Raw genomic sequence first — 71,322 nt, forward strand, 5'->3', positions numbered from 1 at the left:
ACTGATTGGATATAATTGATCTTATGAAGAAATTGTTAGGATTTTTCCTTTTTAGTGTGATAATGGTATCAAGATTATGTTTTAGAGAATTCCCTGGAGGTCCAGGGAATTTAGGGCTCTGGGTTAGGGTTAGGGTTAGGGCTCTGTGCTTTCACTGCCAAGGGCCTGGGTTCCATCCCTGGTCAGGGAACTAAGATCCTGCAAGATACACAGCACGGCCAAAAAAAAAAAAGAAAAGATTATGTTTTAAAAGCATCCTTGTCTTTTAGAGGTACACATTAATATATATATATGTGTATATATATATATGTATATATATATTTATTTATTTTTGGCCGCGCCGCAGGGCTTGCAGGATCTCAGTTCCCAACCAGTGAAAGCCTGGAATCCTAGCTGCTAGGCCACCAGGGAAGTCCCCGTGTTAAAATATTTACAGATAAAATGTTTTGGATTTACTTCAAAAATTGGGGTGGGAGAGGGAGTAGGTGGAATATAAAGAAGGGTGTCAACTGAAGCTGAGTGGAGATACATAGGAGTTCATGCTCGTCTTGCTTTTGCGTAACCTTGAAAGTCACTCGCAATCCCACCAGAGATTTCCATTACTAACATTTTGTTAAATATTACTTCTATGTGCACTTACCTATTTATATAAATAGGATCACAATGAACATGATGCTTTGTAACTAGCTCTTTTCACTCAAAAGTATATTTAGTCTCTTACTTATAAAACTTTGTTTCTAATTTTTAACTAATATCATAACAAGTCATTTTCTGATTTGCCTGATTATCACCTCTGAATTCATTCCTAGAAGTATCACTGCTGGTTCAAAGTACACATATTTAACATTTTGATACGTTGCCAGATTGCACTCAGAAAGGCTGAACATACTTATATTCCCACAGGACCCTCTTTCACTTCTCTGCCAACACCAACCTTTGTAGCTTTGCTAATCCAATGAAAACATGTCATCTCATTGTTGGGATTTTTTGTATTTCATAACTAGCAAGAATAAAAATATTCTCCTATGCTTATTAGCCATTTGTAGAGTGTGTGTGTGTTGTTTGCTTGTTCATGTTCTTTACCAGGTTTGCCTGTTAGGGTGTTGAACCTTTTTATTGACATGTAAGAGCTCTTTGTGTATTAATGACATACACATTTGTCATATATGTTGCAAACATTTTCTCTTGGGTTGTTGCTTCAACTTCAATTATGGTATATGTATGTGTGTGTGTGTGTGTGTGTGTGTGAGCGTTGTTTTTGTTGTTGTTGTTTTCCCATGTAGTAATTTTTTTTTTTGCGGTACGCGGGCCTCTCACTGTTGTGGCCTCTCCCGTTGCGGAGCACAGGCTCCGGACGCGCAGGCTCAGTGGCCATGGCTCACGGGCCTAGCCGCTCCGCGGCATGTGGGATCTTCCCAGACCGGGGCACGAACCCGTGTCCCCTGCATCGGCAGGCGGACTCTCAACCACTGCGCCACCAGGGAAGCCCTCAAATATTGTCTTTTTTAAAAAAATTATTTATTTATTTATTTTTTGCGGCTGTGTTGGGTCTTCGTTGCTGCGTGTGGGCTTTCTCTAGTTGCAGCGAGCGGGGGCTGCTCTTCATTGCGGTGTGTGGGCTTCTCATTGCAGTGGCTTCTCTTGTTGCAGATCACGGGCTCTAGGCATGAGGGCTTCAGTAGTTGTGGCACATGGGCTCAGTAGTTGTGGCTCGCAGGCTGTAGAGCGTAGGCTCAGTAGTTGTGGTGCACGGGCTTAGTTGCTCCGCGGATGTGGGATCTTCCCGGATTAGGGCTCAAACCCGTGTCCCCTGCATTGGCAGACAGATTCTTAGCCACTGCGCCACCAGGGAAGCCCTACATCATCATTTTAAATGGTACAAAGCATCCCACTAACTGCGTATCAGGGTAGTCAGTCAGACTGCAACTCTACATTCCCTTCCTAGATAACCTGCGGATGCTCTTACTTAAACTAGTATGAGTGAACTTCTCTTATCTGCAACAATATTATCCAAGTCTAAGAAGTATGGGTGTAATATATTTAACCTATCTTTTTTGGTGGACAAACTGAAATGAACTCCACCCAGCTTAACACACGTATGCAGTTTTGATTATTTCCTTTTGAGAACATCCTGAAAGTATAGTTGCTTAGTTAAAGTATATATTTTAAGGATTTTGATACATATTTCTAAAATGCCTGGGGAAGGGGGACATGTACGAATTTCTATCCCCACCTGCAATGCTTGTTTCACTGAATACTTGCCCAATGCATATACTAATTTCTTTTTAATCTTTGCCAATTTAATAGGCATTTAATATGCCATTTATATTTTTAGCTAATGTGGCTGAACATACCTATTTATTGGCCATTTTTATATATATCTTTTGACATATTTTTGTTACTCTTTTGCCGATTTTCAATAGTTTAAAAATTACTAACATCCATACCCACCTTGACATCCTCTTTCCTAGTTCTGCCTCCTATCTAAGCTAATTTATGTACCTGATCTATGGATCTCATCTCCTCTTTTTTTTTTTTTACATCTTTATTGGGGTATAATTGCTTTACAATGGTGTGTTAGGTTCTGCTTTATAACAAAGTGAATCAGTTATACATATACATATGTTCCCATATCTCTTCCCTCTTGTGTCTCCCTCCCTCCCACCCTCCCTATCCCACCCCTCCAGGCGGTCACAAAGCACCGAGCTGATCTCCCTGTCATCTCCTCTTTCTTTATGGAATCATTCAATCAGTTATTCTCTTTCTTGGCAGTATCTTTAACTACCAGGTTTTTTTCTCTTATAATAACAAACATCACTGTCTGTTCTCCTTACAGAGAAACTAACATTTTTCTTTCACTTGCCATTCTCCTCCGGCTACTGACCTTTCTCTTCTCCTTTACGGCCAAACTTCTTGAAAGAATTGTCTTCACATGCTGCGTCCACTTCATCCCTGTTTCTTCAACTCATTACAGATGATTTACATTAAGGTCTTCAATGCTGTCTTTGTTGCTAAGATTTTAGTAACAGAATTATATCATATACATGTGAAAAAGCAGGACTTAAAATGGTTTTCCCCAAATATACTCAACTATGCAAAAAATATTTATGCAGAGAAAATAACATATGTAATATATGAAAATTTTAAGTTACTTCTGGATGACTGGTGAGTTTTATTTTCTTCTTTTAAAAAATATCCTCAGGGGCTTCCCTGGTGGCTCAGTGGTTAAGAATCTGCCTGACAATGCAGGGGACACGGGTTTGAGCCCTGGTCCGGGAAGATCCCACATGCCACGGAGCAACTAAGCCTGTGCGCCACAACTACTGAGCCTGTGCTCTAGAGCCCACGAGCCACAACTACTGAGCCCGTGAGCCACAACTACTGAAGCCCGTGCGCCTAGAGCCCATGCTCCACAACAAGAGAAGCCACCATAATGAGAAGCCCGCACACCGCAACGAAGGGTAGCCCCCACTCTCCATAACTAGAGAAAGCCTGTGTGCAGCAACAAAGACCCAACAAAGCCAAAAAAATATATATATCCTCAGGACTTCCCTGGTGGTCCACAGTTAAGACTGCGCTCCCAATGCAGCGGGTCTGGGGTTTGATCCCTGGTCAGGGAACTAGATCCCGCATACCGCAGCTAAAGATCCCGCGTGGGGCAACGAAGATCCCATGTGCTGCAACTAAGGCCCCGCACAGCCAAAAAAAAAGTCCTCAATTTAATTAATTAATTAATTAATTTCAGTGGTTACCCTTGTTTATTTCATTTTAGTTCACATTCCTTTAGACTAGTTAACAAAGGTAGTTTACGTTTATCCAACAAATATCTGTTGAGAACCAAATGAGCCGAGCCTCAATGCAATTGAGATAAATATAAAATATGCCCTGCCCACAAGAAGGTCTCCAAAGTTGGAAGAACAGATGTCACTAAATGAATCATAATTACTGTGATAAATATGCAAATGTTCATAAAGAAGAGCATATTCTATCTTGAATGGGAGGTGGACAAAAGTCCCAGGGAAGGACTGTAAAGGACATAATACCTAAATGAGCATTTGAACAAAGAAAATTAAGGCAAGGAAGAGCATTTTTACCATTTGCAAAAGGAGCAGACTTGAAAAAGCATAGTACTGCAGAAATTAAAAGTTAGCTGGAACATAAATGGGGGAGTTTAGCATGGAGAGGGAGGAGGGTGGTAATTAATGTCCCTTTGTGGCCAGAATTACACTGTGATCACTGTTACAAGTGATTAATCCCACACACTCTATTTTCTGTTCATTACATGGAAAAAAATATTCACATTATTTCCCTAACGGAATTCAAAAATTCCTTTTGGGGAAAGTAATTTCCCCAAAATTTCTTCATCTAAAATCCTTATGCCCTTACCATATCTCAAGGGGCAGTCTACAATTTGAGTGTGAATTTTAAGTTCTCAATTTGTGGCCCCATAAAATGTCCTTAAACAAGAATTTTACGTTGATATTAGAACACATTACAGTGTTAATCAGAAATTCTTAACTTACATTTTCTGAGAGGAGGCAGAAAAGTAAAGTAAAGAAATGACAGTCAGGAGCCGCTGGGCTACTTCATTTGGCCGAAAGGCTGAAAGAAGAAGGGGGTCGTGACCCAGATTCTCAGAGGTGGCGCTCCCGCCTAGGGCACGACTAGATAACCTGACAGGACAACTGTCTCCTGAAAGGGCCCTTCTTCCCTCTTCGCTCATCCCACATGGCCTCTGAGCGTCTCAGACTGTCCAGCTAACGGCGCCAAACCGCGGATAACCGCCAAGCCCCTCTGGTTGCCCCGGTAACAGCCAGCCACACCAACCCGGCTCCTTTAAATCTTCCCAGAATGCTGCGTGCCTTCTCCCATTCACTTCCGGGTTCGGAGGGCTGACTCCAGCTGGAAGTAGGTGTGTTTGTTGGTGGGTTGCGTTTCCCAGCGGTGTGCGATTACCGGGCCGAGTGTGGCGTGTTCCCGCGGAGAGTGGTGGAGATTGTTTTGTTCTTTCCCTGTATTCAAAATGACTGGATCACTAAGGAAAGGCTATAATGTCCCCCAAGTTTTGGCGGCCCTGGAGAAGTGGATTTATTAGTTGCGAAAAAACAAAGCTAGAAAGCACTTTAAAGTTATATGCAACTTCATTTGTTGCTGTGATTTATTTAAGCAGCTTCAAACAACTTACTATAAAACAACTATTTTTGCTTTAGAGAATGAAGGCAAGCACACACAGGTGCAAACAAAACAAAACTCCCAAATTTCATCTTTCGCTCATGTGCCTGATGCACAGTGAGCCCAAACCAAAACGTGGGAGTTTGGAGCAGAGAAAGGTATGTTGCAGGGCCCAGCAAAGAGAAGGGACAGAGCTCCTGCTCAAAATACCCTGAACTCCCGGAAGGGTTTCTGCAAAGCATTTTTAAAAGCCAGGTGAGGGAGACTGGTTGCAGGGTATGTGATCAGGTCCTGCACAATTCTCTGGTTGATGTTGAGCTAATAGGGCGGTTAACATTATCAATCCTTAGGGGCCTATAGGGTCTGGGGGCTCATCATCATCAAGTAATTTCTTCCATTTGGTGGTGGTTTTAGCATCTGTAACTCAGGAAGTGTGCATCAGATACTATTATCTAGGTATTTCAGAGGAGCTACAGCGAGGATATGGGGGAGGGGGTCCGTCCTGGGAAGGCCCCATAGGGTCCTGCTCGGTTACATATCCACCCAGAAACAACCACTAAAAACACTTTGCAGAAGTCTTCCAGACCCTCTCTGTGCATATAATAAATTTCCAGCTTGTACATGCTATTTTGTAACCTAAAAAGCTTTTATGAACATATTTCATTTAAAAAACAACATGGTTGTATGTTTTCCATTGCACTTTTTGTTAAAACAGTTTCTATCCTTTTTGTTCTTAATTAGTACTGCAATGGAGAAATGAAAATCCTTATAGCTAAGTCTTTGCCCATGTTCTCATTTCTTTGTGGTGATTATTTTTCTCTTTTTACCTTAGTAATTTGTATTTGCACTTCCCTCTCTCTCCCCTAATGCCATCCCATTCCGCTCCTATGTCTTTATAGTATAAATGGATGAAGTTAACATATATGCCATCCAAAGGCTACTCAATTTTTTTAAAGTATACCTTTCTGATTATAAAGGTAATACATGCTTATTGTAGAACATTAGGAAAATTTGGAAAAATAATAAAAATATTCTGATACCTAGACAACTACTGATCATATCTTGGTGTACAGTTTTCTAGTTTTCTCTCTGTTGCTTTCAGCAATGAACATTGAAAAAATGTTTGCTAATTTGGTGCGGGGAAATGAGAGCTTTTAATTTGCATTTTTTTGCTTATTCATATAGCTGAATAGTATTTCAAATGTTTACAGTCTGTGGTCCATTTCAGGCCCCATCTTTTCTATCTAGCCTTCCCTGAGAATTCCAGACTAATTACGCTAACTTGAAATGGTCTAGTTTTCCATATGTGTATATTTTAGTCCTCTAACTAGATTAAGAGCTAGTTGTGTGGTCCTGGATTATTCAGTTTCGCTGAGCCCACTTTCTTTGTCTGAAAAATATAGTGATAACAATATTTATTTTGCAGGGTTGTGGTAGGGATTAGAAATAATGTATTGCAGGTGAGCTCAATAAAAAGTAGCTTTTTTTTGTTACAGCTTTAGTAGTCTATGTACATAGAAGGTGTTCATAATATTATTTTTCAAATGAGTAATCCTAGCATCTCACTCAATTTAGATACTTATTGAGCACCTATGACACATAGGTACTGTTCATAATCCTCAATGTCTCTTGAACCTTTATGAATTAGATACATTTCTTACATAAATCATATGCTCCTCTCAACCTTAGAAGTTCTCTTATCCTGTTTCTGCTGCCATGCCTGGCCCATCATAGCAGGTACTGAATAAATGTGTGAGTTGAACTGAGTAAATTTACTGGGAAAAGAGAAACACAAATTAGTTAAAACCTGTCAGGCAGTGATGAAGCCATAATAGGTATGAAGTACTTTGTACATTGGGAGATCAGGAGAGATTAATTTTGATTAAGGTATCTGGGAAGGCCCTGTGGATTAGGAAGATTTGATCAGGACCTGGATCATAAGGACTGAGGATGGGGGCTTAAAGATGGAAATATGAGTTAAGGCTTGGAGTTATAAGTAAAAAGGTTGTATTTTGTTATGTTGATGAAAAAATTAATAGTCGATCTAAGAAAGAAATGGAAAATTTTATTTGAGCGAATCTGAGGATTATAACCTGGGAGACAGTCTTTCAGAAAGCTCTGAGCACTGTTTCACCCACTAGAAATCACAGCACAGTTAAAGAAGTTTTTGAGACAAAGTATTATACGTCAAATGAATTATTGACAGAAGGAAGGTTATCTCCCAAGGAGTTATGGAGTAGTGGGTCATCCTGACCCTATACAAGATTAAGAAGGAATATCTTCTAAGGAGGTCTGGTTAATGCAGATGCACAATATACTCTAAGGGGGAGGGAGGAGGCCCAAACTGGCAGAGAAAAATTTTGTTTAAATTTTTCTTGCCTTGCCATAAAATATGAATTTTATTTCATCAATTATCAGAGAGTTATTTGCAGTGGCAAAAGAGTAGGGTGGGCGAATGGGCTTAGAAGAGGCAGAAAAAAAGTAGTTGGGTCTTATATTTTGAGGGTTTTGACGCGACCATTCATTATAATTGCAGCTTTCAATCGTTTCTGAAAAACAGGGCTTTTAATATGGCTTGGGGCGTCAAGAGAGAGAGGTGGACCAGAGGCTGCAATTAGCCTGCTGGTGGACAAAGCAGGGAGTGCGAAGATGGCAGAAACCTTCAGAGGGAGAAGGGCATTTAATGGCCAGTACTGGTCAGGAGGTAAGGACAGAGTGTGCACGAGTAAGCAGAGCTGCGGAACAAGGCTTATGGGGACGGCAAAAGCACGCTGAGCGGCGAAGGCCGAGCCCACATCAGGCGGGTTGTAGCCTGCGAGGGTACTCTCTAACCCCAGCTCAGCCAGCAGGCGCTTGGCCCCGCCCCTTGCCCGCCTAGCAGCCGTCGCCCCGCCCCGTTACCGTCTTCCCTCCCGGCGCCTGTGGCCCAGCGCTCCTTCGGTCTCCGGGCTTGTGGACCCCTGCGGTCGTCGCCCGGCTGGCGCCAGGTCGGCTCGGCGGAGGGAGGGCCTGGGCTGTGGGTAGGCGGGAGGGAGGTTGCCTTTCCCTGTCTCCCCTCGGGCCGCCTGAGGCGGGCGGAAGCAGCTGCAAAGTCCGTGGGCGGCATGGCAGGAGCTCCGGATGAACGCGGCCCGGGCCCCGCTGCGGGGGAGCAGCTGCAGCAGCAACACGTCGGGTGCCAGGTCTTCCCGGAGCGGTTGGCTCAGGGGAAGCCACAGCAAGGGTTCCTCTCCAGCTTCTTCACCAACAACCAGAAGTGCCAGCTTATGCTCTTGCAGACTTTGGAGACAAGTAGGAGCCGTGAGCCTGGGGGCTGGGCGTCTGCGGAGGGTGCGGTGGGGGGTGTCTGAGAGCCGGCGGGCAGGGAGGGGCCTTGGTGCCGCTCCGCTAGGGAGCTCCGGGTTCAGCCCAGGTCGGGGGCGGGGTTCAGGCACCAAGTGCAGAGTTAAAGGCAGATTTTTGTGAGGGCGGGTGTGGGGGTCTGAGCCTCAGTTTCCATCAGAGGAAGCGCTGAGGCCCCTTTCAGCACTACTTTTGCTTGCGGCGTGATTGAGGAGTTGGGTTAGGAGTTTGCCCTTTCCGTCACGCGCACTGGTCTGACAGATCCTTTGATATTTTAGGTAAATTATGCAGTAATATGAGGAATTGAGAGTCCAGGTGAAGCAGAGTTTTAAAGAACCATGTTAATTAAGGCATACCTGCTGAAACTGCACAACTCAGATGGGATTTGAACCCCGCCAAAACTCAGCTTGGGACTTGAACCCGCAGGCTGGGACTCGAACCCACTGCCTTTTAATTGAAATTGCTCTCCTGGTCTCAGGACTTAATGAAGCTCAGGTTCTTTATGTCTCACTGCAGAAGCAATTCGGCGAGAGGCAAAGTGATAGGTAAGAAGTAGATTTGTTGAGAGAGAGACACACACTCCATAGAGTGTGGGCCATCTCAGAAAGGGAGAGGCCCTGGGAGATACACATTCCATAGACAGAATACAGTGTCTCAAAAGGTGAGAGCAGCCAGGAAATATGGGTGGTTAGTTTTTATGGGCTGGGTAATTTCATAGGCTAATGAGTGGGAGGATTATTCCAACTATTTTGGAGAAGGGGTGGGGATTTCCAGGATTTGGGCCACTGCCCACTTTTCGGTCTTTTATAGTTAGCCTTGGAACAGTCATGGTGCCCGTGGGTGTGTTATGTAGCATACGCTAATGTATTACAATGAGCATATAATGAGGCTCAAGATCTACTGGAAGTTGAATCTTCTTCCATCTTGGGCCTAATCGGTTCTAACCAGGTTTTAACCAGTTTATGTCGTGTCCACAACAGCTCTGTCATTCTTTAAGGGTTGTGTCCTGCCCTCTTCCCTCCTGTTAAAAACAAGTTTTGCAATCCTACCCTTTGATGGAAAGGGTTCTTAACCTTCATACATGGGTGGACGTCAGAGTGTAGAAATTCCTGACATGGACTACGAAACCGTATGTGTATGCCCCTAAGTGCATTTTTCTGGGGAGAGAGTTCATAGCTCCATGATATTCTCAGAGAGACCCACGATCCCAAAAAGGTTAAGAACCACTGTTGTGGGTTAAATAGGGACACCATCTGCTGACCAATTTTTCTCTAATCCCAGGGACATTGCACTAGAGATTTCTTAACTTTTTTACATTGCCATCTAAAGTTTACTTTAGATACATTTAGAAAATCAAAGACTTAAACTTATTGATCCAAAGTAAGGTTACTGTTTCATAGCTGGCCAGTCACACTTCAAAAGTCAACCACCCAATTATTTTCCAGCCTTCTTGAGATTACCTGCATCTAGGGAGTCAAGGGAGGAGGAGGGGGAGTAGAGAAAATGATGTCATTGTATTTACTTTGCAAATATGTATTGAATGCCTCCTAGGTTCTGGTTTGGGCAAATACAGAGAGGAGTTGGGACCCTGCCTTTAAGATGTTTCAAAGTGGAATGCAGTGGAAAGAACGTAGGCTGCAGAATTAGACATGGGTTCAAATTTTGATCCCTTGTTACGTATGGAAGAGTGATTTAACTCTCTGATCCTCTCTATCTTTATCTGAGGGGAAAAAAAAAAAGGGAGTGGGGGAGGGATAAAAATACCCCTTTTAGGGTTGTTGTGAGGAATAGATTTTATGAGTGTAAAGGGCCAGCATATCAGGAGCTGAGTAAAGAAAAGGTAGCTGTTCTTACAGTGGCAGAGCCAAAAAGTGGATGAAGAGTTGATATAGGCAGGATATGAGGAGGGTGAGGTGCTGAACTTGAGACCCAGTAGGAATTAACCCGCCTCAGCCTTTCAAGGGGAAGGCTGCTGGGAGAACCTGTTGGTAGTATTAAAGCATCAACTTAAAGCTGTAAAATCCTATCCCTGGGGCGAGTGTGATGGGAGAAATCAGACCTCAAGGGCGACCTTTGTTTTCTTTTTCTCCAAAGCAAATCCATTCCAAATACTGCAGGTCCTTTTTGAAGTACCAAACCAATGTGCTCCCAGAAATTTTTTTTTTTAAGAGGACTGTAGGCTTTTGAATCCATTTCAACTTTGTAAAACTCTTAGTTGCTTGAATAATAATGCACTTAGTATGGTACCTGATATACACTAAATAATACTTATTATTAATAATAATTGTTTTATTGTTAACACTCTTAAGAGGGGTCAGGTTAGTAAAGCAGTAACCTATACTTAACTTTCTCATCCCACACTAATTTTACTCACCTGTTTTTGCTTTCAGCACTTAAAAACCTTGATTTTTTTCTCTTTTTTTTTTTGCTTATGTCACGTAATTTGCTGTGCATTTATACTCTCAGACAGGACACCTATGCGAAAAGTTGATATTAGAGGCACTTGGGTTCATAATACTTTGCTGTAATTTAGCAGGCACATAGATTCTTTTTTTTTTATATAAATAACAACTTTTATTTGTATTTTTCTCTTCTTGCTTTTTTTTTAAGCATCTTTATTAGATTTTAATTGCTTTACAGTGTTGTGTTAGTTTCTGCTGTATAACAAAGTGAATCAGCTATATGCATATGTATATCCCCATATCCCCTCCGTCTTGTGTCTCCCTCCCACCCTCCTTATCCCACTCCTCTAGGTGGTTGCAAAGCACTGAGCTGATCTCCCTGTGCTACGCAGCTGCTTCCCGCTAGCTATCTATTTCACGTTTGGTAGTGTATATGTGACAATGCTACTCTCTCACTATATCCCAGCTTACCCTTCCCCCTCCCCATGTCCTCAAGTCCATTCTCTACGTCTGTGTCTTTATTCCTGTCCTACTTCTAGGTTCCACTTTTTTTTTTTTTTTTTAGATTCCATATATATGTGTTAGCATACGGTACTTGTTTTTCTCCTTCTGACTTACTTCACTCTGTATGACAGACTCTAGGTCCATCCACCTCACTACAAATAACTCAGTTTCATTTCTTTTTTTTCTTTCTTTTTTTTTTTTTTGCGGTACGCGGGCCCCTCACTGCTGTGGCGTCTCCCGTTGCGGAGCACAGGCTCCGGATGCACAGGCTCAGCGGCCATGGCTCACGGGCCCAGCTGCTCTGCGGCATGTGGGATCTTCCCGGACCGGGGCACGAACCCGTGTCCCCTGCATCGGCAGGCCGACTGTCAACCACTGTGCCACCAGGGAAGCCCTCATTTCTTTTTATGGCAGAGTAATATTCCATTGTATATATGTGCCACATCTGCTTTATCCATTCATCTGTCGATGGACACTTAGGTTGGTTCCATGTCCTGGCTGTTGTAAATAGTGCTGCAATGAACATTTTGGTACATGACTCTTTTTGAATTATGGTTTTCTCAGGGTATATGCCCAGTAGTGGGATTGCTGGGTCATATGGTAGTTCTATTTTTAGTTTTTTAAGGAACCTCCATACTGTTCTCCATAGTGGCTGTATCAATTTACATTCCCACCAACAGTGCAAGATGGTTGCCTTTTCTCCAACACCTTCTCCACCATTTATTGTTTGTAGATTTTTTGATGATGCCATTCTGACCAGTGTGAAGTGATAACCTCATTGTAATTTTGATTTGCATTTCTCTAATGATTAGTGATGTTGAGTGTCCTTTCAAGTGTTTGTTGGCAATCTGTATATCTTCTTTGCAGAAATGTCTATTTAGGTCTTCTGCCCATTTTTGGGTTGGGTTGTTTGTTTTTTGATATTGAGCTGCATGAGCTGCTTGTGTATTTTGGAGATTAATCCTTTGTCCATTTCTTCATTTGCAAATATTTTCTCCCATTCTGAGGGTTGTCTTTTCGTCTTGTTTATGGTTTCCTTTGCTGTGCAAAAGCTTTGAAGTTTCATTAGGTCCCATTTGTTTCTTTCTTTATTTATTTATTATTATTTTTTTAAAGAAGATTTTGGGGGTAGGAGTTTATTAATTTATTTAGTTTTGGCTGTGTTGGGTCTCCGTTTCTGTGCGAGGGCTTTCTCCGGTTGTGGCGAGCGGGGGCCACTCTTCATCGCGGTGCGCAGGCCTCTCACTGTCGCGGCCTCTCTTGTTGTGGGGCACAGGCTCCGGATGCGCAGGCTCAGTAGTTGTGTCTCGCGGGCCTAACTGCTCCACGGCATGTGGGATCCTCCCAGACCAGGGCTCGAACCCCTGTCCCCTGCATTAGCAGGCAGATTCTCAACCACTGCGCCACCAAGGAAGCCCCTATTTTTTTTTATTTTATTTTATTTTTTTTTGCTGTACTTGGGCCTCTCACTGTTGTGGCCTCTCCCGTTGCGGAGCACAAGCTCCGGACGCGCAGGCTCAGCGGCCACGGCTCACGGGCCCAGCCGCTCCGCGGCATGTGGGATCTTCCCGGACCGGGGCACGAACCCGTGTCCCCTGCATTGGCAGGCAGATTCTCAACCACTGCACCACCAGGGAAGCCCCGGAAGCCCCTATTTTTGTTTTTATTTCCATTTCTCTAGGAGGTGGGTCAAAAAGGATCTTAATGTGATTTATGTCATGGAGTGTTCTGCTTATGTTTTTCTCTAAGAGTTTGATAGTGTCTGGCCTTACATTTAGGTCTTTAATCCATTTTGAGTTTATTTTTGTGTATGGTGTTAGGAAGTGTTCTAATATCATTCTTTTACATGTAGCTGTCTAGTTTTCCCAGCATCACTTATTGAAGAGGCTGTCTTTTCTCCATTGTATATTCTTACCTCCTTTATCAAAGATAAGGTGACCATGTGTGCATGGGTTTATCTCTGAGCTTTCTATCCTGTTCCTTTGATCTATATTTCTGGTTTTGTGCCAGTACCATACTGTCTTGATTAATGTAGCTTTGTAATATAGTCTGAAGTCAGGGAGCCTGATCCTCCAGCTGTTTTTCTTTCTCAAGATTGCTTTGGCTATTCGGGGTCTTTTGTGTTTCTATACAAATTGTGTATTTTTTTCGTTCTAGTTCTGTGAAAAATGCCATTGGTAGTTTGATAGGGATTGCATTGAATCTGTAGATTGCTTTGGGTAGTTATAGTCATCTTCACAATGTTGATTCTTCCAATCCAAGAACATAGTATATCTCTCCATCTGTTTGTATTGTCTTTAATTTCTTTCATCAGTGTCTTATCGTTTTCTGCATACAGGTCTTTTGTCTCCTTAGGTAGGTTTATTCCTAGTATTTTATTCTTTTTGTTGCAGTGGTAAATGGGAGTGTTTCCTTAATTTCTTATTCAGATTTCTCATCATTAGTGTATAAGAATGCAAGAGATTTCTGTCCATTAATTTTGTACCGTTACTTTACCAGATTCGTTGATTAGGTCTAGTAGTTTTCTGGTAGCATCTTTAGAATTCTAGGTATAGTATCATGTCATCTGCAAACAGATGACTTCTTTTCTGATTTGGATTCGTTTTATTTCTTTTTCTTCGCTGACTGCTGTGGCTAAAACTTCTAAAACTATGTTGAATAATAGTGGTGAGAGTGGGCAACCTTGTCTTGTTCCTGATCTTAGAGGAAATGGTTTCAGTGTTTCACCATTGAGAACGTTGTTGGCTGTGGGTTTGTCATATAGCCTTTATTATGTTGACATGGGTTCCTGCTATGCCTACTTTCTGGAGAGTTTTTATCATAAATGGGTGTTCAATCTTGTCGAAAGCTTTTTCTGCATCTATTGAGATTATCATATGGTTTTTATCCTTCAGTTTGTTAGTATGGTGTATCACATTGATTGATTTGCATATATTGAAGAATCCTTGCATTCCTGGGATAAACCCCACTTGATCATGGTGTATGATCCTTTTAATGTGCTGTTGGATTCTGTTTGCTAGTATTTTGTTGAGGACTTTTGCATCTAAGTACTTCAGAGATATTGGCCTGTAGTTTTCTTTTTTGTGACATCTTTGTCTGGTTTTGGTATCAGTGGCCTCGTAGAATGAGTTTGGGAGTGTTCCTCCCTCTGCTATATTTTGGAAGAGTTTGAGAAGGATTAGGTGCTAGCTCTTGTCTAAATGTTTGATAGAATTTGCCAGTGAAGCCATCTGGTCCTGGGCTTTTGTTTGTTGGAAGATTTTTAATCACAGTTTCAATTTCGGTGCTTGTGATTGGTCTGTTTATATTTTCTATTTCTTCCTGGTTCAGTCTCAGAAGATTGTGCTCTTCTAAGAATTTGTCCATTTCTTCCAGGTTGTCCATTTTATTGGCATATAGTTGCTTGTAGTAATCTCTCATGATCCTTTGTATTTCTGCAGTGTCAGTTGTTACTTCTCCTTTTTCATTTCTAATTCTGTTGATTTGAGTCTTCTCCCTTTTTTTCTTGATGAGTCTGGCTGATGGTTTATCAATTTTGTTTATCTTCTCAAAGAGCCAGCTTTTAGTTTTATTGATCTTTGCTATTGTTTCCTTCATTTCTTTTTCATTTATTTCTGAGCTGATCTTTATGATTTATTTCCTTCTGCTAACTTTGGTGTTTTTTTGGTTGTTGTTCTTTCTCTTATTGCTTTAGGTGTAAGTTTAGATTGTTTATTTGAGATTTTTCTTGTTTCTTGAGGTAGGTTTGTATTGCTATAAACTTCCCTCTTAGAACTGCTTTTGCTGCATTCCATAGGTTTTGGATCACCGTGTGTTCGTTGTAATTTGTCTCTAGGTATTTTTTGATTTCCTCTTTGATTTCTTCGGTGATCTCTTGGTTATTTAGTAACGTAGTGTTTAGCCTCCATGTGTTTGTGTTTTTTACGTTTTTTTCCCTGTAATTGTTGATTTCTAATTTCATAGCACCGTGGTCGGAAAAGATGCTTGATATGATTTCAGTTTTCTTAAATTTACCAAGGCTTGATTTGTGACCCAAGATGTGATCTATCCTGGAGAATGTTCTGTGTGCACTTGAGAAGAAAGTGTAATCTGCTCTTTTTGGATGGAATGTCCTATAAATATCAATTAAATCTATCTGGTCTGTTGTGTCATTTAAAGCTTGTGTTTCCTTATTAATATTCTGTTTGGATGATCTGTCCATTGGTGTAAGTGAGGTGTTAAAGTCCCCCACTATTATTGTATTACTGTCGATTTCCTCTTTTATAGCTGTTAGCAGTTGGCTTATGTATTGAGGTGCTCCTATGTTGGGTGCATATATATTTATAATTCTTTTATCTTCTTATTGGATTGATCCCTTTGATCATTATGTAGTGTCCTTCCTTGTCTCTTGTAATAGTCTTTATTTTAAAGGCTATTTTATCTCATATGAATATTGCTACTCCAGCTTTCTTTTGATTTCCATTTGCATGGAATATCTTTTTCCATCCCCTCACCTTCAGTCTGTATGTGTCCCTAGGTCTGAAGTGGGTCTCTTGTAGACAGCATATGTACAGGTCTTTTTTTGTATCCATTCAGCCAGTCTGTGTCTTTTGGTTGGGGCATTTAAGCATTTACATTTAATGTAATTATCGATATGTATGTTCCTATTAACATTTTCTTAATTGTTTTGGGTTTGTTTTTGTAGGTCTTTTCCTTCTCTTGTGTTTCCTGCCTAGAGAAGTTCCTTTAGCATTTTTAGCTGGTTTGGTGGTGCTGAATTCTCTTAACTTTTGCTTATCTGTAAAGGTTTTAATTTCTCCATTGAATCTGAATGAGTTGCTTGTTGGGTAGAGTAATCTCGGTTGTAGGTTTTTCCCTTTCAGCACTTTAAATATGTCCTGCCACTCCCTTGTGGCTTGCAGAGTTTCTGCTGAAAAATCAGCTGTTAACCTTATGGGGATTCCCTTGTATGTTATTTGTTGCTTTTCCCTTGCTGCTTTTAATATTTTTTCTTTGTATTTAATTTTTGATAGTTTGATTAATATGTGTCTCAGTGTGTTTCTCTTTGGGTTGATCCTGTATGGGACTCTCTGCACTTCCTGGACTTGATTGACTATTACGTTTCCCATGTTAGGGAAGTTTTCATCTATAATCTCTTCAAATATTTTCTCAGACCCTTTCTTGTTCTCTTCTTCTTCTGGGAGCCCTATAATTCGAATGTTGGTGTGTTTAGTGTTGTCCCAGAGGTCTCTGAGACTGTCCTCAATTCTTTTCATTCTTTTTTCTTTATTCTGCTCCCTGGCAGTTATTTCCACCATTGTATCTTCCAGCTCACTTATCTGTTCTTCTGCCTCAGTTATTCTGTTATTGATTCCTTCCAGAGTATTTTTAATTTCAGTAATTGTGTTGCTCATCACTGTTTGTTTGCTCTTTAGTTCTTCTAGATCCTTGTTAAATGTTACTTGTGTTTTCTCCATTCTGTTTTCGAGATTTTGGATCATCGTTACTCTCATTACTCTGAATTCTTTTTCAGGTAGTTTGTCTATTTCATCTTCCTTTATTTGGTCTTGTAGGTTTTTTATCTTGCTCCTTCCTCTGTAACATTTTTTTGTCGTTTCATTTTTTTTTTTTTAATGGGTGGTGCTGTCTTCTTGTCTTACTGGTTGTTTGGCCTCAGGCCTCCAGCACTGGAGTTTGCAGGCAGTTGGATAGAGCTGGGTCTTGGTGCTGAGATGAGGACCTCCAGGAGGCCTCACTCTGGTTGATATTCCCTGGGGTCTGCGGTTCTCTGTTAGTCCAGCAGTTTGGACTCAGTGCTCCCACCACAGGAGCTTGGCCCGATCTCCTGCCTGGGATCCAAGATCCCACAAGCTTTGTGGTGCATTAAGAAAAGAAAAAAAAAAAGAAGAAAGAAAGAAAAGAGGAACAGTACAATATCAAAGAATAAAAAACAAAATAAAATTAGAAAGATAAAAAATATATTAGGAAAAATAAAACTGTAATTGAAACAACTGCAACAGGGTAAAATAAAACCACAAGAGAAAAAAGAAAAAAAAGGGGGGGGTGAACAAGCCAAAAGGAGAGAACAATAACAAAGTATAAAGAATAAAATAAAATTAGAAAAATAAAAGAGTACAAAAAATGAAAATATAAAAGAATGAAGAACAATGAATGAACGAGGTAACACAGAACCCTAATGTAAAAGTGGAGGAAAAAAGCCCTTGGCTATGGGCGCGGAACTTAGACAGGGGCGGAACTCAGGCTGGGCTGGGGTTTAGGGTGGGGCAGGACCTAGGCAGGTTGGGGGTGATGTTTGAGCATGGTGTGGGGCCTCTGCTTAGGACCTGCCCACGGAAGGGGAGAGGCAGCACGTCAAAAGGATGGCCTCTGGAGTGTGGAGTTCCGGAGTTTGGAGGTAGGGCGCCGAGTGAGGGTGTGTGGGTGGGGTTTAGGTCCATTGCGTTGGAGGGGGTCTCAGAGGGTGTCTCCGAGTGTAGAGGTGGGGCCCTGGGTGTGGGTATAGGGGTGGGCCTTGGGCTCTGCGGGGCACAAGGGAGGCTCCAATGGCAGAGGATTAGGCCTCCCGGTGCCTAAGTGGACAGGGAAGGCACTGGCCCCATTCCTTCGTGCCCCTCCCCCACCATCTCCCGCAGGGTCTCCCCCATCGCCACTGGACACCTAACTGGGGGGGGTCCTGCTGGGTGTAGGAACTCCTCCCCTCCCCCAGCCACCCCTCTGGGGTGCTGGTCCCGGAGGTCCGGCCTTTGCTTTTACTCCCCCTTCCCTCCCTCCCACTCCCTCAGGACCCGTGTGGCTGGAGGGGCCCTAGGTGGGCAGAGGATCAGGCCTGGGATCTCAGCAGGTTCCTGGGGGCCCAAGTGGGCAGGAGAAGCATGGCAACTCTCCCTTTTGATACTCTGCCCTCCCAGTGGTTCCCCAATTTCCCCCTTCGGGCGTGGGAATCCCTTGCCCTCCCCCAGCCGCCCCTCAGGGGCGCCAGTCTTGTCCAGCCTCCGCTTCTCCTCCCCCTTCGCTCCCCCAATGCCCCATGTCCTACCCAGTTGCTGGGGGTTCCTCCCATCCCCTTAGGTGTCTGTGGTCCCCCACTGGTGCCTGGTAGGTGCCCTAATTGTGAGGAGATGCGCATTCTGCATCCTCCTAGTATGCTGTCTTGACTCCGCCCCCCACTTTTTTTAATAAAGTTTTTTTTTTTTAAATTTTATTTATTTTTGGCTGCATTGGGTCTTCGTTGCTTTGTGCGGGCATTCTCTAGTTGTGGCGAGCAGGGGCTACTCTTTGTTGCAGTGCTTGAGCTCGTTGTGGTGGCTTCTCTTGTTGCAGAGCATGGGTTCTAGGCGCGCAGGCTTCAGTAGTTGCAGCACAGAGCTCAGTAGTTTTGGTGCACGGGCTTAGTTGCTCTGCGGCATGTGGTATCTTCCCGGACCAGGGATCGAACCCGTGTTCCCTGCATTGGTAGGCGGATTCTCAACCACTGTGCCACCAGGGAAGTCCCTCATAGATTCTTAGAAGTGGGGGGGCCTCAGGAGTCATCTAGGCCTTTCCAACCCCCATCACTGACCGGAAACCTCTGTGCCATCAGTTGACCAGCGTGTTTATAGACCTCTGCTGGAACAGGTTATCTTTGAGGCCCTTTGAGGCTATTGGGCTCTTGTATTGACAGCTTTGATTGTTGGAAAAATCCTTTCTTATACTGAGTTGAAATGTGCCCTTTGTAACTTCTGCCCTTTGGTCCTTGTGCTGCCCTCTGAAGAAATGTTGGCTGAATTTATTCCCACATGATGGCACCCCTTCAGGTACTTGAAGCTACTGTGGCCCTAGTTAAGCCTTTTTTCTCTTTTCCAAATCTACAGATCCCTTTCTTGCTTCCTGTGGAAAGTAGTCCTGCACTGTTCTAGTCACTTTCTCCCGTGGAACAGCTTCGGTTGGCAGGTCCTGTTTAGAGTATGGTACTCAGAATGGGACACTATTCACAGACCAGGACAGACAATAGTGGGGCTACCTACTGCCTTCCTCTAACCTGGATACTATGCTGCTATTTGTTTCTATGGATATTGGTCCCAAATTCTCTCAGTCTTTTGGTGTGTGTGTGTGTGTGTGTGTGTGTGTGTGTGTATATATATATATATATTTTTTTTAATTAATTTATTTTAAAAATAAATTTATTTATTTTATTTATTTATTTTTGGCTGTGTTGGGTCTTCGTTGCTGCATGCAGGCTTTCTTTAGTTGCAGTAAGCAGGAGCTACTCTTTGTTGCGGTGCGTGGGCTTCTCATTGCGGTGACTTCTCATCACGGAGCACAGGCTCTAGGCGTGCGGGCTTCAGTAGTTGTGGCATGCGGCTCAGTAGTTGTGTCTCTCGGGCTCTAGAGCACAGGCTCAGTAGTTGTGGCGCACGGGCTTAGATGCTCCGCGTCATGTGGGATCTTCCCGGACCAGGGCTCGAACCCGTGTCCCCTGCATTGGCAGGTGGATTCTCAACCACTGCGCCACCAGGGAAGCCCCTTGGTATATATTTTAATACATTGTGTTCGATCATTTAACTGAAAAGCATATTTGATGTTATCTAAGATGTTTGGTACTACCCATTTTGGTATTTCTATCAGTGGTTCATTTCATTAAAGACTTGCTTTTATGTTAATTTAAGCTTATCTTTTCATATTCATTTTTTATCATTTTTAAGATGGTATTACTTTGCTAAGATTTGTGAGGTTTTGTTTGATAATATCTTACACTGCTATTTGGATCATTTAATTGGTGCTCTTTTTTTCCAATTACCATATGTAACTGAATCAATATCTTTCTAGATCCATATGTTAAACTGCTGCTTGATGCCATGAAGCATTCGGGCTGGTAAGTGAATCTTTTTGAAGTGCTGCTCTATATTCTGGCTGCTGAAAACAAAAAATCCCCACCCAAACTGGAAGTACTTGAGATATTTCACTTCAGGCCACAAAGCCCTTTCCATATGGTAGGTGGTGGTGGTTGGCTGCACTCTCCCCAGGCAGGCCGTGTTCTCTCTGGACCTCTTCAGCCCTAACTCCACATCTTTGGCTCTGCTGTTCACCTCAGGTATTTAGTAAAGACGATACTTAAAATCTTACTTGTAAGTAACCACCAAACCTGGTTTTTCCACTATGCCAGTCCCAGCATTATCCTTAATGGAGAAGAAATCTCAGCTTGTTATGCATGTAGAAGCCTTCCAGGTGTTGTTTAACTTTGAGGAGATCGGAAGAAGTGATTTCTGAGGTCCACTTCTTAACATTCTGGCCCAAGGGCAGAAACTCCAGCATATTTCCAATACGGTCTTAATGAGTTGATCAAATTCTTTATGGAATCATAGCATAGAATTTGAACTGGGATAGATTTTGCAGAGACAGTTTCCTTATTTACAGATGAGAGAACTGAGTCCTGAAGGTGTTGAGTTGCTTTCCCAAGGTGTCCTGTGTGATAGTGATGGAGAGATGTGTCATCTGGGTCTCCTGGCCCAGGGCTGTTTCCCCTGTGCCCCATGCACACTACTTCTGGATGTTGTCTTTTTAAATCCATTCTTACCTTCCAGCGCTGTTAACAAAGAAAGACACTTTTCTTGTGAAGATTGTAATGGAAATGTCAGTGGAGGTTTTGATGCTTCAGTGTCTCAGGTAGGCGGTCTACCAAGCTGTCTTCTTTCCTCCAGTTCTCTCTCCTGATGTTTGCTGATTGCCTTCTATGTGCTGGGCATTCCATTTGGTAGACTTTGTGTAGAATTCAAAAAATGAGTTAATTGTGGTCCTTACTCTTAAGGTCCTTACGTCTCACAGGGGAGACAAGACAGGAACGCAGAGACAATGATAAAATTTGAGGCGGGTTGAACTCTTTGAGGTGGGTGTGGTTACCACAATGGGACAGTGATGTGATTGACTGAAAGATGCCAGCAGATTCAGCTAGAGGATGTAAAGGCTCTTCAGGGGCAAAGAAGACAAAGACTGTTGCCAAAAGCAGGGGGAGCACGAGCAAAGGTGACGTGTTGAGAAAGCACAAGGTGTATTTGGGGAATGGCATGTTGTCTAGTTCAGCTGGAGGGCAGGAATGCATGGGGAATGAGGAGAAATAGGATTGGAAAGAAAGATAGGCTATATGGTGGGAGGCTTTGAATGCCAAGATAGAGTTTCACCTTTACACGGTGAGAAGTGATAGATCTTTGAGAATTTTTGATGAGGAGAGTGAGTTTTCTCACCTGTAAAATATGGGTAATGATTGTATTTATCTTATAGAATGGTTATGAGAATTAAATGCGATTTCTCTTGTAAACTACTTATCATAGTAAGCAGAGCACTTAAGTCAATAAATGTTACAAGTTTTAAGTCAATGGGGGGTTTTGACAGTCTTGAGGTGGTAGATGGATGTGTCATGTGATATGAGGGTAGATAAAAGTGTTGTAAGTCACTGTTTCCATCATGAATATATGACACATTGAAGTACATTTAACTGTTTCCTGCTAGGGAATTTTATATGTATTTGAGTTATTTATAGCTGTTTCATGGTAATCATGGGAAAGAGCAACATAGCAGAGGGGTGAGGTGTCTGAGTTTTGGAGTCACATAGACTTTGAGTTCAAATCCTAGTTCCCCTGCTTATTAGCTGTGGGGCTTGGGCAAGTTATTCGGTTTTATTCTCAGTTTCCTCATTTGTAAATTGATAATCGCCAACACCTGTAGCTCCCAAGATGGGTCTTGGTAAGTTCATCCTCTTTGGGGGTTAGAGTGCACGTTTTGAATCTTCATCTTATTTCTCAGCAGTGTTATACACAGTTGGGCACTCTTTTTTTTTTTTTTTAATTAAAATTTTTGTTGTGAAGTATCTCATTCATATAGAAGAGTAAAATACCTGTATGTACACTTTCAGTCATAATAGTAAAATGAACATCTATATAACTACCACCCAGATTTGAGAAATAAAACACTGCCAGGACTTCAGAAGCCTGTGTGCCCCTCTTGGGTTACAACCCCCTCCCTTCCTTATTCTGACTTCCGTGATGACCATTCCTTGCTTGTCTGAATGGTTTTGCCATCTATGTGTACAGTCCAACAATGTGTTTAGTTTCCTCCTTTTAAGCTTTATACTTGGGGTCATGTGTAATACTTTGTCATTTTATGAAATCATACAGTCTTTGTAACTTAATTCTTTCGTTCAACATCGTGAGATTCTTCTGTGTTGTGTGCACCTCTGGTTAATTTAGTTTGTGTTGTATATTATTCCATTATATGTCTGTACTAGTGTTTACCCTATCGAGTATCGATTGTTTCCAACTTTATTATTATTATAAACAAGGCTGCTGTGAATGTTCTTCACCTTCTCTCCCAGTGCTCTTGGGCAAGAGTTATTCCAAGGTATCTGGCTAGAGTGGAGGTCCTATCACATGCATACACTTAACAGCTAATGCCACTTTCTTGCCATGGTTTCCAGTATGCCACACTCTTGTGGTTGCTCCTTTGCTAACTTAGCTTCCTCTACCAGCCCTTAAATGAAGTCCCTTAATCCTTGGTGTTAGAGCCCCTTCTTTTCTACTCTGCATTCTACCAAGCGGATCTCATTTACTTTGCTGGGTCAGAGCTTTCTCTTGAACTCCACATCCATATCGCCAAGTGTTCACTGAACACCTACACTTGGGTGTCCTAAAGGCACCTCAGACGTGACATGTCCAAGTTCAAATTGATTTTTACGATCCTCCATCCCCACCCATCCTGGTCTTTTAGTTTTGCATATCTCGGTGAACGGTACCACCATCCGTCCTATTACCCATGCCAGAAATTTAGGGATCATCCTTGATACCTCTGATTCCCTTCCCATATTCTGTCCGACACCAAATTTTGTCCAGTCTCCCTCCTAAATACCTTTTTAGGCCCCCACCATCCTAGCTCTGGAACTATTATCTCTTGCCTAGAATACTTCATTTGCCTTCAACTAGTCTCTGTGTATCCAGTTTTGATCATCTTTTGTTTATTTTTCCAACTGTGGTCAAAAGGATAAAAACAAAATAAAACACCCCCCGTTTCACTACTCCCTTTCAGTGACTTCCCACTGTTGTCAGGATAAAGAGTGATTTGGCCCCTGCCGACCTCACCAGCCCTATCTCATGCCTGCCACCTCCAACTCTGTGCTTGGTACTACAGGCCTGCCGCCGTCAGCTTCTCCAACATTCTTTTCCTTCAACCCTCCCCCTACCCTTTGCCTATGTTGTTCTCTGTCTGGAATGCTCCCTTCCCCTCTCCTCGAATTTAACTCCTGTTCATCCATTAGATCCCAGTTTAAACATTCCTTCTGCAGAAAAGCCTTTCCCAACCCTGCAGACCAGGTCAGGCACTCTCATTGTATGTACTCGTGACAACCTGGGTTTTTCTTCATGACAACTGTCACTGCATGTGTTTAAACATTTTGGTAAATACTTGATTAATTTCTATCTCCATTAGTAGATTATAAATCTCTAGTAGGTCTTGATAAATATTAGTTGAATAAATGAATGTTGAATGAATGTATATAAAATACCTGGGACATGTCCCAGTGTCTGGCACACAGTAAGTACACAGTAAGTGGGGACTATTATTATTAGGACCCCTCACGTCTTTATTATTCTTATAGGGTCCTGCTCAGTGTGCTGCTGGCTTTTTGCACTTCTTTCTGAAGCTCTTTCTGAGGACTTTTCCTGGCAATTCTAGTAGGATGGGACAGTGTGGTCATTCATTGTTGATTCATTGCTTATTGAGAAACTTGATAAGAAACATTTTACACATATTCTCATTTAATTCTCACAATTCTAAGAGGTAGGTACTCTAAGTCATCTCCTTTTTTATAGTTGAGGAAACGGCGGCACAGAAAGCTTAAGAAACTTGCCCAAGGTCACTGACTTAGTAAGGAGTGGGGCTGGAATTTGAATCTCCCTGCTTCATTCCAGAGTCCACTCTTAATACAAGACTGTGGAGTCTAAGATGGCTGGTACAGTCAACCCAGTGAGGGTGGTGTGTGAATAAATGTCCTTAAACTAAGTGCTATGTAGTCCAGAGAGAGGAGAAGGGAGAAGTTAGCCATTGGGAAGGCTTCATGGAGAATGTATGAAGACCGAGCCTTGATGGAGGGGTGGGTGTTGGGTGGATAGAGTGGGTGAGGCTTTCCAGGCAGTTGAGCCCACTCAGGTGAGAGAGAAGATGGAATCTACGAAGTGAGAGTAGATCTTAGAAATAACCGAACTCTCCTCATTTTGGTGCTTCTTAGATTGTTTTGTGCCAGAATAATATCTGTAATCAGGCGCATATGAACAGAGTGGTCACCCATGAGCTCATTCACGCATTCGATCATTGTCGAGCTCATGTCGACTGGTTCACCAACGTCAGGCACTTGGCTTGCTCTGAGGTAAGTTTTATCGTAGAAGGTACTTTTTCCCCAAGGACACTGTTGTGCATTTGAACATTTTATTCAAGGATGATTTATTTAAATGTATTCCTTTTCTTGTCATAATTCCACGTTAGTCTTCAGTTTACATTTTTAACTATTGAATACAATTCTTTTAGATACAGCAGGTAGACATTTTTAAGTATCTTTTTAGAATTGTCTTAAATATGACCTTTAAATCCTAATAATAGTGATGACTTTTAATAATAAGCTATTTTTCCTATGGAATAAACTATATAATACAAAAACTTTACAGTTAACATTTACTGAGGGGCTGTGTGCCAAACCCTAACCCTGTGCTGTTTGTGGACTCTTTTTTTTTTGCGGTACGCGGGCCTCTCACTGTTGTGGCCTCTCCCGTTGCGGAGCACAGGCTTCGGACGCGCAGGCTCAGCGGCCATGGCTTACGGGCCCAGCCGCTCCACGGCATGTGGGATCTTCCCGGACCGGGGCACGAACCCGTGTCCCCTGCATTGGCAGTTGGACTCTCAACCACTGTGCCACCAGGGAAGCCCTGTGGACTCTTACTTAATATTCACAACAGCCCATTGAGGTAGATACTGTTATCCCCATTTTATTTCTGTGAAAAGTGAGGCAGTTGTTCAGATACCATACATAGTAAGTGGCAGAGGCAGGATTACAACCAAGGTTCTTGAGTGGTTTCCTGTGCTGCCTTCCATAGGTAAAGTTCCTAGCTTTCCCTAGAGTAAAACAGTTCGTTTCAAAAATACAGCATAGGAGGGCTTCCCTGGTGGCGCAGTGGTTGAGAGTCTGCCTGCCAATGCAGGGGACGTGGGTTCTTGCCCCGGTCCGGGAAGATCCCACATGCCGCGGAGCGCCTAGGCCCGTGAGCCATGGCCGCTGAGCCTGTGCATCCGGAGCCTGTGCTCTGCAACGGGAGAGGCCACAACAGCGAGAGGCCCGCATATCGCAAAAATACAGCATAGGAAGATATTTATTATTAAGCATTTTGGATTGCTGTCAGAAATACACACATATATATGCTCCCAGAAAGACATTTGTATTTCATACTTGCATTTCATTAATTGAAGAGTGCAGTGTGCTGAGAAGCTAAAGAAAACTAATACAAATTTCAAGCTTATACTTTATAACTTAGATTATTTTCTCTTTCCCTTGAAATTAATAAGTAGCCTCACTGCATCTGATTATAACTCATATTATTTGGAAAGAAGACCGAAATCTGAGCTTTTAAATATTTCTCTCTCTTGGGTGTTATGAGAATTAATGCCTGTTAGCTAGTTAAAGTGTGTTAAGTGCTTTGAGCTCCTCAGAGGAATGAAGCCATGTTATTATAGAAGTAACAAGAAGTGGGCCATTCTGATTGCAGTGAATGAGCAAAAACGTGGCCAGGTTGGCTGTAGAATCCATGTGGGTAATTCCATGACCTTTTCACCTATTAAAGCTGCTTTTTACCTTAAAGATATAGAAAATACATACTAACTTCAGGCTGTCATGTTCATAGCATGCCCAGTTTGGAATGTTCTTGATTCTCTGTACCACTTAATTTTTCATAGGCCCATCAAGACCCTGGAGGAAGGGCATGAACTTACACGGGTTTAAGGGAAGGTCCAAGAGAGTTTCAGTGGTTTGGGCTAGGAGAGCTGGGAGGTTTGTGTGCCTAAAGTGTCTTAGGTACTGATGTATTCAGTTTTAAGCTCACACTGAAACTCAGTTTGTAGATCTTTGGAAGAATGCTTTCTTGAAGTCCTTTTGGTAATTTCTAGCAGTGTTTGTATTTTGTAGAGAGCATAATCTTTAACTTTGAGGTCCAACTCTTTGACTTTTGGTTCCAAAAGAAATTAGTTCTGTCTGTAAGACTCTGGTGGAAAGTTTTGAAAATTCCCTTTGAATAGGTGATTGCCCACAGTGTATCTGGCGCTGCCTAGTGTAGCTCATGGATATCTGCTCTTTTTCTTAAGAACTTCTTAAGAAGTCAATAGAATTAAAAAAAAAAATCTTACAGGTACTCTGTTCTCAGAAAAATATACCAATTTTATATTTTACAATTAAAAAAATCAGTTGATATAAAGGTATAGAGCACGAGTGCTTATTTTCTTTTTGTTTGCCTTCTGTCTTTGTGATAGGTTCGAGCTGCTAACCTTAGTGGAGACTGCTCACTTTTAAATGAAATATTCAGGTTACATTTTGGATTAAAACGACACCATCAGGTAAAAACTAACATATGAAATCATTTACTGTTAAGAGTGCTATGAGTGGAAATAATGAATAGAAAAATGAGAAGTATATTTAGTATTTGAAATTTGAAAGCACTACTTATATGAAAGAATACAAAATGTGTATCCCTGAAGCCAAATAGATGGAATTCAGTTCTATTTTATAATTATGGGCAAGCTGTGTGACTGAGAGATTTTCACAGTGAAAAGCGCTACGGTCTCACACGTGGGATACTTTTGGATGGGGGTAGATAAGGACTGGAAGTGAAATCACAGCCTGTCTTACTTTTATCCTACCAGTACTGGACTTGTGTTTTGAAACCATCACAGTATTCTCTCGACAAAAAAGTAATACCTGTCAGCACAGAGACTGCACTGCAGCGCACTGTGTATTAGCACACCTTTAAAGGCTGTATGACGTGACAGCAAAGCTTCGGATCAGCACAGACTTGATCATGATGAGCTGAGCTGAGCGATTTTGTAAACAAAACAAAATGAAAACTGTAGGCAAGACCATCCTGCTAGAAAGCTTTTTTGTTGTTTTTGTCTAAAAGAAACACTTTATATTTTTTTATTGGGATATAGTTGTTTTACAATGTTGTGTTAGTTTCTACTGTACTAGAAAGCTTTTAAGGTCCACGATAGATGGGCATGGGGAGAGGAAGTTTAGAACTGATGGACTGGTGAAGAATGTGAGCAGTTCTGCCCATAGCAACCAAGGGGCTCTGTGTCCACATTTAGGAGAAAGGCTGGTCAGAGCTCTTCTATGGGAAGAGGTTACTGGGCCAATTTGTCAGGTACATGGGCGTCAGGATAGCAGTTTTAACCAGATGCAAAAAGGACAGGCTTGGAACAATAGCAGGAAGGCCCTTGGCTCTCCAGAGAAAAGAGTAACTCAACTCGGGGGAGGAAGGTAGAAGGTCACAGAGAACTACGAAGAGAAATTTTGAACTCAGTGAATGGGAGTTAGTTAGACGGCAAACCTGGGGCCTGGGAAGGGTGCCTACTCTGATAGGGCTGTTACGCTTTCAGCGTGTGCCAAGTCCGCTTAGTGATGTGCCACTGACTTGTGCTGCATGTCTTCCGTGCCCTCCAATCCCTGCTCATCTGGTGAATTCAGCTCAGGCAGCCTTTGAATGGGTGGTGTGTTCTGGCTCTCAGTGGAAGTAGGGTGCACATCAGAACATCCCAGAGAAGAGGCTAATGCAGTTAAGGCATGTCATCCGGAGTCCAGTCTTTGAAAGAGAAGTCTCTCCTCTTTTAAACTTGGGTAGCAGCAGCAGAAAATGAATAGAACTAGCAATAGGATGGAAAATATGTGGAGGTAGTGGGAGAAGAGTCCTAGAGAACAGAGTCCCTGCTTTTGTGCAGTATGTACCCAAGAAAAAAGTTGTTTGATTTTTTCCCCCTGAAAAATTAGGATGCCTTCAAATTTTGTGTGTATGTATGTGTGGCTTCCTGTTGCCTCCAGGGGAGATGCCCCTCTCGAAGGAAAAGTTATCTAGCATTGGTCACCTGAAAAGCTAAGGGAGAGAGAGGCACAGGAGTATATTTCGTATTTATTCAAATTAAAAAGCTCAACCAGAACCTTATAGACTTTTTTATGATTTTGCAAAGTTGGAGTTATTGTTTAGCAGATACTGCCTAGAAATTATCATCATTAGGAAAGATGAGAAGAAGGGAGGAGGGGAAGGAGATCTTACTTATACCTAAATAATTTTAGGTTGAGCTAAACATGTTCCATAATTTAATCTTTCTTCTTTGGACTGACAAATTAATAAAGTAACATGAGAGGAAATTAATTTTGACTGTGGTTCACACATTGTATAAAATGTTACTATTTCATGACAAAATTTTCATATATTAATAAAATTAAAGCCACATACTTTTCTCCTTAGACTTGTGTGCGAGACAGAGCCATTCGTTCTATCCTGGCTGTTAGGAACATCAGCAAAGAAGTAGCTCAGAAGGCTGTTGATGAAGTTTTTGAATCTTGTTTCAATGACCATGAACCTTTTGGAAGGATCCCTCATAATAAGACCTATGCAAGATATGCTCATAGAGACTTTCAAAACCGGGATCGGTACTACTCAAACATATGAAGACGATGACATTTTATATGGCAGAGCTTCAGTGATCATGAAGAAAGTATGGTTCCCAAGTGGACAAACATAAAACGTAAATGAGCAATTAAATACAGAGAAGACACAGAAGATTCTAGCACAGAAGATTCTAGCATCAGAAAAAGTAACTGTGGTAAGAAATGAAACTGCCTTAAACTCCAAGGCAAAAATTGTATCTTTGTAGCTAACCATTTGGTAAATAAGGCAAATAAATAGCATTTTTAAATTTTCTACAATGTACTTATTACTTGTGTTTTATTTTTTATGATTGTGATTTGCTTTTATTACATTTTAAAACTTGATTATGAAACCTGTGAAGTATGCCCTTTATGATGTGTATGTCTTCTTTGGAAAAATGTCTGTTCAAATCCTCTGCCCATTTTAAAATCAGGTTGTTTATTTTGATATTGAGTTGTATGAGTTCTTTGTATATTTTGGATGGTAACCCCTTATCAGATATTGTTTGCAAATATCTTCTCCCATTCAGTAGGTGGCGGAGCGCAGGCTCAGCGGCCATGGCTCACGGACCCAGCCGCTCCGCGGCATGTGGGATCTTCCCGGACCAGGGCACGAACCCATGTCCCCTGCATCGGCAGGCGGACTCTCAACCACTGCGCCACCAGGGAAGCCCATCACCTGCATTTTTTTCTCACATTATTTTCTTCTTTCTCTTCCCTGCTGATTTCTGCTTCTAATTTATATAATGCAAGTGTGAGAGTTCCCAAGAGCAGAATTTGGTTCTACAGAAATTACCAAGTAGAATATCTGGGATTTTATGAGGATAATATTTTTTCAACAGGTACCAAGGCTAAGTTAAAAGGGAAAAATTAATCACGTGACATCCTAAGTGTCAAGTGGCAGCTTCTCTGAGTGCTAATTGCGTTCATACCGCCTCACATCCAAGGTGGTAAAATAAGGGGGAAAAAAACTGGGTCAAGGAAACTCTCCTAACATAATGCTTCTTTTTCTGAAGATTAATAAGTCCCAGAGTCCCACAGCAAAGGCCAAAGCTGTATGTACGTACCTTTCAAATCTGGATCTGCTGGGTCAAAGCCCGACATGTCTGGAGGGGCCAGGCTGGCCCCTAGAGTGCTCACTTATTAGTAGGAGGCCCTGGGGAGCCTTGTAAGCGTCAAGTGGCTGGACTCAGCATTCAGTAATGGAACCACAGCTCCCCCTCATTCTCCCAACCACAGCATAAGGAGGAGAATCAATCAGAGGGAAAAAATAAACATTGCATTAATTCAATAAATATTTATTAAGCTCTATCTACTATGTACTGATGTAGGCACTAGGGATACTGAAGTGTCCAACATGGGTTGGATCTTTGTCATCGTGGGGAACAGCTGCACCAGAGAGGAAGTGTGCAGTTGTTTGGGGATATAAAATTTGGCACCTAACCTAGAGAAGTGATATTTAAACTCGAGACCTGAGGGGCTTCCCTGGTGGCACAGTGGTTAAGAATCCGCCTGCCAATGCAGGGGACACGGGTCCAAACCTTGGTCCGGGAAGATCCCACATGCTGCAGAGCAGCTAAGCCCATGCGCCACGACTGTTGAGCCTGCGCTCTAGAGCGTGCGTGCCACAACTACTGAAGCCCGTGTGCCTAGAGCACATGCTCTGCAACAAGAGAAGCCACCGCAATGAGACCGTGCACTGCAACGAAGAGTAGCCCCCGCTCACCGCAGCTAGAGAAAGACCGCGCAGCTACGAAGACCCAGCGCAGCCAAAAAAAAAAAAACACAACAACAACTTGAGATCTGAGTATGAGAAGGAGTTAGCAAGTCAAGGGGGTGGGGAAGGAGACTTCCAGACAAGAGGAGACCCTTTGTGTGAAGGCCTTAGAAGGGGGCAGGGACAGTGAGAGAAGGGTTGTGGAAAGGGATAATGTGGAACAAAGTACCTGGTTCTCAAGGAAGCTGGTACCCAATTCCCAGGGAGAGGAGAAGCTCTGTGACCTGAGTGTCAAATAAAAAAGGTAAGCAGTGGGAAAGAATGAAATATTCTGTAAATGGTTTGGAGAAAACTGGAGACCTGGAAAAAATTAAGTTAAATGCCTCATTCATTTATACCACAGTAAGTCCCAGAGATATCAAAGATGTTAATAGTAAAGAAAGCCATAAAAATACCAGAACATGGGAGAATTTTTAACATAATCTTAGAATGGGAATGCCTAAAGTGGCATAAAAATTGCAAAACCATAAAACAAGTTATTGATATACTTAACAGCATTTTTTAATCTTCAAAAAATTTAAATAAAATATTTTCAACATGGTATCCTGAAAGATGTTATTCATAATAAAGTGATGACTATTTACATCTATATTAAAAAAAAACAAAAATGAGGAAATAACATGAACAGAAAATGCAAGTAGGTGCCTCTTTAAGCATACGACTTATGTGACCTTACCTATAATAAGAAATGTGTAAACTGTGGCATACTGTTTTCACCGAAGAGGTTTACAAGGGTCAAATATATGATATACATCAAACTAAAGAGCTTCTGCACAGCAAAGGGAACCATTAACAAAATGAAAGGCAACTTACTGAGTGGGAGAAAATATTTGCAAATCATATACCTGATAAGGGGTTAATACCCCAAATATATCAAGAACTCATATAATTCAATAGTAAAACCCCGCAAACAACCTGATTAAAAAAATGGGCAGAGGATCTGAATAGACATTTTTCCAAAGAAGACATATAGATGGCCAACAGGAACATGAAAAGATGCTCTGCGTCACTCATCATCATGGAAATGCAAATCAAAACCACAATGAAATTATCACCTTACACCTGTTAAAATGACTATTATAAAAAAGACAAGAAATAATGTGTTGGCGAGCATGTGGAGAAAAAGGAATCCTCATGCTCTGTTGGTGCAGCCACTGTGGAAAACAGTATGGAGGTTTCTCAAAAAATTAAAAATAGAACTACCATATGATCCAGCAATTCCAATTCTGGGTATTAACCTGAAGAAAACTAAAAGACTAACTTGAAAAGCAGAAACTAACACAACATTGTAAAGCAACTATACTCCAATTAAAAAAAAAAAGTTAAAAAAAAAGACATATGCACCCCTACGTTCATTGCAGTATTATTTACAATAGCCAAGATATGGAAACAACCTAAGTGTCCCTCGCTGGATGTGGGTGAATGGATAAAGACATTGTGAACAGGTTGATGGCTGCCTGAGGCAGGGGGTGGAGGTGTGGGAGAATGGGTTAAGGGGGTCAAAGCGTGCAAACTTTCAGTTATGAAATAAGTCACGTGGATGTGATGTACAGGATGGTGACTATAGTTAATCATACTGTATTGCATACAGTGGTCCTCCCTTACCTGTGGGGGAAATGGTCCAAGACCACCCCCGCCATGGATGCCTGAAAACTTGTATAGTACAGAATCCTGTATATACTATGTCTTCCTGTGCATACAGACCTATGATAAAGTTTAATTTATAAATTAGGCACAGTAAAAGGCGAACAATAATAGTAAAATAGAACAATTATAACAATACACTATAATAATTATGCAAATGTGGTTTCCCTCTCAAAATATCGTATTGTATTGATACAAATGTAATGCCTTTCCCATCATAATCAAGCACTTACACATTGTGGCCATAACTTTTGCAGTTTCAGGCATGACAGCAAAACTAGCACAGTGTTTTTTTCCTTTTTTCACAATTTAATGGACAGATTTGTTCTCTACAGTGAATCTTAGCAACCTCAACATATGATTTTTTTTCTTTCCTAATTAAGTTGAAAACTTTCACCTATTCACTTAAAGAAAGTACTTTATGGCTTCAGTCTGGCAGATCTGAATTGCCAGTATCACTACTCTTGCACTTTGGGGCATTATTAAGTAAAAGAAGGGTTATTGAACACAAGCTCTGAGATACCATGATGGTTGACCTGTTAACCAAGTTAGCTAATAAGTGACTAATGGGTGGGATACGATGAGCAAAGGGATGATTCATGCCCCAGACGAATGGATTGGGACAGTGTGAAATTTTGTCACGCTAGTTGTGTCAGTGCACAATTTAAAACTTATTATCCAGAATTGTTTATTTCTGGAATTTTCCATTTAATATTTTTGGACCATGGTTGACCACAGGTAACTGAACCACGGATAAGGGGGGACTACTGTATTTGAAAGTTGCTAAGAGAGTAAATCTTTTTTTAAAAAAATATATTTTTTATTTTTTTGGCTGTTGGCTCTTCGTTGCGGTGCATGGGCTTCTCTCTAGTTCTGGTGCATGGGCTTCTCTCTAGTTGTGGCATGCGTATTTTGTCTCTCTAGTTGTGGTGCTTGGGCTCCAGGGCACACAGACTTAGTTGCTCCATGGCATGTGGGATCTTAGTTCCCCAACCAGGGATAGAACCTGCGTCCCCTGCATTGGAAGGCGGATTCTTTACCACTGGACCACCAGGGGAGTCCCAGAGAGTAAATCTTAAAAGTTTTCATCACGGGCTTCCCTGGTGGCGCAGTGGTTGAGAGTCCGCCTGCCAATGCAGGGGACGCGGGTTTGTGCCCCAGTCCGGGAGGATCCCACATGCCGCGGAGCGGCTGGGTCCGTGAGCCATGGCCGCTGAGCCTGCGCGTCCCGAGCCTGTGCTCCGCAACGGGAGAGGCCACAGCAGTGGGAGGCCCGCGTACTGGGAAAAAAAAAAAAAAAAAAAAGTTTTCATCACAAGAAAAATCTTTTTGGTAACTATGTAAGGTGATGGATGTTAACTAGACTTATTGTGTTGATCATTTTGCAATGTATACAAATGTCAAATTATTATGTTGTACACCTGAAACTGATTAAAAAGTAAATTAAAAAAATATACTCTCAGACATTATTAGGGAGTAATTGACTGCAACCTCTAAGGAGAATAATTTGACAGGTATTATTTAAATACACATACTCTTGATATGGAAAGCTCTCCATGATATATTAAGTGAAAACAGCAGGGCATTGGACAAGGAAAGGAGGAAAAAGACAATATATACATACATACATGCATGTTACAGGTTTCTAGAATATCCCTGTATGTAAATACAATAAGCTATAAATAGAAGTCTCCACCAGGGAAGGTGAATTGAATGTTGGAGAGAGGGAAGTGTTACTATTCTCTGTGTACACTTTTGAACCTTTTGAATTTTGTACAGGTGCTTGTAGAATCTAAAAAAATTAAATGCACATTTACTTATTCATAATTTTTTCAAAATTGTTATGTCAGTATAACCAATGTCTTTGTTCTAAGTGTGAGCAAATAGTTGCAGTGTTAACCTCAATGTTGTTAAATATGATAAATTTATTTTCATATTAGTTTCATGTTTCAAGCTATAGTCCCAAGCACACTTTTTTTTTAAAGTGTCTACCATAAAATTCCCATTTTAATTGGATTCTCTTTCAGTAGTCTTACTGCTGGCATTAGTTATCTGTTACAATGAGGAGTTCCAAATACCTGTTTCCAAAGCTACAATGCATACCCGTTTCACCACAATTTTAAAAGTACTTAGTACAAACCTTGTTTGTTTTCATTGTGCTGCCACACATATAAAATCTGACATCGTAACCATTTTTAAGTGTACAGTTCAGTGGTATTAAGTACATTCATATTGTGCGGCCATCACCATGCTTCATCTCCAGAACTAATTTCATCTTGCAGAATGGAAACTCTATATCCATTAAACAATTCCCCAACCTTCACTCCCTGACGCCCCCCAGCAACCAACGTTCTACTTTCTGTCTCTGTGATTTTGACTACTGTTAAGTACCTCAGAAGTTTGTCCTGAGGATTAGTTTACATATAAAAAACTTGGAAGAATCCCTGGCACATATATTACTAGCTATTGTTATCTAGGTATCACTGTCCAGTAGAATTTTTTTGTGATGATGGAAAAGTTTTTACCTGAACTATACAATGTGGCATACACTAGACGTATGTGGTTACTCAGTATTGAAATGTGGCTAGTGAGATTGAGGAATGGAATTTTAAATTTTATTTAATTCTAATTAAAAAATTTCAAAAAAAAAAATCAAAAAAAAAAAATTTCAGTCACATGTGACTAGTAACTGCCCTATTGAACAGCAAGAATCTAGAGCTTAGAGGCCAGGCCTGGAGTTACAGGCGGAGTTATCACCTTATGGCTGATAGTTGGAGCCATATGAATGAAGGGGAATAAATGAAAAGGGAAGGGAAGAGAGAGGGCCAAGGATTAGAAGGGGGGAATACCAGCATCTAAGGTTTTGTCAGAGAAAGAAGACATGAAGAAAATATTGTGAAAAAGACCAAAAATAGGTGTGGTTCCCTGTAAGAAAAACAGAAGAGAGTTCCAAGAAAGGGAGTGGTCGCAAAGTTACATACCATTGATTGAGTTAATACAATGAGAACTGAAACTATCGTTGACCTTACCTGTGTGCTCCAAGTAGGCCTTGTAACTTTGCAGGTAGTCGGTGGGGAGATTGGCTGTCCAGTGGAATCTGAGGCACCATTTGTAATGCTTCTGCCTTCTCTGGTGAATACACGGCAAAGACCTTGTAAAGGCATTGGCTTTGAGTGCTAGAAGAAATATTTCAATATTAATTTCCATGACTAATTCTGGTGAGATTTTAAAGACAACACTATATGCACTGCTTTCTTTTTTTTTTTTTAACATCTTTATTGGAGTATAATTGCTTTACAATGGTGTGTTAGTTTCTGCTTTATAACAAAGTGAATCAGTTATACATATACATATGTCCCCATATCTCTTCCCTCTTGTGTCTCCCTCCCTCCCACCCTCCCTATCCCACCCCTCTAGGTGGTCACAAAGCACTGAGCTGATCTCCCTGTGCTATGCGGCTGCTTCCCACTAGCTAGCTATTTTACATTTGGTAGTGTATATATGTCCATGCCACTCTCTTACTTTGTCACAGCTTACCCTTCCCCCTCCCTGTGTCCTCAAGTCCATTCTCTAGTAGGTCTGTGTCTTTATTCCCTTCTTACCCCTAGGTTCTTCATGACCTTTTTTTTTTCTTAGATTCCATATATATGTGTTAGCATACGGTATTTGTTTTTCTCTTTCTGACTTACTTCACTCTGTATGACAGACTCTAGGTCCATCCACCTCACTACAAATAACGCAATTTCGTTTCTTTTTATGGCTGAGTAATATTCCATTGTATATATGTGCCTCATCTTCTTTATCCATTTATCTGTCGATGGACACTTAGGTTGCTCCCATGTCCTGGTATCGTAAATGGAGCTGCAATGAACCAGGTTGCTCCCATGTCCTGGCTATTGTAAATGGAGCTGCAGTGAACCTTGTAGTACATGACTCTTTTTGAATTATGGTTTTCTCAGGGTATATGCCCAGTAGTGGGATTACTGGGTTGTATGGTAGTTCTATTTTTAGTTTTTTAAGGAACCTCCATACTGTTCTCCACAGTGGCTGTATCAATTTACACTCCCAGCAACAGTGCAGGAGGGTTCCCTTGTCTCCTGTGCACTGCTTTCTAAACGTAACCCTGTTGGGCTGCACCCTGCCCGCCTTCAAGGCCTGCACTTGCACAGCTTTAAGACCAAAGAAAGAGCCCAGAGTCAGCAACAGAGACATCAGTGATGGGACAGCTTAGACGGCTGAAGCAAGGTCCTGGACTGACACCCCACCGCGTGAGGTGGACAGCGGGCAGGACACGGTGGCAGGCTTCCCTGGGGAGGAGGGGGAAGGGGAGATTGCCAGTTACAGGTTGGGAATTGGGTCAGGTTGGCTCATTAGTTGTCAAGGAAACCAGCAGAGGGGCACGCCCCTCACCACCCCTTTGATCAGAACAATCACTAGCTGGGCCTGGGGCAAGTGTGTAGGAAGGTCAGTCCTGTGAGTAGGTGTGGGTGAAGCAGGCCCTGGTTAAGCCGGGCGTGTACAGGGAGAAAGAGAGCAGCCATCCTGAGTGGCCTGACTAGACACTCCACCCCTACATACCCTGTATGACCCTTAAGTATCTCGGTCCAGCCCCTCTTCCATGACATCCCTGGGGTCAGGTATGTAGGGGGCACTGCAACCAGCTGCCACAATACAATACAGACAGCAGCAGCCAAACAGCATCAAGAGTAAGATACTGGGCTTCCCTGGTGGCGCAGTGGTTGAGAGTCCGCCTGCCGATGCAGGGGACACGGGTTCGTGCCCCGGTCCGGGAGGATCCCACATGCCGCGGAGCGGCTGGGTCCGTGAGCCGTGGCCGCTGAGCCTGCGCGTCCGGAGCCTGTGCTCCGCAACGGGAGAGGCCACAACAGTGAGAGGCCCGCATACCGCCAAAAAGAAAAAAAAAAAAGAAAAGAGTAAGCTACCCAGTGTGCTCAGAACAGTCATTGCCAGGATGTGGGCACATTCTGGGCCCAGGTGCTTACCAGGTCAACGAAGCGGCAGTGCCCTGTCCAGTAATAAGGAAGGTAAGGCCGCCCCTGGTTTTCACAAACCCAGAGCCACCCCCATGGGGAGGGGAAGGCCTGGCTCTAAAAGAAACATTCTGGTGGCCTCGCCGGGGGTCAGCCGCCCTACTACACATCTGTCACCCCGTGTTACACTGGGTGCAATTAGGGGTGGACACATTAGGTCTTTCCAAGCAGAAAATAGTCCCACTAGTTGGACTTCTGTGTCCAGAAGCCAGCCTGTCCCACTCCACACACAGCATAGCCCAGGGAGGGTCACGGGCAGTCAGTTGTACAGTAACGTTTACGGTGGGGGGGTCCTTCTGACATGTTGCACATGGGACTGGAAGCTGGTAAGTCTTTCCCCCCATGGTCAGTCGTCCCATATAGTCACATTAGCTGGGTCAGTTTTTCATGGAAGCCCAGAGGAGGACAACAATGGTATCTCCCTGTAGACCCAGCAATAAGACTCATTGCACAGTGAGGCCGGTGTGGCTGCCCAGCCCTCGAATAGATTTCCTCCCTCAGGCTAGGGACAAAATGTAAGACATCTAACAGGCACAACACAGGGAGATGATGACAAGCAAAATACAAGCGGTAGCCACATTCTGAGATAATACCACATCCGCCTGTGGTTTCTGTCCTGGTCTGCCATACAGTTCAGAAAACTCAAGTTTTCAGTTACAGAGGACTATGTCTAACATCATGTGATGGCCACCTCATTTTACCTTGGATGTCTGAACCACAGCTACTCCATTTTGACTTTCAAATGCATTCCCTTCCGCAATGGCCAAAGCAGATGTAAAATGTATGTCTGAAAGGCCACAAAACAGGCTGCTCTTGTCAGTAAAATTTAAGTTAAACCATGTATAAGCCTCATATACAACCCCATACCTTAATACGTGTAGATTTTTCCATCATTTCCCCTTTTGATTGCAAATCTTCCAATAGAAAGCATTGATGATCAAAATATCCGTCCCTCAATGCTGGGGTGCTGGCTCCTACCCCAGGTTCAGATCATGTCCCTCGGTGCTGGACCTCCTTTATTTTCGCCTAGTTATTCACACTGGGGGAAACTTAATCAGATCTTGTGAACAGACTCAGGGGTATGTTAATGGGGAATAGGCCATACATTTTATCACTTATACCAAATTGTTACGCAAGACTTGTACATGTGCTTTTAGCAGCCGACTTAAAGCGAGCAATGTTATATACATCATGAGTAGTTACACTCTGTGATAACTTCACTGGATAATCTTTTCCTCCTGAACATCAGGGCAAGTGTGGCTAACACAATAACTTTCATCAATACAGACCTCAATTAACAGAACTAGAATTTAATATCTATTGAAACAATCTTTTTCAATCTAAAATTACTCTCATCTCCACCAAACACAGCCAAATCAAAACTAATTTGTTCGCAAAACAAGTCTGATCAATTGACCACGTAGGCTCCTCCAAAGTGGCTGAGGCAGAACTCCTCAGAAGGAGTCTCAGGCTGAATTCCCAAAAGGCCTCTCAAGGCCAAGAAAGCCATGCCAAAGACCTGCCATCAGGCTCCACCTTGGATTTCTCGGTCCCCAAATATAGAGATTCCTGCACATGCCAGGAGACCGTCTTTCCCTTTCACCTCATAAGGCTGCTCAGAACCTAAGAGTCTCCAATTTCTGGAGGGACCTGTGATCTGAAAAAAAAATTGCACAATGTGAGAGTTGTGAGTCGTTTTATTGGGGGCGAAAGGAGGACTATAGCCCTGGAGGCAGCATTTCAGAGAGCTGAGAAACTGCTCCAAAGAGGCAGGGGGGAAGGTCAGTATATATGTGATTCTGGTGAAGGCGGGGTGCATGCAGTCAAGCACACATTTTTGCAGAAGGTTTCTGCTAGGCTCGAGAAGGTTACTGCTAGTTGTGAGGAGCAGACGTCACCATGAAAGACTTCAGTGCTTTTCTAGCTACGAGGAGATGCAAGCATTGGGCTCATAAAATCTTCTCCTGAAAATATCTAACTATCTGAAGGCCTGTTCTGCCAGTTTTTCCCAGAGCACAGAGAACCTCATTCCTGATCTCCACCCCGAACTCCTTTCAGGATGTGTTGTCAGCAGTCATAGCAGCTTGGGATTTAATCCTTGTAGAGGTAGATGGCAAGGGGCAACCTTTAGTTGGCAGACCAGACAGAAAAGGGCTTCAACTTATGAACTAAGAATGCTGCTTGCCATATCAGGAAACAAAAGATGTTGCAGCCTTCAAGCTACCACATTACAGCCGCCCCTATGGTGAGCTCTGAGGGAACTCAAGATAGAAACAGGATGCCTGCCATCTAGCAGTCAACTGCTGCAGCCACCAACGACTGGTGCACCCTGAAGCTCTGGAGGAGAAAACACAGGTTACTGGCCCCAGACAGCTGAGGTGCATATCAAAGGAATGATTTCAATGAGCCCAGACTTTACCTCTTCCCATACCTAGAAAAGGGCTAATTTCATTAACTTGAGATGTCTGGTTTTCCTTAATTAACAGTAATCTTTTGATATCCCTACTACCTGCCCTTTGTTGCAGAAAGTCCTATATATCCTGGCTTCCCTCTCGCCTCTAACAATTTTCTCAGCATTATCCGAGATGCTGTGTCCAGGCTTGAAGTCCTCTGAAAGTCCGCCAACTAAAACAACTCTCAACTTTTAGGTAGCGCGTTTTTTTTCAGTCGACAAATTCTACCCATAGATGTAGTTTACCAAATTGCTGTAAGTCAAAGCTAACTTGAGGGGAAGGGCTCCCCTCTACCTGGAAAACAGATCGAAACCAGTAACATTCCAAACAAAACCCATAAACATTATAACCATATTCACCAGTAAACAACCCTTTTGTTACCTTTTTATGAAGCCATTGGGTTTTCCATTAGGATTCTTTAATTTCTTACCCCGTTCAGCTGTGTGATCTGAAATTGATCAGAGACCTGTACTTGCCAAAAGGCCTTCCTATGAATCTTCTTGAAGATGAAGCACTTTTGCAGAAGCATCAGAGCACAACAATTACTGCCTATAAATGACAAAAGACTTAAAAAGTCACCGTTGAACGCCGGATCACAATGTAATGGATAAACAAACTTGGTTACAATGACTAAATTATGTCTGATTGTAGTCTTAACACTTAAAAACGTTAATCTCTGGCAAAAACCAAGAAGCACGTAATTGTAAATTTCCTGATTGGAAAACTTAATGCTCTAGTCTTCCTCTCCCAAGCAGGCAAAGAGAGACAAACTTAGGCCTGCCCAGCAATTAATGTTCCAATATTTTACCCTATTTGAAATGAACCAGTCAATGAATTCTCTTCATTTAACTTAGTTTAGTTTCAAGTTACCAAAATCTGGAGAGACTCTTTTAGATAGATATTCCCAAAACATAATTATTCCTATATGGTTTTTCAAAAGCCTCTCTCCCTTTTCTTCGTTTACTCTTAGAGATCACATGTGATTAAAGTTCCTGAGAACCCAGGTAGATCATCTACATCTCAAAGGCACAAGAAGAGAATACATTGCTTCTAGAGAACTAGCTTAACCAGTTACAAAAGCCTCACTTTGATACAATAGCAGAACCATCGGGGCCGTTGTTCTCCAGATCTCTTGGCAGCCCCCGTTCATCCAGGACAGCCACCGGGGATTTCCCCCATAACTTTTGGGATCACCCCTGGAACTTCTGGGCACCACGTGTAGTGGACAGTCCCCCGCAGCTTTCCATTCCCCGTTGTGTATTTCTCAACATCTCGGCACTCGGGAGTTTCCTTGGTCTCCTGGCTGCTCTGCCAGTTGTTGGGCTGCACTTGCCCAGCTTTAAAACCGAAGAAAGAGCCCGGACTCACCAACAGAGACATCAGTGGTTTACTGGATGGGAGAGCTGACAGGTCTGAAGCAGGGTCCTGGAGGGACACCCCACGGCGTGCAGCAGACAGACGGTGGGCAGGACATGGTAGCAGACTTTCTCCTGGTTGTGGGAAGGGGAGATTGCCAGTTATAGGGGGAATTGATGTCAGGTGGCCTCATTAGTTCCCAGGGAAACCTCATTAGTTCCCAGGGAAACCAGCAGAGGGACACGCCCCTCACCACCCCTTTGATCAGAACAATCACTAGCTGAGGCTGGGGCAAGTCCGTAGGAAGGTCAGTCATGCGCATAGGGTATAGATGAAGCAGGCACTGGTCAAGTAGGGGACGTACAGAGAGCAAGAGAGCGGCCATCCTGAGTGGCCTGACCAGACAACCCCATAATAGACAACCCTCTAATAGAACACTATTAGAAGGCACTGGAAGATTACTGTGGCTGTTTCCATATTAAAATGTTAATGTGTGAGTCAGATTGATGGGTTTTGAACCTGAAGGATCAGTTTCATTTAATTGTATTAACCACATTGGTTTTTAAACCAGCAGAATTATTTGCAGGGCTCAGGAAGTCATTACGTGCCACCCAAGCCAGATAAATGGGTCACCTTGGGATTTGCAGCTGGAGTTTTCTTTTATGACAATACATTGGGAACCGCGTCATCTGTCCCGAAGAGACCCTGTCAGCAAGGTTCACCAAACCCGTCTTGATTAATTTTTCAAAAGCACATGAGGAGATTTACTAATTACACTTTCCAGGGTTGATTTGATCAGCTTCACTTGGTCTCACAATCAGCATATCACTGCTTTAAGCTCCAACAGATTAAAATGGTTAAAAAAGGTCTCATGGAACTGTGAACTAAATTCTAATATGACCTAAACTTGTATGCTTTAAATTACTGCATATTTGAGATGCTGCAAATAAAATGATCTAATGCGAATTCTCATACCTTTTCTGCAAAAGTAGTCAGGGAGCAAACATTAACACCTTTTGGCCAGTGAGAGATGCTGTGACAGAAAACAGGAAGATCACTCAAGTTGATACAATAACCCACTGCAGAACTATTAAGTTTTTTATTTAATTAAAAAAATTTTTAATGTTTATTTTTTTAATTTTTAAATTTTATTTATTTTTTTATACAGCAGGTTCTTATTAGTCGTCCATTTTATACACATCAGTGTATATATGTCAATCCCAATCTCCCAATTCATCACACCACCACCACCCGCTGCCGCTTTCCCCCCTTGGTGTCCCCCCTACGTTTTTTCTCTACTTCTGTGTCTCAATTTCTGCCCTGCAAACCGGTTCATCTGTACCATTTTCTAGGTTCCACATATATGCGTTAATATACTGTTTGTTTTTCTCTTTCTGACTTACTTCAGTCTGTATGACAGTCTCTAGATGCATCCATGTCTGTGCAAAAGACCCAATTTCGTTCCTTTTTAGGGCTGAGTAATATTCCATTGTATATATGTGCCACATCTTCTTTACCCATTCATCTGTCAATGGACACTTAGGTTGCTTCCATGTCCTGGCTATTGTAAATAGTGCTGCAATGAACATTGTGGTACATGACTCTTTTTGAATTATGGTTTTCTGAGGGTATATGCCCAGTAGTGGGATTGCTGGGTCATATGGTAGTTCTATTTTTAGTTTTTTAAGGCACCTCCATACTGTTCTCCATAGTGTTTGTATCAATTTACATTCCCACCAACAGTGCAAGAGGGTTCCCTTTTCTCCACACCCTCTCCAGCATTTGTTGTTTGTAGATTTTCTGATGATGCCCATTGTAACTGGTGTGAGGTGATACCTCATTGTAGTTTTGATTTGCATTTCTCTAATAATTAGTGATGTTGAGCAGCTTTTCATGTGCTTCTTGGCCATCTGTATGTCTTCTTTGGAGAAATGTCTATTTAGGTCTTCTGCCCATTTTTGGATTGGGTTGTTTGTTTTTTGATAATTGAGCTGCATGAGCTGCTTGTGTATTTTGGAGATTAATCCTTTGTCAGTTGCTTCATTTGCAAATATTTTCCCCCATTCCGAGGGTTGTCTTTTCGTCTTGTTTATGGTTTCCTTTGCTGTGCAAAAGCTTTGAAGTTTCATTAGATCCCATTTGTTTATTTTTATTTCCATTACTCTAGGAGGTGGGTCAAAAAGGACCTTGCTGTGATTTATGTCAAAGACTGTTCTTCCTACGTTTTCCTCTAAGAGTTTTATAGTGTCCGGTCTTACATTTAGGTCTCTAATCCAGAACTATTAAGTTTTTCTCTGAGCTTTCCTCCCTCCTTCATTTCTGTGGCAGTTGTCATTACAGTAATGCAGTTGTAAGTAATCTGCATTTTCAATTCACACAGGCATTCTGTAATTCCCTATTGAAACAAGTCACCTTTTCTTTTGTGACCTCTCTTAAAATCTTGCTCCTCAAAGTGTGGTCCTTGGCCCAGCAGCAACTACATCAACTGGAAGCTAGTTAAAAATGCCCAGATTCTACTAAATCAATCTGCACTGATTCACATGCAAGTCAAAGGAAAGAAGCACTTTCTGAAGGGACTTGATGGCCTCAGGACAGTGGTTTGCCACCCTGGCTGCATATTAGAATTGCCTGAGCTGCTTTAAAGGCATAAAGTTCCCTGGGATCCCAATCTCAAGGGTTCTGATTTTATTGGTCTATAGGTGGGGCCTGGGTAGCCTTGAGTTTTAAAACTTCCACAGGTGATTCTACTGTGTTGGCTTGAGATTCCCTGCCTTAGAATCGTGTTGCATCTAGGTGCCCTTATTTTCAAATCTACTATTCTGAAAACAAAGCAAAACAAAACATTCTATATGTTTTATATATCAGTAGTACTTTTTGTTGCTGCATAAAAGAAATCCAGGAATTCAGGATTTCTCTCATTCAATCCATTCATTAATTAAATAACTTTTTTAAAAAAAGAACAAATGTTTTCTAAAAAAAGAACAAATGTTTTCAATCTCAGGCCTAGCAGACCCTGCTAATGCAATCTTTTGCTTTAAGCTTTGATATGTTAAAACCTATTCAGTGTCTCGCAAATGTGAGGGAAAAACAGAAAACAGGGAGAGAGATGTTTTGCTTCTATTCATTATTATGGTAGGATAAGCACTGCGTATCACAAGAGAAAAGAATTTCAATTATGAAATTCAGAGCACACCTGAAAATAAGTAAGGTCTCCGGATAAATGCAGGCAACCCAATTAAATTTGAATTTCAGAAAAACAATGGATTCTTTTCTACTCAATAATTTAGTATTCTTTAATATATTTAGTATGAGTATGTTTCATGCAAGTACATGGGACATATTTTTATTTGCCAGATTTGGCAGTCCAAAGCAATAGGCCATGTAAAATGAGGCAAAAATTTTATCCATAGTTAATAAAAATGAGAATCTATATGATGTGCCAGTAGGATGCCTACACAAATTGCCTTTTATGGAATATTTTACAATTTAAAGAGAAATAATACAATAATACTCCATGATTACAGCTCAATAGGAAATCGCTAAGTGTTTTTGACCAAGCTACCTCTTCAGGTGAGGACTGAAAGGTTAAGAAATAATAATTTTAAATAATTCCATGCATTTTGATTCTATAGTAAGTACCATTCTACTAACACTTTTTTCTAGTTTATGTGTAAAAAAATTGAACCGAAATGAAACATCGCAGGCTCTTAAAAAGAAGGAAAAAACCCCCAAAAACCTACTGAGCAATCTGAGCTGTTAGAAAATCTAGCCAGCAGAGGGCGCCAGTGTATCACTGATGAATTTCGAGTCACAAAAGGCTCATTTTTGCAGTGCCTCGTGCTACTTTGATTTTATTTAAATATTTCAGTCCACTTTGCCATGCAGTGTTGCCACCACAGATTAGAAACCAAATGCAGTGCTAGTGTACTGTTCAGCACTTGCATTGCCCTAATTGCTATATTTCTTTTGCCCAAGATCCTTGCCTGAGAAATACACTTTAGCCCATGTTGGCAATTGGAAGCACTGTGCTTTCGGTTTAGGCTTGAATGCCCGGGTGTCTCTAAGTGTGTGTGATTGTGTGAATGATCATGGGTCTAATGAACAAAAGCAGCGGCAGGTGGAGGTTTATCAGATGAAGGACATGGAAATCCCAGCTGGGATGGGAGATGGCCACGGCTGGCCTGATTTGACTCCTGAACCAGAGAATGAGTGCACGTGCCACAATTCCGTCCTCACGTGTACACACCTAAAAGGTGTATGCAGGTCTAGTTAAATTGGGGACAATTTCATTTTCCCCCCAGTACTGCCTGTATGGACCGAGAAGGAGCATTCATCATGTGCCTGCTTTGCGCTGCTAGGCTTGACCTTTTAAAGATTTGATTTCGTCTCATTTTCATGACAACCCTGTGCGATGGATGTTATTATCATCTGTTTACAGATTAAAAAAAATAACAATAACAACCGAGGCCGAGAGAAGGGATGCGTTTCCATGGACACTATTCTTGCATACAGTGGGTACTCATTTAACATTTGTCTAAGGTAGCGTTTCCCAAACTTCGTTGTGAAAGACACTGGTGCCCTTCAAAGTTTCATAAGTTTTCCTTATTAAACAATTTTGGAAAATATTGCAAACTTTAACCATCTCTTAGAGTTTCACAATGCACAAACATGTTATAAACTTTCTTAAGAACTTCTGTGGCAGAAAAACATCTTTAACCTTGTACACCTCAGGTTTCACAATCTTAATTGATCTAAGGAGCCCTTCTTCTTTCGCCATTTTTTTTTTTTTTTTTGCGGTACGCGGGCCTCTCACTGTTGTGATCTCTCCCGTTGCGGAGCACAGGTTCCGAACTCGCAGGCTCAGCGGCCATGGCTCACGGGCCCAGCCGCTCCGCGGCATGTGGGATCCTCCCGGACCGGGGCACGAACGCTTGTCCCCTGCATCGGAAGGCAGACTCTCAACCACTGCGCCACCAGGGAAGCCCCTTCCTCCATATTTAATAGAACAACCATCAGTATTGCAACACAGGTACCTTTTGTGGAACATGTTTAGAGAAATATGGGTCTAATGAATAAATATATGGAATATCATTCATGGTAGGAATTAAGGGGAGTTAGTTCATTATTCTTATTATCATCATCAAAAAACATGTATTCAGCCCCTTCTGTTTGTAGAGCATTTGGTTAGGACCCAGAGACATGACACAAATCCTATTGTAGAGGACTTTACAGTTTAGGTGAGGAGGCAAAAATGCCTTTAGTTTGAATGGGAATATAGCTTGAATTCTTGTGATCTTTTTATTTATTTATTATTTTTGGCTGCGTTGGGTCTTCGTTGCTGCTCGCTGGCTTTCTCTAGTTACAGCGAGCAGGGGCTACTTTTCGTTGTGATACGTGGGCTTCTCATTGCGGTGGCTTCTCTTGTTGTAGAGCATGGGCTCTAGGCACAGGGGCTTCAGCAGTTGTGGTGCGCGGGCTTCAGTAGTTGTGGCTCGCAGGCTCAGTAGTTGTGGCTTGTGGGCTCTAGAGCGCAGGCTCACTAGTTGTGGCGCACGGGCTTAGTTGCTCTGTGACATGTGGGATCTTCCCGGACTAGGGCTCGAACCCGTGTCCCTTGCATTGGCAGGTGGATTCTTAACCACTGCGCCACCAGGGAAGCCCAATTCTTGTGATCTTATTTCGCCAATTTTTAGAATAGGATAGTGTTAATGGATAACAGGGTTTCCAGTGATTTCTTAATGTGGCATTCTGTTTCATTCCCCTAGCGAACAATTACCATTTTCTTTCATTAATTTAGTATGGCTCCGACGTTTTGAGGATGAGACATTTAAACATTTGATTATGAGTAGATCCTAACAGAAGTCATTAAGAATCATACATCTTTGACATACCCTGGGAAAACAGATGTTCTCCTTTTCACATGCAAGCGCGCACACATGCACACACTCGATTTCATCTCATCAGAGCATCACATCTTCATGTCACTTATTAGCTGAACAAAAGCAAATGAAGGATGTAGATATCTATATCAGGGGATCGGTCAAAGGATTTGGAGTTTAGAGAATAAAAAAATGTCGGTATCTTTCAGTAATTTTGTTGCCTGACAAGTTGTCAGTAAGCTGGAGATCTCTAGTCTTTCTTCTCCAGAGATAGAGTTCACCCGATTCTGGCACCTTTTCTCTAAGACTCTTTTAAAGCCTTATCAAGCAATGTAGCATACTACCAACAGGGAAGAAATTCATTCATGGTTGCACCATTCACAGAAGAGCTGGAAATGAAATATTCCGTTGTGATTAGATGTGCAAATGGAAATGTGAAGATGATGAAAACTGATCTGGATAATTCTATCTGGAAATTTTCCTGAGGTATTCAGAAACTGATTTTTCCTTTTGAATCATCTTATTTAATCCAGCCCCATGACTTCACCCTGACGTCCTTTTGAAGTAGGCTCCACGTGGAAGGGCTCTGGGTGGACAGTTATGCTTTTGGAAGTACCATGACTTGCAGCTCCATGGAATCAAGTTCATCATCTTGGAGAGAACGGGCAGAGGTTTTATCTTTGCCTTTACATATCTTAGCAGCCTTATCATCCTATTAAACCACCAGGCCTTATTTATTCAGGTCACAAATAACAGAGCAGTGTAGAAATAATAGGATACTGGTGGCAAATTGTGTTTTTCTGCATCATGACTATAAATAAGTTACCTGAAATAACTTTTCAGAAGCCAATTTCAGTCGAACGGTTTACACCAAAATCCAATGCAAGGAAGTCATTTTTTTACATAATGCAGTCATGATTAAGAATGATAGTGTTCTCTTTACATTGATAACCCCTAATCCTTAATCCTCCTCATGAGATTTGCTTTAATATCTAAAAATACGGACACTTCTGAAAATGGAAATGGAACTTGCAGCGGAGCTACAAACTCACTAGTAATTTCAGAGAATGTCCATGTGGGTCTTTTTCATATGATATTGGAAGTGTCTCATGACCTTATTTGGATCGCATCCTAGGGGAACGAGACACATATCTGACCATATAAACGGGATAATTCATGTCTTGGTCCCAATTGGCACCATTAGTAGGCTTTCTGCCTTGGTTACTCTTTGTTTCATGTAAGTGCACTATGGGGTCAGGGAAGAAGCAGGCCAGTTCATCGTTAAAACTCTGTTCCCTACATTGAGAAACTGAGAATGCAAAACAAAAGGAGCTGAACTTGAGAGTCACTGGCTGCAACCTCTCCCAGCATCACTCTTCCAGTCCCAGATCTCATGTGAACTTGTTAGGGCAACTTGGGCAACTCGGGACTCTGTAATCATTTGTTTATAACAGAGATGAATGTTTTTAACCCCTGTAACCCCAGTTGTGGCATGAAATCATCACTTAACCAAAACCTCTTCAATACTTCTATTCATTTCTTTAATGAATATCTATTGAGTACCTGTTTTGTGTCAGGCATCATTCTGGGCACTGGGATACTGGTGAAAATGTTGGATGAAGTCCTAGCTTTCTTAAAGCTTACTTTGCAGTGGGAATAAAGACGATAAGCAAACTCACATTGAGTCTGTAAAGAAAATCAGATAGGATAAATGTGGTTGAGAGTGATAGGTGTGAGATGAGAAAAGGCCTCTCTGAGGGAGTGTTGAAGGAGATGGAGTCAGGTGCTGAAGGAGAAGAGCATCCCAAGCATTGGACACAGCAAGTGCAAAGGTCCTGAGGCAGCAGCAAGCTCGGCATGTGCAAGGCTCTGGAAGGAGCTCTTGTAGCTGGAGCCTAGTGAGCAAGGGAGGGAGAATGGAAGATGGGGAAGGAGGGGCAGGCAGGCACTGGGCTATGAGGGATCTTGTAAGGCTCTGGTGAGGAGTTTGGATTTTATTCCATGTGTAGTCAGAAGCTGTTGAAGGGTTAAAAAATCATTCTAGCTAGAAGAATGACTGTGAAAATGGCAAGAATGGGATCAGGAAGACACTTTGGGCTATTTCAGGTACGTCCAGGGGCTTAGGACTCAGGTGGAAATAGAAGTGGTTGATAACAAAATATATTTTGGAGAAAGAGACAATAGGATATGTTGATGGATTAGATGCGGGCGTGAAGGAAAAAGAGGTATTTGTCCTGAGCAACCTACTGAGGTGGGAAAGAAGAGTTGTAGAGGGTGGAAATTAAGAGTTTGATTTGAACTTGGTTAGTTTCAGATGCTTATTGGACATCAAAACACTGAGATCAGATAAGTCAGAGCTGCAGATATAAATTTGGGCATCATTTGCCTATAGATGGTATTTGAAGACCAGAGACTGGACCAGCTGATCCCAGGGGAGAGTATAGATCTGAGAGAAGATGGTCAAGAACTGCGTCCTAGGTCACACCAATAGAGAGGTTGGGAAAAGGAGGAAGAGCCAGCATGGTGGGTGGAAAGCTGGAGAGGTGAGGTGTTATGGAAACTAAAAGAAAAAGAGGTTTTAGGGAGGAAGTGTCTACCACTGCTGAGAGATGCAGTAAGACGAGAACAGAGAGATGGGCCTCAGATTTGTCTCTTCAAGGTTGTAGGTGACCTTGACCAGAGTGAGGCCCTTGCCCAGGATGACAAAGAGGATGAGACTCAATGTTTGTCTTCAAAGAACTGACAATGTAGCCACGGAGACAAAGACAGTACTAAACAGCACTTCCTTTTATGGCTGCACTTCCCTTCTCAGAGGACCTGTGTTACTGTGGAAACCCAGAGTTGCCCTAGAATAATATTCTCTCTAGATTTAAGGGCCAGTAAAGGTCTGGTAGTCTGAACTGCCACCTTATGCCTTCTTGATGGGCAGCCAGATGTCGACATTTGCACAAACCTTTCCAGGGATAGAAGTTCATCTTATAAGAGAGTCCATTCTGTCGTGGCATGGCTTTGGTCTTTTTGAGAACATGGGTGATTTATTATGCCAGGATTTTAAATTTTATTGAAGTTTCAGGTGTACAGCATTATAATTTGACATCTGCGCTGGTCTTGCGCATCCGGAGCCTGTGCTCCGCAACGGGAGAGGCCACAGCAGTGAGAAGCCCACGTACCGCAAAAAAAAAAAAAAGATGATGTGTGCAGAGTAAAGAGACTGCCCTTGAAGGAGTACTTGGAAGCAATGGGAAGAGGTGTCTTTTTCAAAAATTCTCTCCCATGACTCTCTCCTATGCTATTTTCCTATTAGAGCTGAATTTCTTGGAGTTAAGATATTATTGCCAGAAAGCCCCTGTAAAGTTGCAGGTGAGCACAGTTCCTCAACAAGGCCGCTTATGGGGAGGTAGGGCCCTGAGAATCCCGGGATGCTCTGTCCATGTCAGAGTTTGGCCTTGGGCTCGTCCTGCTCAAGGAATCGGAGACCTAGCTCTGACTTGGAAGCTTGGACCCTCTCGCTACTCCTTGACTTTGTCATGCTCCGGTTCTTCAATGAGTGTTCCTCTCTTCAGACTCCTTTTATATTTTGAATAAACAGTAGGAGGAGCTCTTTGGATGGGCTGAGGCTGTATCCTTTCATAATACATTGTTATTTCTAAGGCACTGTGCACAGACCCAGAGGCATTTTGCTGTGGTCGGTTTTTCTCTCTTTTTAAAAAATAAACAGAAAGGGCCACATGAATTTTTATCAAATCATTGATCTAAAAACAAAGCCCAGGATAACAGAACGTTGTCCCGTATTTTCTAATAATGCTTTATCGCTAACATTTTCTTATTATCCTAAAAACGACTTACTTTTCTCCTGATTTTATGATAATTTAAAACCATTGGTTGGAACATTATTATAGCTGTTTTAGATCTGATGATTTATTTTGGGACTGGAGTCACATCTTTTGGAAAAACATGATTTTATATTCATAGATGTTGTTGGTTTCCTAACCAAACCTTTTAATTTTTTTTGTGTGTGTGTGTGGTACGCGGGCCTCTCACTGCTGTGGCCTCTCCCGTCGTGGAGCACAGGCTCCAGACGCGCAGGCTCAGCGGCCATGGCTCACGGGCCCAGCCGCTCCGCGGCATGTGGGATCTTCCCGGACCGGGGCACGAACCCGCGTCCCCTGCATCGGCAGGCGGACTCTCAACCGCTGCGCCACCAGGGAAGCCCAATCTTTTAATTTTTAATAATATTTTAATTCTTTTATTTGCCTAAATGTTCAATTCATCAATAAACCAAGGCTTAGTGCTTAAGTGTCCTTGTATTTAGGACAATAAATTTCATATTGATAATTCAGGGCTTCCCCATCTAGTTGATCATAATAAATGTGAATCCTCACTGACTGAAATCTGGGTAGATGCTGCTGTTGTGATACCCTCCCTCTCCGAGGCCAGTATTTTCTGTGGAAGTTAGTAGCTATTAAATTCCACCCCTATGAGCACTCCTGTCTTTTCAAATGATTATGATGTTTTGATGGAATAAAGAGCAGTTCTCACAAAGAAGTGTCACTGGAAAAGAAGTTCATTCATTCAGTTATGTATCCATGAACAAATATCTGTTAAGAACTGGGCACCACACTAAGTCATAGCTGTCTTAGCTCAGGTTCCCCCCCAAAAGCAGAAGTTTTATTTTGGGAAATAAACAAGAGTGGGAACTGGAAACAACGAAATAGGAAGGACACAAAGCGTTACTGAACTGACTTACCACTGTGGGCAATGAGGGTTCAATCCCACTGGGCACCCTCTAAGAAGCTGTGTAGGATGCCCTTCAAAATTGCCCACATGAGATATGGAAGTGGGCAGTAGTCAATCCCTTGGATAAGGATTGTCCTTGGGATGTTAACTCCCTCCACTTCCAAGTTTGTGTAAGAATCAGAACGGCTGAGTGACTCCTGGGGTCCCCTAGCAGAGGCCGAGGCCCCCCACTAGAAAACCAGAGATACTGGTGAAGCTGAGAGACTATGCTGTCCGTTTTCTCCTGCTGGCTGCTGTGGCCCAGGCTGAACTAAAAAGTGGGCCAGGAGACATGAGCTAAGGCAGAAGAGGAGTCTGATAAAACAGTCCATGTGCTCATGAATCTTATTGTGTAGTGGTAGACTTAGACAACAGGCAACTACTAACATACAATGTGACAAGTGATAAGAAAAAAGGGAGAGTTTATCAGCCAGAACTGGGTTGGGCTACATATAACAGAAACTCAACAGTAGTAGCTTAATCCAATGGAAGTTCATTTTTCTCATGTAACGAGAAGACCAGAGGAAGGCAGCCCAGGGCTGGCACTCAAGCTCAAGCAAGTCAAATAGCACCAGGATCCATCCAACTTCCTGCTCTTCCATCCTCAGTGTCTGGCTTCCATTCTCATAGATGCAAGCTGGTTGTTCTACTTCTGGGTGCCCTGTGTTCTAGGCAGGGGGTCAGGAAAAGGGTAAATGGCAAGGGCATTGGCCAGCTAAGTCTGTGTTTATCAGGAAAACCATAGCTTTCTGGAAGCCCCACCCAATAAAATTCTACTTCCATATCATTGAGCAAAGTAGGTCACATGCTCACTCTTAGCTCAAGGGAGCCCGGATGATGAGTATTTTTACATGGACACCTTGTACACTGTACGGAATTGGAGCTCGGTTAGTGAGGAGAGTGGAGAAAGGACACTGAGTAGACGACTTACGGTTTCTGCCTCAGAAATCTAGAGTGCTATGGGACCATGAAGGAGAGACCCCAAACTTGGACTGAGATGGAGAGAGGGCGGTCAAAGTAGGTCCTTAAAGATGACTCTTGAGCTAGGTCTTGAAAGATAAGCTAGATTAGCCAAGTAGAGAAGATGTGAGCTTGTTTTGGTGTATGGTGGCAGGGGGCAGAGGTGGGGATGAATGGAAGGACAATCTAGACATTATGTAGAAGAATATGGAAATATGAAAGATTATAAGCACCTAAGAAGCATTTCAGAGAGTTACAACATAGCTAGAAAATTAAGGGCAAATGGGTAGTGGTGAGGTCCAATTCTGACAGGTATTCTAGAATCAGTCTAGACTACAATGGACCTTGTAAGCCATAATAAGGAATTTGGATTTTATATGGAAGGTTATGTGAGGTTGTTGAAGTATTTTAAACAGGCAGGTAATGTTAGGTGAGCCAACGCGGGTTGTGAAAGAATTCACAGAAATATTAGCAAGAGGAAAAGAGATTTTATTCACTTCCCAAGAGAGGAAAGGGGCCAGATGCATAGAGCGGCGTTGGCACCCAAGGGTGGGGATTTGAGTCTTTTACTGGGCTTCACAGGGTTGATGTCTACTCTGGTCCACAGCAGTACCTGGGCTGGCTGTGTCTCTATAGGATGTGGTTTTTCGGAGAATAGACTTGCAGTCTTCAGTAATTTTCCAGTTCTTGGGTGTCTGAAAGAGACTTAATAGGGGCCCTTGACAGGTGTTACTCCATTTTGAATCATGTTATATGGCTTACAGGTAATGTTATAAGATCTGTATTTAAAAAAATCAACCTGAAAAAGTTTTGGAGAATGGATTGGGGGACTCAAGGCTGGCAATAATCCAGCACTTGCCATAATCCAAGAAAAAAATGGTGTGGACTTGAGCTAACAAGGATAGAGAGAAAAGGGCAGGTTCAAGAAATGTTTTGGAGACAGAACTGATAGGACTTGGTGGACATCTGTATGATGCAATTTCTCTAATCCAGCAACACAGGAGGAGGAGTAGCTTTTGAGGGTAAGATGATGAATGAACATGCTGAGGTGGAGGCTCCTATGGGACGGTCAAGAGAATGTTGGGACTGGCATCTTTGCAAGATATTTGAGCTGGAATCATAGGTTGGAGGTCATTGGCATATGGGTGTCATTGCCATGATTGAGGTCCTTCAGATCGTGGAGTATAAGAGAGAAATAAGGAAGAAGTGCATGATGGCAGCGCCAAAGGGCACACTGACATTTAGAAGATGGAATGAAGAAGATAAGCCCATAGAGGAGACAGAGAAGGAAGGTGAGAGAGACACAAGGAGCTCCAGGAGAGAGTGATGTACTAACAGCCAGGGAGGGGAGCGATTCAGGGTCTGGTGTAGTGGTGAACAGCATGAACTTCAGAGTCAGGCAGACCTCAGTTGCAGTCCAGGTTCTAGCCATTACTAATTATGTGATCTTGAAACCAAGCAGGACTCTGTGGGGCTCCTGGGCCCAGAAGCCTTTTCTGTCCCCCATTTCTTGGAGGTAAGACTCCAGCCTCCATGACCTTCCCTGAGTTCCAAAGTGCAGATTAGACCAGTTGCTAATCAAGGGAGTGGCAGCCAGGAAACCACCTGAGATTAAAGGGGCCATGGGCTTCCCTGGTGGCGCAGTGGTTGAGAGTCCGCCTGCCGATGTAGGGGACACGGGTCGGTCCGGGAAGGTCCCACATGCGGCGGAGCAGCCGGGCCCGTGAGCCATGGCCGCTGAGCCTGCACGTCCGGAGCCTGTGCTCCGCAACGGGAGAGGCCACAGCAGTGAGAGGCCCGCGTACCGCAGAAAAAAAAAAAAAAGAAAGATTAAAGGGGCCAGAGAAGCTCATTAAAATTAGGAGACAACCACCTGAGAGGAGATTAAGGCAGTGCAGGCCTTTACACACCCTAATCTTATCAGAAACCCCACCCATGACCACTGCTATAAAGACCCTCATTAAATCCCCCCCCCCCCCCCGCCCCCGCCCGGGCTGCGCGGCGGGGCAGACACAGTTTTGAGAGGCACGAGCCTGCTGTGGCCCCCTTTGCCTGGCAAAGCAATAAAGCTCTTCTTTTCTACTTCACCCAAAACTCTGTCTCTAAGATTCGATTCGGCACCGGTGCACAGAGGTTGAGCTTTCAGCATCAATCTCAGTCAAATCTATTTAGCCTCCTTATGCCTCATTTTGTTTCCTCAAAATGAGGAATGTTTACCAGTCTGTTTCCTCCTTTTGAAAATGGAGACCGTAATAGTACCTACCTCAACATTGTTTTGAAGATTAAATGACATGATGTATAAAAAGTGCTCAGGACTGTGCCCGGCACGGAGAAAGTTCTCAAAGCATGGTAGCTATCCTATTAATATGATCTTAGAAGTATCTTCTCAAAAGTGTCAGGAGATTCAGATAGATCAGGAGAATGACATTGAAAAAGGCTCGAAAACATCCACTGGCCTGTGATTCAAAGAAGTCTTTGGGAACCTTGATGAGTTTCCATGGTGCCGTGGAGAAAGAAGCCAGAATAGGTGGGGGGAGGGGACTAGCGGGGATAAATGGGTTGTGAAGGGGTAGATGGTGATGGGCATACGGGAGTTCATTGTACTGTTCCTCTACTCTTCGGGATGTTTGAAGATCTCATAATAGAGATTTTTTAAAAGACCATCTATTATAAAAAATATTTTACTTTTCCTCCAAAATATACACTTGATAGAAATAGCAGAAGCCCTTAGTGAGTAGAGGACTCAGTCTTTGCCTGATGGAGAGAGCTATGTGTAACCCAAGTAGAATGATTTCCAGAGTTAGGATGTTGCCAGAGGGAAACTCAATGGTTTGTATCTATCAGTCAAACTCAGATTATGTATGAGTCCATCTCCACACCAGCGTGGGCTTTGAAGTCAGACTGTTGTATTCACATCCTGGCTCCACCATTTGGCAAACTGTGAGATCTTGGTGACTGACTTCACCACTCTGTACCTCGGTTTCAGAAATTTATAAAATAAGGGTAAGGGCTTCCCTGGTGGCGCAGTGGTTGAGAGTCCGCCTGCCGATGCAGGGGACACGAGTTCGTGCCCCGGTCCTGGAAGATCCCACATGCCGCGGAGCGGCTAGGCCCGTGAGTCATGGCCGCTGAGCCTGCGCGTCCCGAGCCTGTGCTCCATCCGCAATGGGAGAGGCCACAACAGTGAGAGGCCCGCGTACCGCAAAAAAAAAAAAAAGGGTAAGAGCTCCTACCTCACATGGTTGTTAGGAGCTAATCCATGAGCTAATACGTATAAGGTGCTTTGAACAGTGTCGGAAACATACCAAGTGCTCAAAACTCTTTTATTTCTTTCTATATATAATTCTATCTTTCTGTGTAATTGAACACTTTTCCACTTAAAAAAATCTTATGTTAATTTTGTTCCCTAAGGGAATTCAGTAGTGATGCAGTCTTTCTCGGCCTTGTCCCTCTCAGGACAGTGGCAAGTATAACAGTGATATTTCTTCTGACCCATATGCTCACACCCCCTACCACGTACACACACATCACAAAAACACAGTACCCCCTACCCCAACCGTTACTGAATCTGTCAGCCTTGAAAAGTTTCTATTCCACCTTTAAAACTGTCAGATATCTTTGTGGTGGCGGCCCAGGGATAGGTCCATTCAAGTGGGAAGCTGACCTTTTTGGCCTAGTCCGAGTCCCTCTGGGAGGTAGTCATTCACACAAACCCTCAAGAAGCTGGCTGGATGTAGTCAAGTGTGGGAAGGAAGAAATTCCTTCTAATGAGTACCTCCACGGAGCACCTCAACCTGTGCTCTGTGACCACTATTCACTCTCCCATGTATGACGGGAGGATGGAGCTGAAACTGAGCACCTTTTATTTTCATCAAAGGAATGTGCTTATTAAGTCCTACTGTTTCCTACTATGGTCAACCTGTTTCTCTGGTGTGGCATGCTCACTCCCCTTTCTTCAGCTTACAAGTCCTATCTATCCTCTAAAGTCAAGTCTTGAGTGTGAGGGAATAAGTCAAAGAGACTTCTTCCAGGAGAAGCAAGAGACCCACAGGACGAGTTCTGAGCTCCAAAACCAGGGCACCGAGGCATCATTTTTTTGGTTAGTAATTTGTCCTTTACCATAACATTTGGCTTCAGTTGGCAAACAATAACTCTGAGCAATAATAAATCAATCAAGAGTCAGTTGTCCAGTAGTTTAGATTTTGAAATTTAAATGTAGGCAAATGCTAATTTATTCATTTATGCCTGTCTAACTGCTCAGACATGGAAATATACTCTTTCTTATAAATAGAAAATAGCAACCAAAGTGCCCTTGGCAAAGAAGCAGCTCCTCCCCTCCCCAAGAGGTAACTTTAAAATAAGACTTGAATTAGCTTTGAATATTTACATTAAAAGTTTTTTTTAAAACAAACAAAGTTTAAAACATTATTAAAAAATGAACCAGGAATGAAGGAAGTCTGATCAGTGGGTGGCGTTAGTAGAAAGCATTTGGATAATTTCATTACGTAACTGAGCCAAGAATTCTAGTGGTGTGGAATCTTCAGAGGCAATGTCCTTTCAGAGCAGAATTCCCTGTTCTTTGATGACATGAAGCCTTTCTTTTTGCTATTAGAGAATGACGGTGAGCATACGCCCCACCCAGTAGGAAACCGAACTGGAGTGATGTGTGAGACCTCCTCCAGTGGGTCGATAAATGATGGTAACACATTCCTCCAACCTGTTTTTCTTTTAAAATTACCTAGAGGCTGGGACACTAGGGGTCTCGAGAGAGTGTCAAGGGGGTCCATAGACCATTCACTGCTGAAATGACTATGAACCCAATTTCTTTTCTTTCCTCACTTTTAAACATGTGGATTTGGAAGTAGTCTATTCTAGATGAGAATCTGAAGCTGATCCCATGCAAAAATGAGCTGTAACCCCAGCTGACTGCGTTTTATGTTTTCACCAGAGCTTTTCCTTTCCATGTGGCTGGCAGAAAGAATACATTTAACTGAGGCTTAATATTTGTGAATTATCCATTTCAGTATTCTTGCAGACCTAAAAATGTAACCTCAGCAACTGGGTGGGCTGCAGACATCTGGGCTGGCAGGGTTGAACTTGGGTCCAACCAGGCAGAAACGTTGGTCAGTTGAGAGAGATGATGAAGGTTCTGATCTGATGGGCAGGAATGGCCCCAATGGTGAGGAAAGTTTGAACTGGAGATTGAGTTCATAGGTGGCCAGTTCATTAATAGATTATTTCTAGTTCTAACAACTTTTGCTCCTCTTGTAACTGAGGTCTAGAATGAATACTCTGAAAGCGAGGACTCCAGTAGGTCATGATATGTTTGCTCATGTTCCGTTCCAAGGCAAGTCATGTGGCTGTTCTCAAGGTACGTTCCATCCGTGGAGATGGTGGGAGAGGGAGGGAGGGGTTCTGAGCAATGATCTAAACCAGCATGGAAAGCCACAGATGAGGTGCACGGAAGATGCCCCTCCACCTTCTCTGCAGGGCAGAACATGAGTAGGGGCAAGTCCTGGTGTAGCGGGGGAGGGATGGAGAAAGGCTTTTAGGGGCCCCGCATGGCCTGGCTGTTCTGTTGAGCTGAGTCTCCACACTATGTTATTGGAGACCTGACCAGCACTTGGAGGACCAAACATTTTTAGTCCATATAATAGTTATTAATATGCCAAGGCTGTATTTATGTCAATGAATATCATTTATTGAGCCCCTACTATGTGCCAAGCCTCATGCTTATTTCAGAGGTCAACAAACTTCATCTGGGGAGGGCCACAAAGTAAATATTTCAGGCTTTGCAGGCCATGAGGTCTCTGCTACAACTATTCGACTCTGCTGTTGTAGTGCGGACGCAGCCTAGACAACACAAAATGAACGAGTGTTGCTGTGTTCCAGTATCACCTCAGTTATGGACTCTGAAATTTGAATTTTACACAATTTTCACATCGTGAAATATTACTATTCTTTTGATTAAAATTTTTTTTTTTAAATGTAAAAGCCATTCTTACGTTGTGGCCTAAAAAAATAGATGGTGGACCAGATTTAGCTCAGCAGCCATAATTTGCTTACCCCCTGCTTATTCTCATTAAATCTTCACAATAACCCTCACACAGTAGTTACATTATCCCTTGTTATAGATAAATATTGCAGAAGTTTAGTCCGCTAATCTCTGGCAATCAGATATGACACCAAGAAGTTAGTGGGATTTTTTTGTTTTTGACTAACGACGTGTTTGTAAGGTGTCATAGAACAACACGAGTTTCCAGTGTTTTCTGAGGATATTTTATTTTATTTTAAGTTTTTTTTTTTGATGTGGACCATTTTTGAAGTCTTTATTGAATTTGTTACAATATTACTTCTTTTTTTTTTTTTTTTTTTTATGTTTTGGTTTTTTTGGCCCTGAGGCACGTGGGATCTTAGCTCCCCGACCAGGGATCGAACCCGCACCCCCTGCATTGGAAGGCGAAGTCTTAACCACTGGACCTCCAGGGAAGTCCTCTATAAGGATGTTTTAAATGTCACCTATACCACAGAAAGAAAATACATTTATCTTATTTTTCATGATTTTAAGTGCATTGTTGATGCTTAAGTTATTTGACTATGACAGATAACAACTTATTTTAGACATCTCTTCCATTTAACTACGTTTTGTTTAGTCTAATGTTAAAATGTACTGATTTCTCCTGAATACACTCTGAGGAGAGAGGAGGGTGGTTGTGAGGGATGGCAGGGGATGTCAGTGTAAGATGAGAACTTTGCCCTTTTATATGCAGTTAATTGAGAGATGGCTAAATGTGGACAGATATGAATGCATGTGCATGCAAACACACACACACACACACACACACTCTCTCTCTCTCTCTCTCTCCCTTTCCAGAGAAGGAACTCCCTTCCTGAACTTGGTGAAATGTGGAAAGCAAACAAAAGGAGCTTTTCTCTCTTTTACATACTCAGTAGAGTACATTACTGATGCCTCAGTGAGTTTAAACAAAACAACTGGACTCATAAGAATTCATACATAGTTCCAGCATAGTACATTTTATACTGTAATAAAATTCCTTTATCATATGGATTTTTTGGTTAAATGGGTTTAGATAGAATATAAGCCAAACAATGTTCCCTGAAACACAGTCTCTGCATACAATAAAGATCTGACCCGCCTCAGATATTAGCTTTAGCTGGCAGAATACTCCTACATTAAACAATTTAAAACTTCAAGCTTAAATAATAGGCAATTAAAAAGTTTCAGAATGCAGCCATTGCATATGACAAAGGCATTTAGACCCAAAGGGCCATAGACAAAGACTGAAGAATCTCCTGTGCTAATGAACAACATATCCACAATTTGCATGTTTAAAACAATGTAACTTGCCCAGTATGGCTGTATCTAATTGCATATCACAACATCAGTGGGTAATTGTGCTTTCTGTGAGAAAAATTTGTTCCAAAGTCAAAATGTCATCTTGCTGTCAAATAATCCCACCGATTGCTTCTCCAGAGCTGGAGAAACTGTGCTGTGACTGAGAAGATGTGACGTGAATCTTGCTCGTTACCCGAGACATGACTTCCATTGTAATTATGTACCTATCACAATAGTTTCCTTCTGCCATCTCCTGCTTACCTGCTGCCACACACACAACTCATTAGCATTCGGTCAATACAGGACCATCTGTACAGTTAACCTCTGAGCAAAGTGAGGTCGTTACTTCATTATGATGGGTTCTGTAGTAACACAACAACTTGCATCATGGATTAATATTTCCCTTTTCTTCATTTATGGCTAAATTAGTAATTAGTCTAACACCTGGGTTCCATTATATTCTTGTTGGTCTGATCTTGTGTTGAGAATTCAGTTGGCTTAGGGGAAACTTCAGAACCCTCTTGCCAAGGAAGAGCTACATTCCTCTCTGGCTACATCTACTTTAAAAAAGTAGAAAAAATATTTGGCATCAGGTCCGCTGATGAATATGAAAGTCACTGGTGATATGTTATGAACCGAAGGAACATATGGTCTAGAAAGTCCACTGTGGTCTTTGAAAATTGAGATTGGATTAAACTAGATGAAAGTTCTAACAACTTGTTTATTGCAGTGAGAAACTTGAGTCTGAGTTCATTCTGGTGTTTCTACCCAAAGTACAGATCTAAGGTCTGGGTTTTATTTTCATAGTCCTTTAGTGCAGCATCTCATTCCATTTGGTAAACTGTTGTCAACAGCTGCATTCTCTATAAAGAAGTGGTTAGTTGTCCTATAAGAAGTTATTTGACTTTCTAAGTTGAGAATAGAATTATTATATCAAGACACTTTTAAGAAGCAAAGTTCACTTTAAAAAAATATCTCTCACTATAAAGAGTAACAAAAGTCAGGGAGAGGCGGCAAGACAGCTAATGTTTCTGAGAATCTCTATTAACCTTTGGTGCCTATGCCCATTACTGTTTTTTTCTTCCCAACAATTCTGGAATATTGTTTAGAAATTTACGATAATTAGTGGACCATTTTACAAAGCTTTACTTTATGTTTCTGTGGCTGTCTTTGGAATGAGAGTTTGAATTAACTTGGCATGCTTACAATGTTCACCATGGGCAGCTGAGTAAAATTCCTAAAGAGATGAGAGCAGCAGAAATCACAGATGCAGGCCATCTTTAAAAATAGATACTTTCTCTGGGGCAAGTACTCTAGTAGATGCTCCAGAGAGTCTTTTTAAACTCTGCAAGGTGGGTGTTATTGTCCCAGTTGAAGATGAGGAAACTGAAGTTTCTAGAGATTAAATGATCTGCTTAAGGTCACACACCCAGAAAGTGATGGAGTCAGAATTTAAAACCAGGTCAGCCTGACAGAGAGCCAATGCTCTTTCCATCATGATACATCTTACTGCGCTATTCATTCATAATACATCCAAGTAGAAGAGGACAACAATTGTGTGCTTATATCAGAAAGAAGAAACAAAAGCAAATACTAAGAGGCAAGAATTTAAAGTGAATAAAATAACTTGAATTTATGATTATATAGAACAGCATGCACCCAGACCTACACAGGGCATTATTGGACAAGGGTACCTTTCAGTGCCCTAAGTAGATACTCAGGTATCTTCTAAGTGTCACATTTTCAGAATGGATAGACTACACTTTATTCTTCAGGACCCGGAGCTTCACACTTAGGCATGGTTTTGGATTGTTTTTGGTTGGGAGGGTATGTTGCATTAGAAAGTAGCAACTCTTAGAAAAGTATAATATTGCAGTTCATCAACAGGTTATGCTGTGAATATTGCATCCAAATAAGAAAAGAGGGTATGCCAGTTATCAGTTTATTGCCTCTTAACTTCAAATCCATCCATTATTGCCTGCTCTATGAAAATGGAATAGGGCTCTTGAAATATTTCTCCTGTGCCAACTGGCATGATGTTAAACTTTGTTGGTAGAGGACGCTAGAGGGATACTGGGGGGAGAATTTTTTTCTTTCTTTTTTCTTTTCTTTCTTCCTTTATTCTTTTCTTTCTTTCTTTCTTTTTTTTTTTTTTTTTTGGTCCTGGTTCCAGAGTGTTCTCCTGGCAGGCTTCTGCTCTCTATGTGACTTCTATCTTACAGGCTGGCAGTGCAGGGCCCAACTTTCTTCAGTACTGAGTTTCTGCAGTGCATGTCCTCTCCAGCACCCAGCTCGTTTAGTGAATGCCTCCTCCGGTGTTTGGCTCCAGAAATGAGTGCATAGCAACCAACAGTATCCAGCATCCAGAAGCTTTCCCTGGTAGCTCCCTGTGCAGCTTTGCATCTCCCTGTGAATTGCTTTCGCTGGCACCCCGGAGGGTGGATTTCCAGCAAGTTGCAACAGTAACGGCACCTCAGCAACTCCCCTCAATCCAGTGAGCGATGACTGTGCTCTCGACAAGGTACAGATCTCAGCCTTAAGGGTGGTCACTGCTCCTTACATCTGCAATTCCTATATTCTTTTTTTTTTTGCGGTACACGGGCCTCTCACTGTTGTGGCCTCTCCTGTTGCGGAGCACAGGCTCTGGACGCACAGGCTCAGCGGCCATGGCTCACGGGCCCAGCCGCTCTGCGGCATGTGGGATCCTCCCAGACCGGGGCACGAACCCGTGTCCCCTGCATCGGCAGGCGGACTCTCAACAACTGCACCACCAGGGAAACACCCTATATTCTTTTGAGTTTACTTCTTATTAGTTATGCTCCATTATCTAATCTTCTGTTATAAACTTTCCTTGTTAAAATTACTGTGTGATTTCTGTCTCCCAGTTGGACATTGACAGATACAGTTGAGTAGCAGTGCTTGAGGAGTGAGACAATGCCTGGATATTGCAGAAATGTTTAGTTCTTTAGGAAGTGTACAGATGGGCTTTGAAAACTGGGGTGGGGTGAGGGGGGAAGAATTATTATTTTAAAGATTTTTTTTTGATGTGGACCATTTTTAAAGTCTTTATTGAATTTGTTACAATATTGCTTCTGTTTTATGTGTTGGTTTTTTGGCCCCAAGGCATGTGGGATCTTAGCTCCCTGACCAGGGATCGAACCAGTGCCCCCTGCATTGGAAGGCGAAGGCTTAACCACTGTACCACCAGGGAAGTCCCCAGAATGTTTTTTTTTAAAAATAAATTTATTTATTTATTTATTTATTTATTTGGTTTTGGCTGCATTGGGTTTTCACTGCTGTGCGCGGGCTTTCTCTAGTTGCAGTGAGCGGGGGCTACTCTTCATTGCGGTGCGCGGGCTTCTCATTGCGGTGGCTTCTCTTGTTGAGGAGCATGGGCTCTAGGCACGTGGGCTTCAGTAGTTGTGGCACACAGGCTTAGCTGCTGCGCGGCATGTGGGATCTTCCTGGACCAGGGATCGAACCCGTGTTCCCCGCACCAGCAGGTGGATTCTTAACCACTGCACCACCAGGGAAGCCCCCCCAGGATGTTTTGATATTTGATAGGTTTTGGACTGGAAAGATGATTCAAGGGAAGATGAATTCTTAGGTGGGAGCATGGGTTCTCTGCGGTGTGATTTTCCCATCTCACTTAGAGAAAAAGCCAAAGGCTTCACAGTGGCTTACAAGGCCTGTCATGGCCTGATCACCCTCTTACTCTGACCCCACCTCCAACCCCTCTCCCATGGCTCACTCCAGGGGCTCCAAATACACTGGTCTCTTCGTGGTCTTTGAACACTCCAGGTGAGCACCTGCCTCAGTGCCTTACACCTGCTGCTCCTTCCTGGAGTACTTTCCTCCAGATACCTGACTGACTTACATCCTTTTTCCCCGCCAGTCTTTGCTCCATTGTCACCTCAGTGAGGCCCTTCCTGATCACTCTCTTTAAACTTGCAACCTTGACCTGGCACTCCCTTTCCTCTGTCCTTCCTCCCTTATTTATTCTTCTCCATAGCACTTGTCAACTTCTAAGATGCCACAAAATTTACTTATTTATTTTGTCTATTGTTTCTCTCTCTCTCACAAAAATGAGGCAAGGATTAAAATAAATTTTTGTTTTCAGTCTTGTATCCCCAATATCTAGAACTGTGCCTAAATATTTGTGGATAAATGAATGGATGAGCCCCTTATATTATTAGGCCCAATATAATTCAAACTTAACACACTTTATCTGTAATTTTTACTCATATCCATGTGTGTGTGTGTGTGTGTGTGTGTGTGTGTCTTCAATTATATAACCAGAATTAAAGAGATGATAGACTTTGTGTTATGGACAGACCATATTTCTTGAATGAGGGATTACTATGATTGACTTGCTTTTAAGTGGTATTTTAAAATTAATGATTTCACAAAACAGCATGATATTGGCACAAAAACAGAGACATGGATCAGTGGAACAGAATACAGCACCCAAAAATAAACCCACACATCTATGATCAGTTAATCTTTGACAAAGGAGGCAAGAATATACGATGGGAAAGAGTCTCTTCAGCAAGTAGTGTTGGGAAAGTTGGACAGCTGCATGTAAATTAATGAAGTTAGAACACTCCCTCCCACCATACACAAAAATAAACTCTAAATGGCTTTAAGACTGAGACATAAGACATGACACCATAAAACTCCTAGAAGAGAACATAGGCAAAATATTCTCTGACATAAATCATACCAATGTTTTCTTAGGTCAGCCTCTCAAGGCAATAGAATAAAAACAAAAATAAACAAATGGGACCTAATCAAACTTACCAAGCTTTTGCACAGCAAAGGAAACCATAAACAAGATGAAAAGACAATCTATAGAATGGGAGAAAATATTTGCAAATGATGCAATGGACAAGGGCTTAATTCCCAATATATACAAACAGCTCATACAACTCAACAACAAAAGAAACAAACAACCCAATTGAAAAATGGGCAGAAGACCTAAATAGACATTTCTCCAAAGAAGAAATACAAATAGGCCAATAGGCACATGAAAAGATGCTCAACATCGCTAATAGAGAAATGCAAATCAAAACTACAATGAGGTACTACCTCACACCAGTCAGAATGGCCACCATTAAAAACTCTACAAATAACAAATGCTGGAGAGGTTGTGGAGAAAAGGGGACCCTCACGCACTGTTGGTGGGAATGTAAGTTGTTATAGCCACTGTGGAAACAGTATGGAGGTTCCTCAGAAAACTAAAAATAGAATTACCATATAATCCAGCAATCTCACTGCTGGACATATATCCAGACAAAGCTCTAATTAAAAAATATACATGCACCCCTATGTTCATAGCAGTATTATTCACAATAGCCACGACATGGAAAAAATCTAAATGTCCATTGAGAAATGAATGGATAAATAAGATGCGGTACATATATACAATGGAATACTACTCAGCCATGAAAAGAATGAAATAATGCCATTTGCAGCAACATGGATGCAACTAGAGATTGTCATACTAAGTGAAATAACCCAGAAGGAGAAAGACAAATACCATATGATATCACTTATATGTGGAATGTAAAATATGACACCAATGAACCTATCTATGAAAGAGAAACAGACATAGAGAACAGACTTGTGGTTGCCAAGGGCCGGGGGGAGGGTGGGGCGGGATGGAGTGGGAGGTTGCGGTGAGCAGATGTAAACTATTACATATAGAATGGATAAACAACAAGGTCCTACTGTGTAGCACAGAGAACTATATTCAATATCCTATAATAAACCATAATAGAAAAGAATATTTAAAAAAAGAACGTATATATGTATAACTGAATCACTTTGCTGGACAGCAGAAATTAACAAAACATTGTAAATCAACTATGCTTCAATTAAAAAAAAGAAAAAAGAAAATTAATGATTTCAGTGGACATTTATCATTTTTGCCCCCATCTGCTATTTCGCTTAATAGCACCCCAACTTTGCTTTGATGGACTATCAATCAGTGACATGATGACCCCTGACCCAAGCCAGGTGGCTGGAGGCATTTATGTTCTTGAAAAGAGTGATCTAAAGACCCCAAATGGCCAGCACTATTTATCTCTGCAGCACTCCCTGAAGTGACCATTCATCATGTCCGGCTTCTGTTTTCTCCAGGGTTGCTCTAGTTCCTGCCCTTTCTGAACCTGTTTATTCCACATTTTGTTCCATTTTGTGAGTTACCTTCTCTTCTTCCCATACAGTCTTTTTCTGCTAAAGTTCCCCAGGCAGTTTCTATCTCTTGCAGCCAGGTCATCTTAATTGATAAAATAATTCACTTTCTCATAGGAGGAGAATCTGTATCTTATTATACAGATTGAAAACAATATGCCCGGATCACTTATTCTGTAGAAAATACGTTTTTTAAGATACTGAATATTTAACATAAAAATGACAACTTTTGATAGTATATTTCAATCCTGATAGACTAAATGCATTTAGGCAAATGAGATCAAGAAGTAGGAATGATGTAACTTCTGCTCACGTTATATTACATACAACATATTATACTATGGATGCCTCCTCTAGATTTCTTGTCACCATCAGTAATTTTAGAACGAGTGATTCATATACTTAGACACAAGTAAAGAAGAGCTTAGTTGTAGAGGAATGAGAGAGTCTATAGTGAATTTATGCAACAAAATGGCTTGTTACAGACTGTTTTGCCACACAGAGAGCATCTTCTTTCTATAATAGCTAGAATAAATTTTAAGGAATAATGGAGACGTGCTCCACATACCTCATCTCCAAAACAATTGCAAACTATTTGCTGGCATAATGAGAAGTTTAAAAAATCTGCTGCTGTGTTCTGAAAGTTGGCACATTTTTCAACTCAAATTAACTCAAGACATCGTCATAATAAATATCGTAAATCATTGTTAAAATGTCACAAAATCTGGAAAATAATATCTGATACCTATAAAAAACAAAGTAGAGTATTAGGAAGAAATATTCCTTTTCCTTGAAGCATAATTGAAAGATAACAGGCATACAAAATAATGATTTGATATTTGTATATGTTGCAAGATAATTTGTTCTTGATAACAGGTGTTTTCAGATCAAACAAATGACTTTTTCCCTGAAAAACTGATAAAAATGTTCAGCCGATAGTACATATAAAATAAACTTTCGGTGGGTTAGCTCCTGTTTTAATAATAATACTTTTTTTTAAAAGCCCAGGACTATACAAAAATCTGTGTGCTAGTCATGTGTTTTGAGTTAGAAGAAGCATTTCAGGAGAGGTTGTTTCATAGTAGCTGGCACCGGTTCGGTGTGCTGGCACCAGCGTCCTGTGTCTGGGGAGGTCTCGACCAAGATGCAGCACCTTTGACTCCCACCGGATAGCTGCGTATCAGGGTATCCATCCCACTTTTCCCCCAGGTCCCCAAGGATGCCTCTCCCCTGACTAGTCCCAGAGGCGCAGTTTTGGTCTGATATTGCATCCTTACCTTTAGCATTGCATGCCCACTCACCTCTTTCGATCTGACGTTGTGTGGTCTTTCCTGGGCTGTGCCTCGGGTGTCCACGATCGGGAGAGCAAGGGCCCAAGACGCCAGGAAGCCAGACCTCTGCCGCAGGCTCTGAGTAGGCGCCTGAGCTGATCTGAGAAGCTCGACGCGTGCTTCTCAATTGACGGAAATGTGCCACGATTAAGCAGCGGCTGTATCCCCTTGGGGTCTCCACTGCGCTGGGACCTGGATCGAGTCCAAGCTCAACAGCTTTGGACTCTAGAGACTCCCATTGTCCCAGAGAGGCTGAGTTGGGCCGAGGCCCACGGTGCGTCTTCTCTCCGGGGTGTAGTTACGAGTCTTAGATCCCAGCTCGGATCCCAGGCTCAGGTGACTGAGGTGCTGAGGCAGGCTGTGCAGGAATAGCCTGCTGGAATAGCAAGAGCAGCAGAAGTACCAGATCTGTGCCCTGGAAGCATCACTGAGGTTGCTGCAGGGGGGCCCAGAGCGAAGGGCCCGTCTCCCGGAGCGACGCTTGGAGGGGCTGAGAAGGGAACTGCAGGGCCTGGGAAGCCAGGTGCAGGAACGCGCCAGAGCCCAGATACAAACAGGACCACAGAAGTGCAAGGCTACCAGCGGCCTTCACCGAGAGCTGCGGAATGAGCAGCAACTGCCGTGGGAGGAGCCAGAGATGCTTCGGGAGGAACAGAAGTTGCTGCAGGGCCAGCTGAGCCGGCACCCGGTGCTGCTGCTGAAACCAAAGACGGAGGGGCGGCACTTAGGCCGCAGCTGGAGGACATCCGTTCATATCCTCCAGTCTAAGCTGCCCGCGGCTGCCATCTTCGCCATGTCACTTTCTTCATCTAGCTCTGAAATCAGTCTTCCGGACTGTAACAGTAGCTGGGAACTTCTAAGGAAGCTAGGTGGGGGAGCTCCAGAGGCACACCCTTTCTAACCCGGAGCCCAGCAGCTTTCAGCTCCAGGCCCAGAGCCTTGAGCGGGACGACCCATTCTTTAAGGGCCCCAAGATGTTCCTGAGTGACCTGGAAGGACTTGTAAGAGTGGTAGGATGACGTCTTCTTTGCTCACCTTCCCCTCCAAGGTCCCCGTTTCTGGATCCCCTGCCCCTCCCTTCTTGATCTAGCTGGTATTTGCCCCCCTACTGAGGCTTGTCACTGCCTGTCCCTCCCTACCCACCAATAAATAAATAAAATGGTTTAACTCTCAAAAAAAAAAAAAGGTTGTTTCATTTGAATTTTTAAATTCCCTGCTTCAGCAATCATATGTCATCTAAAACAACTGTATTTCCTAAGAGGGACTGTTTATCTGGTACAGCCACTTTGAAAACCAGATGGGAAAAAAACTTTTTACTCCACAAAATTTCAAACACGTAGGAGAGTTGAGGGAGGGGGAGGGAGAGGGAGAGGGAGACTGGGAGAGACAGAGAGAATGAATAACATTAGTCTGTGTGCATGAGAATCACCTGGAGGGCTTATTAAAGCAGATTGCTGGGATCCACCCCCAGAGTTTCTGATTCCTAAGTCTTAGGTGGGGCCTGAAATTTGCATTTCTAACAAGTCTGCAGCTGATGCTGATGCCGATGGCCTTGGGACCACGCTTTGAGAACCACAACCACGAGTATAATGTACCCATCGTCAGCTATTTATGAGCACATGACCGACCTTGTTCCATTTATACTGCTCAGCCACCTTCCCCTCCTCTCCATTCGTTCATCCAGAAGCTCTTTTGAATGTATCTGTAAAACAGAGGTTGACAAAATCCATGCAGTTGTCTGTTGTTGTGAAGAACACAGTCACAGCCATTTGTTATGTGTTGTTTATGGCTGCTTTCAGGCTGCAATGACAGAGCTGAGTAGTTGCAACAGACTGTAGACCCACCCAGCCTAAAACACTAACTATTTGGCCCTTTATAGAAAAAGCTGCTGACCTAAAAATTTAACATAAATGTCTTAGTATCATCAAATATCTAGCAATATTCAGATTTCCTTGATTGTCTTATAATTTTTTTTTAAACCGTTGGTTTGTTCAAATCAGGATTCAAATAAGGTCTATGTATTTGCATTGGTTATGTCTTTTATGACTATTTTAATCTATCAATTCCCTATCCTTTATTGTTTTCTTATAATTTATTTGTTAGAGAAACTGAAGTATCTGTCTTGTAGACTTCACCACATTCTGGATTTTGCTGATTACATCCTGAGGGTGTCCTTTATTTCGTGTAGGTCCCTTTTACTTCCTGTAGGTGATAGTTAAATTAAGAGGCTACATCAGTTTCAGGCTGACTTTTTGACAAGTACACATCCTAAGTGGTGTTGGGTACTTCCAATTGCATCCCACCTTTTGACGATGGTGGGATAGATCAGTGGAGTTAGCTGTGATCCATCTGAGCCATCTATACTAGACCAGCTTTTCTATCTGGTTGTTCCAGTGACTATTGATGTCCATTGCCCATATCAATGGTCTCAACCTTGCCTGCTCATTAGAGTCACCCAGGCAGACGTTAATCCTCCCAAGTCTCATTGCCAAGCTCCCCACCAGGTGAAGCGAATCGGAATCTCTGGGGGTGGGAGCCGGTAGTTAGTGTGTTTCAAGCTCCCAAAGGTGATTCCCATGTACAATCAAGCTTCAGAACTACTGGCCTAAATCCTTTATTTCATTAGGGGTTGCCAAGTGGTGATAATTTATTATTTTTATTACCTATTAGCTGATGTTTTCTTTTCCCCCCAGCTTTATTGAGATACAATTGACATATAACATTGCTTAAGTTTAAAGTGTACAAGGCGACGGTTCAATGTATGTGTATATTGCCTAATGATTACCACAATAAGTTCAGTTAAACACATCTGTCATCTCACATAGTTACTGTGTTTTTGTATGTGTGTGTTGAGAACTTTTAAGATCTACTTAGCAACTTTCAAGTATACAACACAGTGTTGTTAACAATAGTCACCATAGATCCCCAGAACTTTTTCATCTTAGAACTGGAATTTGACCACCTTCACCTGTTCCCCCCACCCCTGGCAACCATCAATCTACTCTCTTTCTATGAGTTCGTTTATTTTTTAGATTCCACATGTGAGATCATACAGTATTTGTCTTTCTCTGTCTAACTTATTTCACTTAGCACAATGCCCTCAAGATTTATCTTTTTTTTTTTTTTTTGCGGTACACAGGCCTCTCACTGTTGTGGCCTCTCCTGTTGCGGAGCACAGGCTCCGGATGCGCAGGCTCAGCGGCCATGGCTCACGGGCCCAGCCGCTCCGCGGCATGTGGGATCTTCCCGGACCAGGCACGAACCCGTCTCCCCTGCATCGGCAGGCGGACTCTCAACCACTGCGCCACCAGGGAAGCCCTATCCATGTTTTATTTATTTGAATTTTTGAATTTTATTTTATTTATTATTTTATACAGCAGGTTCTTATTAGTCATCAATTATATACACATCGGTGTATACAT

The 71,322-nt window shown here is 42.3% G+C and overlaps 2 protein-coding genes and 2 long non-coding RNA genes across 10 annotated transcripts; 2 read left to right on the top strand and 2 right to left on the bottom strand.

Annotated features, from left to right (window-relative positions):
• Window positions 1–1,762: 1,762 nt before the first annotated feature.
• LOC113620663 (uncharacterized) lies at window positions 1,763–4,821 on the bottom strand. The gene is made up of 3 exons (XR_003432853.1): window positions 4,524–4,821; window positions 2,885–3,011; window positions 1,763–1,810 (listed from the first exon to the last, which is right to left on the bottom strand). It is a non-coding gene; the product is annotated as an uncharacterized LOC113620663 (long non-coding RNA).
• Window positions 4,822–7,602: 2,781 nt separating this feature from the next.
• Window positions 7,603–29,402, top strand: ATP23 (ATP23 metallopeptidase and ATP synthase assembly factor homolog). Of its 6 annotated transcripts, none has more exons than XM_027106849.1 (6): window positions 7,603–7,876; window positions 20,226–20,271; window positions 20,981–21,062; window positions 24,670–24,807; window positions 26,952–27,035; window positions 28,940–29,402. In XM_027106849.1, the coding sequence occupies exons 1-6, from the start codon at window positions 7,822–7,824 to the stop codon at window positions 29,141–29,143; spliced, it is 609 nt and encodes a 202-aa protein (XP_026962650.1). In that variant the 5' UTR covers window positions 7,603–7,821; the 3' UTR covers window positions 29,144–29,402. The 6 variants fall into 6 exon arrangements, with proteins under 6 accessions (XP_026962650.1, XP_026962652.1, XP_026962653.1 ...); XM_027106851.1 differs by lacking the exon at window positions 7,603–7,876 and adding an exon at window positions 8,067–8,472; XM_027106852.1 differs by lacking the exon at window positions 7,603–7,876 and adding an exon at window positions 8,068–8,463.
• Window positions 25,337–40,022, bottom strand: LOC113620665 (uncharacterized). Of its 2 annotated transcripts, none has more exons than XR_003432855.1 (3): window positions 38,461–40,022; window positions 35,572–35,718; window positions 25,337–25,547 (listed from the first exon to the last, which is right to left on the bottom strand). It is a non-coding gene; the product is annotated as an uncharacterized LOC113620665 (long non-coding RNA). The 2 variants fall into 2 exon arrangements; XR_003432856.1 differs by lacking the exon at window positions 25,337–25,547 and adding an exon at window positions 35,217–35,467.
• A 14,136-nt stretch (window positions 40,023–54,158) lies between these two features.
• Window positions 54,159–69,062, top strand: CCDC163 (CCDC163 homolog). The gene is made up of 2 exons (XM_027108207.1): window positions 54,159–54,309; window positions 68,290–69,062. The coding sequence occupies exons 1-2, from the start codon at window positions 54,159–54,161 to the stop codon at window positions 68,799–68,801; spliced, it is 663 nt and encodes a 220-aa protein (XP_026964008.1). The 3' UTR covers window positions 68,802–69,062.
• The last annotated feature ends 2,260 nt before the right edge of the window (window positions 69,063–71,322 follow it).

Source organism: Aethalodelphis obliquidens, unplaced genomic scaffold, assembly GCF_003676395.1.
Source record: "Aethalodelphis obliquidens isolate GAN/ISIS:26980383/991018 unplaced genomic scaffold, ASM367639v1 scaffold8, whole genome shotgun sequence".
Taxonomy (NCBI): Eukaryota; Metazoa; Chordata; class Mammalia; order Artiodactyla; family Delphinidae; genus Aethalodelphis; species Aethalodelphis obliquidens.

Coding starts and splice junctions, on each gene's coding strand:
- ATP23 (XM_027106847.1), top strand. CDS start 17,571: ATGAACGAGGTAACACAGAACCCTAATGTAAAAGTGGAGGAAAAAAGC. Junction 20,272..20,980: donor GCCATGAAGCATTCGGGCTG/GTAAGTGAATCT, acceptor CTTACCTTCCAG/CGCTGTTAACAAAGAAAGAC. Junction 24,808..26,951: donor GGCACTTGGCTTGCTCTGAG/GTAAGTTTTATC, acceptor TCTTTGTGATAG/GTTCGAGCTGCTAACCTTAG.
- CCDC163 (XM_027108207.1), top strand. CDS start 54,159: ATGGGTGTCATTGCCATGATTGAGGTCCTTCAGATCGTGGAGTATAAG. Junction 54,310..68,289: donor AGAGGAGACAGAGAAGGAAG/GTGAGAGAGACA, acceptor TGGAATAGCAAG/AGCAGCAGAAGTACCAGATC.